Source organism: Molossus molossus, unplaced genomic scaffold (assembly GCF_014108415.1).
Source record: "Molossus molossus isolate mMolMol1 unplaced genomic scaffold, mMolMol1.p scaffold_m16_p_5, whole genome shotgun sequence".
Classification (NCBI taxonomy): Eukaryota; Metazoa; Chordata; class Mammalia; order Chiroptera; family Molossidae; genus Molossus; species Molossus molossus.
In genome coordinates this window covers 26,735,658-26,806,864 of record NW_023425388.1, presented here as the reverse complement: position 1 = coordinate 26,806,864, position 71,207 = coordinate 26,735,658, and the positions used below count along the sequence as shown (strand labels likewise).

Genomic DNA, 71,207 nt, shown 5'->3' with positions numbered 1-71,207 from the left:
TTAATTACTCAAAAATATTCCAATCATCTACAGAATGAAAGTTTACAATAATTTGGAATAAACGTTTTCTAATAGCGTGAAGTAATCTTTGCACATGAATACTGTCCCACTTGATATTGTCTTTTATAGCTTCAGCCCTGGCTGGTGTGGCTCAGTTGGCTGGACATTGTCCCATGCACCAAAATGTTGCTGGTTCAATTCCTGGTCAGGGCACAGGCCTGGGTTGCAGGCTCAATCTCTGGTAGGGGAAAGGCAGGAAGAAGCCAATCAATGTTTTGCTCTGTCATCAATATTTCTCTCTCTCTCCCTCTCCTCTTCTCTCTAAAAATCCATTTAAAAAATAAATTATTATAGCTGTGGCTGGTTTGGCTCAGCGGTTAGAGGATCGGCCTGTGAACCACAGAGTCCCAGGTTCAGTTCCCACTAAGGGCACGTGCCTCGGCTGCAGTTTGTCCCCGGCCGAGGTTGGGGTTGTGTGGGTGGCAGCCACTTGTGTCTCTCTCACGTCGATGTTTCTCTCTCTCCCCCTTCTTCTCTCCCTCCTGCTCTATCTGAATATAAATGCAATAAATAAATAAATAAATAAATAAGTAAATATAGCTTTAGAGCAGTAAAACATATAGAGGCTGTTAATTAACTAGCCCTGTTAATGCTTTGTTCAAATTGCTTATTAGTGAGAGCCTCTATTGTTGTAAGATAGAAGAATTAAAGTTAGTAAACAGCCCTGGCTGGTTTGGCTCAGCAGTTAGAGCGTAGGCCTGAAGAACAATGAGTCTCGGGTTCGATTCCAGTCAAGGGCATGTAACTCAGTTGTGATTTGGCCCGGCCTCATTGGGGTCATGTGGGAGGCAACCACTCAATGTGTCCCTCTCACGTCGATATTTCTCTATCTCTCTCCCCCTCCCCCCACTCTATCTGAACAAAAATGGAAAAATATCCTTTGGTGAGGATTAAAAAAATATTTTTTTAAGTTAGTAAACATTGCTCTTTGAGGCTCCATTTCAAACTTCATCCCATGAATGCAGGTGATTTTAGAGAGAAAGGAAGGGAGAGGGAGAGATAGAAACATCGATGAGAGAGAGTATCTATTGGTCGCTTCCTGTATGCCCCCCATTGGGGACTGGGCCCACAACCTGGGCATGTGTCCTGATCGGGAATCGAACCAGTGACCTCTTGGTGCATGGGTCGATGCTCAACCACTGAGCCACACCAGCTGGGCAAATGTATTTTGAAGCTTCCCAGTTAGAGAATTGATTAGCACAACTTTTCTGGTGATGACATTATTTCATGCTGATATTTTAAAGACTAACAAAATCAGTATTTTTGTTTGTATTTTAAAGCCACTAAAGTAAAACTAACTCCCATACTGCTTGTGTTTTTTGTTTTGTTTTGTTTTATCCTCACCCGAGGATATTTTTCCATTTATCTTTAGATAGAGTCGAGGAGAGAGAGAGAAACATCAACATGAGAGAGACCCATCGACTGGCTGCCCACTGCATGACCCCAACCAGGGCCGGGGATGAACCGCACTGAGGTATGTGCCCTTGGTCAGACTCAAACCCGTGACTCTTTGGTCCGCTGGCCGACGCTCTAACCACTGCTCAGGGCACAATGCTTGTTTTTGTTTTGTTTTTGTTTGCCCTCAAAGTACTGAACATAGTAAGAATAATAATAAAATCCTGTAAGTGGACAAAACGCTATTAAACTACACAAGTTTTGTGTTTTACCATCCCAGGATCCAGGTTCCCAATTTTATGGTAAGGTATAAAACATATTTTTTCCTTTTTTTTCCCCTTTCTTTTTTTTTCTGGATGCTTCCTGCATGGTTTGTCTCCTCAGACACTGTCCACAGGACTCTGAGAAGCCGTAGAAATAGCAGACTCAAGGCCTGACTTTCTCTCTAATGAAGTGGAAAGAACTACACATCATTAAGCAGAACACTGTGCTGCCCCTACACCACCCGGACGGCCCCTGGGAGCGTGACCTCCCAGGGTATCCACATTGGAGTAAGATACAAAATATAAAAGTTAAAGAATCACTACCCCCAGAGGGTAGAATATTTTGGAAAAACAAAAAAGAATAACTGCCTCTGTGAATTACAGACTTCAAGGTAGACTTATAACATTACATAAACATTATGGGAGCTATTTATCCTAACATCAATGTTTGGATTGAAGATCATAGAGTGTATCTTTTTTTTTCTGTTTTTACTTCCCAGCTACATTTTTTTTTTCTTTTTTCTCAGCTTTATTGAGATATAATTGACATATAACATTGTGTAAGTTTAAAGTGCCCAATGTGATTGGACACACATGTATTGCAAATTGTTTACCACATCCCTCACATAATTACCATTTTATTGTTGTTATGTTGAGAACATCTAAGATTTCTCTTATTGGGAAAACTGGATAATCATATGCAAAAACTTAAATCTTAAACAGGCACCTCTCACAGACACCAGAGAGGTGTTATGGACAGCCCCATGAGTCTCAGGGAGAGGACTGTCCCCAATCTCAATTCTTGTCTTCTCCAGTAAACAAACTTAAATGAGAAAACTCCAGATAATTGTGTTGTGGGGAAAAACAAACAAACAAAAAAAAAACACCTCACAATTTATGAAAGCAATTAAAGCAAGCACATTTTCTTAAAGAAGAAAGCAAATCTGTACATCTGGCGTATGAAGCACAGACGTGCTCTCAACTAATCTGAAGAGCAAGTTGGATGGAGGTCCAAGGTGTTATATATCCTCCAGTCTATAGGTTTCAAAATTCCTCTCTGAATATTGTGGTACAGATGAATTCTTAAGGTCCATTTTTAGTTTGTTGTGGCATTCCCGTAATTCATGAGAAGCACCTGGCAATTTTATCTTGTCAAGCCTTGAGACTGCTGGCTTTTCTGCTTAGGAAATAAAAAATAAAACTGCCTCTTTCCCTTTCCCCTTCCCTAAAATGGCTGATTTCTTTGTTTGGTGGGTGAGAAAGACCCCCCTCCTGCCCCCTTCTCTTCCCTTTTCCTGCATTCTCTCCTTAGGGAGGCGTTTAACCATTTGCTCTCAAGTGTCCTTGGCTGGGGAAGATACTAGCTTGTTATTTGCAGGCCAGCTGCAAATTGCGCACACTGTTTGGCCTTGTTTTAACTTTCCTGTCTCAGTTTCCCTACTCCTCCTGCCCTGAATTTTTCCTAGCTTCTTATTTCCCTGTAACACACTCACAGAAATAAACTGGAAATGGGTTAAATACTTAAACATAATACCTGAAACTATATGACTCCTAGAAAAAAAAAAAAATGGACAAAAGCTCCTTGACATTGGTCTTGGCAGCAATTTTCTGGATGTGACACTGAAAACACGGGTGACAATAGCAAAAATCAGTAAGTGGAACTACATCGAACTAAAAAGCTTCTGCACAGCAAATAATCAACAAGATTAAAAGGCAATCCATGGAATGGGAGAAAATGTTTACAAATCATGTATCTGATAAGAGGTTAACTTTCAAAATATATAAAGAATTTCTAGCACTGGCTGGTTGCTCAGTGGTTAGAGCATCAGCCTGTGAACCAGAGAGTCCCGGGTTCGGTTCCTGCTAAGGGCACGGACCTCAGTTGCAGTTTGTCCCCGGCCCTGGTTGGGGTTGTGTGGGTGGCAACCACTCAATGTGTCTCTCTTACTTCGATGTTTCTCTCTCTCTCTCTCTCTCTCTCTCTCTCTCTCTCTCTCTCTCTTTCCCTCTCTCCCTCCCGCTCTATTTGAAGATTAATGCAAAAATGTCTTTGGGTGAGAATAAAAAAAAAAGAAGTTCTACCACTCAGTGGGGTGAAAAAGAGGGTTAAAGAAATGAGCAGGGGAACTGAATAGATATTTTGCCAAACAGGTCATACAAATGGCCTACAGGCACATGTAAAGGTGTTTCACATCACTAATCAACATGAAATGTAAATCAAAACCACAATAAAATATCACCTCATACCTATTAGAATGGAGATCATCAAAAAGATAAGAAAATAAGTGTTTGTGGGAGTGTGGATAAAAGCAAACACTTATGCACTATTTGTGGGAATGCAAACTGACACAGCTATTATGGACAACAGTAGGGAGGTTCCTCAAAAAGTTACCAGCAATCTCAGTCTGGGGTATATATCCAAAGCAACTGAAATCAGGATCTCATAGAGATATCTGCACTCCCATGTTCTTTGTAGCGTTATTCATCATAGCCAAGACATGGAAACAACCTAAGTGTCCATCAAAGGGTGAACAGATAAAGAAGATGTGATATATACATCCATACCAACAAAAAGAGGCAGGGGGTGGGGCGGTTCTGCAGTCTGTGACAACTTGGATGAACCTTGAGGGCATTATACTAAGTGAAATAAATCAGATAAAGAAAGACAATACTCTATGATCTCACTTATATGTGAAATCTAAAGTCCCCAAACTCAGAGAAATAGAAAGTAGACTGGAGGTTACCAGGGATTGGGGGGTGGAGGAAATGGGGAAATATTAATCAAAGGTATAAACTTCCAGATATATGATTAACAAGTTCTGGGAATCTAATGTACAGTGTGGTGATTATAACTAATAATACTGTATTATATACTTGAATATTGCTAAGAGAGTATATCTTAAATATTCTCCCCACAAAAAAGAAATGGTAATTATGTGACAAGTTGGAGGTGGTAGCTAACGCTATGGTGGTAATATTGTTATCTATAGTCACCATGCTGTACATTAGATCCCAGAATTTACCCCTCTTATAAGTAAGTTTGTACCGTTTGACCAACATCCCACCCCCTAGCCCCTGTAATTACCATTCTACTGTCTGTTCCTATGAGTTTGGTTGTTTTTAAATTTCCACATGTCAGATCATAAAGTATTTGTCTTTATCTGACTTATTTCACTTAGCATAACACTCTCAAGGTCCCAAGTATTTTTAAATTATGGAATGCGAAATAGTGTATCTTCTTTCAATATTGAGAACTAAAACATAAACCAAACTTCAAGAGTGCCTTCAAATGCTTTAGCAAAATACAAATTATATTTCCAATCAATTTCTGCAAGTTACTGTTGACCAAGCAGAATAAGAAGCACGAAAGAGATGAAGTGGTAATAAGAGAGCACACTCCAGTCAGTTGGTATCAGTACATTTTAGTGAATTCTATTCTTCATTTTAAATTAGACATTAATTCCTTATTACTAGACATGTTCACCCAGAGACTGGGGAATTGGAAATAGCAGCAGAGACTCTGCTTCCGTGGAGGTTTATATCAGGCAAGTGACTCTCCGTGCTTCATGTTCCCAAAGTGTAGCAAGAATAACACCCACTGGCAGAACTGAAAACAAGTGCCACCACACTGAGAAGCATACAGAGTGGCCATACAATTTGGAAACACCGATATTTGTTATTTCACGGATAGAATCCCTGTAATACTTCTGGGGCAATTAGAGCTCTAGGTTTATTCTGGGAAACACCAAAATCATCTGAGGAAATGCCCCCAGAGGCATGTGCAGGGACTGATTGGAAATGATGTGTTTCTTGATTTGTGTAGAACCTACAATTATGTTGTTATTTCGCATTGAGTTTTGCTTAATTTAGAGTTTATACAGATTGTTTTTCCCGTTTCTGATTCTAAACAGCTCACCACACACTCTCTCCTACCTCTCCCTATCTCTTCTTCACTATTCACTCACACACGCACTCACACACACACACACACACACACACACCTACTTTCACTGAGCAGCTGTGGAAGCAGAAGACAGCTTTTATGAGAGGAAATTGCATACCTATCTAGATGAACCCCCCTAAAAATATTACCCCTTAAAACAAACAAACAAAAAGTAACCATTATGAAAAAAACTTTAAAAATCATTCTGTTCTATTTCCTTTTATGGTCATTTATGGGAGAGATTTGAAAGAAATGAAGTTTCAAAAGGCGGGTTCAAGTATCAAGAAAACACGAAGTTAAACAGAGAAAGCAGAGGGGGAGGGCAACAAGAGGTGAACTCAGGAAGAGAACCCATATCATGGACATGGCGGGGTGGGGGGGTGGGGGGGGGTGGGGGAGGAAGGCAAGAAAGGAGGCCATACATGCCCAGCCCCAGCCTGTTCTAAAAACAGCCTCGGTCAGGCTGGCGGGAGTACTGGCTGGGGAAAGCAGTGGCCTGAATTCCACCCTTCTTGGGCAAGTCACAGCAATCCTTGGGCTTATTTCATTATCTGTAAAATGTAAACAAAACTTTCACCCTTTGTTTTATTTTGTTTTTTTTCTCTATTAATTTTAGAGAGAGATGAAGGGAGAGGGAGAGATAGAAACATCGATGAGAGAGAACACCTACTGGCCTCCTCCTGCATGCCTCCCACCAGGGACCAGGCCCACAACCTAGGCAGGTGCCCTGATGGGGAATTGAACCGGTGACCTCTGGGTGCATGGGTCGACACTCAACCACTGAGCCACACCCGCCAGGCAAAACTTTCACCCTTTCTAAATTTAATTCTTATTTCCTTTCTAATACATTTTGATGTTTATTTGGGCTTTAAATAATTTAAACAACAACAACAATCACTCCTGGCTGGCGAGTTTGGTTCAGTGGTTAGAGCATCAGCCCACAGACTGAAGGGTCTCAGGTTCGATTCCCAGTCAAGGGCACATACCTAGGTTGCAGGTTCGATCTGGTCAGAGTCCTGTGGGATGCAACCAATGGATATGTCTCTCGCATCCTTGTCCACCCCCCTTCTCTCTCCCACTTTCCCTCCCTCTCCTCTCTCCCACTCTGTCTAGAAATCAATTGAAAAATTGATTAACAAAAACATCACTCCTGGAAGCTCTTTAAGTGCTTTCAGTATGCAGCCTTTCAAGATGCCACTCCTGGGTAATTCCAATGAAATCCATATTTAAACTAAAGTAAAATCACATTAATTTAATCAAGACAGAGTGCTGTAGATACTGTTTATCCCTGCCTCCATATACAGCTGCCATTTTACGGATGCCATTCTTCTGATTTACACACTAGGAGAACACATAAAAACAAGCAAAAGCTTCCAAATAAGGTGTTACAAAAGGCCAGGTAACCAATGGTGGTGACTGGAAGGTGGAGCCGGATGCCAGTGCCGCAGGGCCAGGATGACCCTGGGGCCAGGGGGCTCTCCAAAGCCCCTGTTCTGCTCAGATTTCCAGAGCCTTCCCAATGAATACCATGTTGCTTCTGAACATCCTGCTCAACGGTAAACCAGGGGATGGGAAAACGACGCTAAGCAAAGAACTTGCACCAAGATTGGGGCTGAGATATATTAAGGTGGGTGATTTAACTCGAGAAGGGCAGGTGTATGATGGCTATGATGAAAAGCATGAGTGTCCCATTTTACATGAGGATAGAGTAGTTGATGAGTTAGAAAACCAAATGAGTGAAGGTGGAGTTATTGTTGATTACCACAGTCGTGATTTCTTCCCTGAACGCTGGTTTCATATAGTTTTTGTGCTGAAAACAGGTAACAATGTATTGTACAAAAGACTTGAAACAATGGGTTATAATAAGAAGAAACTGCCCTGGCCGGTTTGGCTCAGCGGTTGGTTAGAGCATCAGCCTGCGGTCCCGAGAGACCCGGGTTCGGTTCCCGCTAAGGGCATGTAACTTGGTTGCAGTTTGTCCCCGGCCCTGGTCGGTCGTGTGGGTGGCAGCCACTCAATGTGTCCCTTTCACATCGATGTTTCTCTCTCTCTCTCTCTCTCTTCCTCTCTCTCCCTCCCACTCTACCTGAACAAAAAATGTCCTCAGGTGAGGATAAAAAAAAAAAAGAAGAAGAAGAAACTTAAAGATAATGTTCAGTGTGAAATTTTTCAAATTATTTATGAAGAAGAATTAGCATCCTACAAGGACAAAATAGTGCATCAGCTACCCAGCAGTTAAACCAGATCTAGAGGATACTATCAATCATATATTAAAGTGGATTGAAAAATGGATCATAGCTCTTGACTTATAAGACTGGCCACTTTATAATCCCTTTTTTTTTAACCTCACCTGAGGATATTTTTACATTTATCTTCAGACAGAAACACATCAATTGGTTGCCACCTGCAGGACCCCAACTGGGGCAGGGGACTAGCCGCAACGGGTACATGCCCTTGGCCGGAATCGAACCTGGGACTCTTTGGTCCGCAGGCTGACCCTCTAACCGCTGGGCCAACCCAGCTAGGGCTCTAATCACTCTTAACATTTCTCTGCCCATATCATGCAAATTGTCCAATATCAGTAACTTTATATATATATTAAAATTGTGCCACAAAACTAGTAGGTGGATAGTACAAAGGTTTATGTTTGGGTTGTTTTGTTTTTTCTTTTCCCATAAGAAAGCTAAACAATATCAAGTATAATAAATATAATGTTAAAGATTGAGAATAAAAACTGTCATCGTTTAACGCTTCAATTGCTAAATAATAAATCTAACCAAATGTGTAGATGGATATCTTTTAAGTTTATTACAGAAGAAAATGAACATTATCTCTTAAAATTAAAGTCTAAAGATTTTTTAAAAAGCTTCCAAATAATACTGAGTTAATGACATATTTTGTAGTGTACTTTTAAAAGAACTCCCAGCTTGGAAGGAAATGAGCTGGGGGAGGGTTGCCCTCGTTTTCACCCTTATTAGGAAATGGGCACAGTGCAAAGCCTCTTGAAGTGTTAGGAAACTACAAAAGGCGTTTCCTTTACAAAAGCGGTGCAGACGGGGAAGGAACTGGCAACTTCCCCTTCCAGCCCGCCCACAAGCTGTATCAGAGCGGGACTAAGTGGGAGGATTCTGTTGTGATGTCACAAGAGGCCGGCGCCGCGGGGCAAAGGGCGCGGACCCAGAACGTCACAGCGGACAGAGGGCCGACAAGTTAGATCCGGCAGCTGGCGGAGGGAGCCGCTCGACCGCAGCCACGCAAAGGAAGAGAGCACTGCGCGTGCGCCGGCGGCCTTGACTGACAGTCCTTCCGGCTTGTGAGCGGCTCTTCCCGGCAGCCCGCGCGGCCTGGTAGGCCGGAGGCTTCCTAGAAATGACGAAGTGGCTGTGTCCCTCCCCCTTGGCCGTTGCGAAATCATTTCACCCTCGGGAGCCCTGGGCGCCCTAGCCGGGCCTGGCACGAGTTCTCGGGCAGAGCCGAGCGTCACTGCTCCGGGCCGAGGCTCGTGCGGCTGAGCGGGGCAGCCAGGCCTGGGGAGTACGCTCAGGTCACTATGAGGGGTGTGGGCGCCGGGCTGTCGCCGAGGTCATGGAAAGGGGGGGACTTCCCACCTGACCAGCCCCGTCGGTCCCTCTCCCCACCCTGTGTCCTGCCGGCCAGCCGGCCTCTAAATCTGCGATGGCCCTTCAGCGGCTTGTGGCGACTGAGTTATCGCCCGAGTCTTTACGTAAAAAGGGTAAATGTCATAATACCTGTTTGGTTAAATCACACAGAGCAAGCAGAATGATAATGAGGTGACTTACCGAGAAGGTGCGGGACGAGCAAAATGCAACTGACATCGTCGCTTTCGCGTTTAAAAATAGTTTTTGAAACAAGGGGGTAGAATCGAGCGTCTCCAGCTTTTGTCTTCCCTGCAGCCACTTATTTCTCCCTGATTTTGCTCCACCCTAGGAAGAAACCAAGTTGAGATTTCAGTGTCTGTAGATCAAAAGAAATCACGATTCACCAAAACAACGCCTACATAGCTCACCTCCAGATGCAGCTTTTAAGTTTCAAGCTGTGGTCCCGCTAGGACTCAGTAAAGGAATATGAACTAGTGAGTGAACGTATATGTAAGACTATTTTTATTTTTCTATTCTGAAAATTAGGTATACACTAGATATTCTTAAATCTAAAGACAGAACAACTAGTAATCTAGCGGACATCTCACACTGATCCCTGCTGCTCACCTCAAGAAGTAACGATTGTTTTTGAGGCCCCTGTGATAAATATGAAAACACGGTTCACTAGAAAGGAATTATGTATCAACTGCAATTAGTTGCCCTTAAGAAGAAAGAGTGAGATGACCTCTGGAATGCTTCTGCATTTGTGAATAGAAAAATCGTGTGCTGTGTAGTTTTCAGGAGTGGCAGATGAGTAATATCCGGCTATGTAGTGTGTGTGTGACACTCACTGTGAGGACACCTTTCCCTGACACAAAAGTAGACTGTGTCTCCAGTGGGTTTAATGTCATAATGTGCACAATTTAAATCAAATCAAGTTTCCTCTAAAGCACCTTAGGGTGGGGCTGGAGAAAGTTTGTTCTTTTAGTTACATGGTAAAATATCATGGATTGTTTTCACTAATAACAAATTTACACCTGTCCTGGAGAACCAGTATTGCAGTAGAGCCTTTGGATGCTGTCACCGAAGGAATATTGACTGGGCATCAGAAGAAGAGTTCTAATCTCATTCCTGCCTCTCTAAGATCCTAGTCATTTTATATCTCTGAACTGTCCTTCCCTCACATTTAATGTGGTTTTCAGCTCTCTTGAATTCTCTTGTATGTTGCCCTTTGTTTTTAGCATTTGATGTACTGTTTGCTGGTCAGTCTTCACCACTTTAGTGTATTTTTTCCTTCTCAGACATTTCTTTCTAATGAAGTGACCATTACATTTCCTAAGTTCTGAATTGGCCAACAGACCATAGAAAGACATTTCTTTCGGCTTCTACCACTTTGGTCTTAACACCTAGCATAACAGTGTCTAGTGGGTACTCACTAGGCGGGTGGGGAACGTCTGGCCCGAGGGCGGTATAAGGCTCTCAAAATCAATACGAGCTAGAATCACAAGCCTCACCAAATTAGCCTGACCATATATAGCAGGCTAATTTTTAAGCTGATAATTTTGTATGGCCCCGAATGATGTTATAAATATCCAAATGGCCCTTGGCAGAAAAAAGGTTCCCCACCCCTACAGAGGTTTGAAATAATTCCTTCCATCTCCACAAAGTTTCATTATGATTTTTCTTCTTTGAAACAGTGTGTGTAAATCTGTTAAGAATGCTATTTATTGTCAAACAATCATCTCACAGATTATTAATTATGAAGGTGTAAAGGACCTTTAAATGGATATATATGGTGGGCCCCACAGTAACCAAATAATCAAAATTAACCAAAAATTGGATAATAATTGGACATCATTGCCCTTTGATGTGAAGCTTGGAGAAGCATACATCATTCCTGGAAAAGTGTTTAACCTGAATCTAATCATAATGTCACAATCAGACAAATCTAAATTGAGAAACATGTTGCAAAACAGTTGGCCAGAAATTATGAAAAATATCATAAAAGTAAAAACCCTAGGGGATTGTTCTAGATTAAAGAGACATGATAGCCCTGGATGGTTTGGCTCAGTGGTTAAAGTGTCAAAGATCTTGGGTTTGATTCCCAGTCAAGGACACGTACCTGGGATGCAGGTTTGATTCCCTAGCCCCGGTTGGGGTAGTTCAGGAGGCAACCAATCCATGTATGTGTCTCTCTCACATATCTCTCTCTCTCTCTCTTCCTCCCTCTCTCCCTCCTCCTTTCCACTCTAAAAATCAAAGGAAAAATGTCCTCAGGTGAGAATTAACAAAAAAATAATAAATAATAAAATAAAATGAAGAGACATAACTCTCTGCAGGGAACTTGATGCAAGGCTTCTTTATTTTATTTGCATTTATCTTCAGATAGAGTGGGAGGGAGGGCGAGGGAGAGAGAGAGAAGAGAAACATCGATGTGAGAGAGACACGTTGACTGGTTGCCACCCATATGACCCCAAATGGGGCTGGGGACAAACTGCAAGCGAGGAACCGAACCTGTGTATCTCTGGTCCGTGGGCCGGCACTCTAACCACTGAGCAAAACCGGCCAGGGCAAGGCTCTTTTATTTTTGTTTTATAATGTTCAAAATGGCAAATGTGATCCTCAGATTCCCGGAGTTACTTCCTGTTCCCGCTGAGAAAACTAATTGTGTAGGGAGCTTCAGAAAAGCTGGTTCTTATTCCCAAAAGTTTCTGCACTGAAAATCTGCTTGCTTTGAATTTTCATTGTAAATGGAAAACAGTACTAAACAGGGTCAGCTACTTTATTGCTCAAAATGAACTTTCAATCCTTTAAAGGAAAATGGGATAATTTTTTTTAAATGTTATGCTCAGGAACCTGCTCGCCTTTCTATTTTTAATTGCCTACCCCCAATCAGAGGGCAACAATAACGAAAATGAAACCACTAGAAAAGCTTGAGGAAGTTAATGTTCTTAATATTAGAGTTTCTGATTTATAGCTCTTGATTTTCTTGCTGAGGTAATCACTGCTTTAAACCCTCCAGAGCTCCTGGGAGCCTCCAGAAATGAGGGCCTGTTCCTCAGCCCTTCATATTCTAGCCCCTGCCCACTTCTACAGCCCACTAGTCCCAAGTGTGTATCCACACACACCCCAATATTCTATTATACCATAATATTCCTTGTGTCTTTCAGTTAAGAGTAAATGAATAAAAAGGAGGTTATTTAGGAAACTTAAAATCCCAGAGACAGAATATAGGTTATGGCTACATGCAGGGACATAAATGAAATCACTGGATTGGGTTTCTGTTGTTGGTCTCTGCTTTACTTCTCTGCCGGCTCCATTCTCTTTTTTTTTATCCTCACCCGAGGACACTTTTCCATTTTTTGTACAGATAGAGTGGGAGGGAGAGGAAGAGAGAGAGAAACATCGACGTGAAGGGACACATCGAGTGGCTGCCACCCGCACGACCAACCAGGGCCGGGGACAAACTGCAACCGAGGTACATGCCCTTAGCGGGAACCGAACCCAGGTCTCTCCGGACCGCAGGCCGATGCTCTAACCGCTGAGCCAAACCGGCCAGGGCTTGCAGGCTCCATTCTCAAACTGGTTCTCTTCTTCCGTGTTAAAAGGGCAGCCTGTAACTCTGAGTTTACATTCTCCTCTCAGCAATCCCACCAGAAACAAGCACTTCTCTCCCCTGCCCTGGCCCAGGTCCAGCAAAAGTCCTGGACTTTATTGCCATTCTGAACTAATCACTGCGAGGAAGTGAAGGGGGATGGAAGATGCTGATTAGTTCATGAGCTGGGGAAGAGGTCAGTCTTTCCCAAACCACCTACACTGAGAATAGAGAAGTTATGGGTCCCCAAAGGAAAATAGAAGGGTGATTGAATACAGGGCAGGCTAAAACAACAGATGTCCACTCTATTTCTCAACACACCCAGCTACCTCATACCCCCCTGCCCTAGTTTGTTTCCTCTTTACCTCAAATGCTCCTCCACATTGATTCTTCTGACAAATGTTTCCATAGCCTTTAGGACCCAGATCACATACCACCTCCTTTTTGCCACCTTGTTTCCTTGTTCATAAGATTAACCATCCTAGGAACCATTTCTGTACCTTGAACCTATTTCTATTATCAGACTGAATTGGAAAATTAAAAAAAAAATTAATTGCAATAGTACAATACATGCTGATTATGAAAAAAAAAATTTTTTTCAAGGAGTAATACCACTCAAAGAGTGGCTTCTAGGCTGGCATACAACTCTGACCTGTTTGTTATGAGCCCTCAGTGAGGTAAGTACAGAGATTGAGAGTAAATATCTAGAAGTTGTTATGGCTATTTGACACTAACTTTATATCTGCTGAATTTAATAATAAGCAATCCAGGCTTATGTTTGCAATGTATTTAAAACTTTTATTAACAATTCACCTTTATTGGATTTGATAAAAGTACTATTCCACACCATGTTGGATATATATAGTGCCCTCCCTTTTATATGAAATTAACCACCTGTATATATTATATAGAGATATGTATATATCTGGAAGGAGAGGCATCATGCTGTTATCTCTGGAGAAGGTAACTGGAAAATTTTGGTGAAAGATTGGGGGCTACAAATAGGTGGGAATGGGGTTTTTACCTTTTTGTGTAGTTCTCTATTGTAAAACTTCTCAAACTAGTTGGTCAATCTCTGATACTAACTATCATAAAGAATGAATCCATCTAAGAACTAGTTTGACTGGATCATTTGCAATCAGCAAACACTGAGTAACTACTGTTTGCTGTCTCCTCTTTGGACTTTAGTGTCCTTGTATGGAAAAGAAGAGAAGAAATTAACTTTAAGCTAGCTCCAAAGCAAACCTGTGGTGCTATTGGTTTTACAGTTTAGCTTATTAAATTGACACTGACCTTAAGTCTTACTCACACATGCCCAACTTCTGGACACACCTCGAAAAAACTGTTCCAGAGCTCATGTCCACATTCAGACACCAAACTATTTCACTGTATTATTGCTTTTTGTTAACTCCTATTCCCCCACAACTCTCCAGTTATAGCAATTCCAACTGGCCTCCTGTTTTGCACCCCATTCCTGTATAGGGCAGACATTGTGGGCTATTTACTTGGCCCACTGTAAGAAGGACACAGAATTGAGCAGAATTGAGCAGAATTGAGCTGATCTGCTACAAAGTGCTGCAAAGAGCACAGGATCAATGGAGACCTGTCACTCTCTGCTAGGAAGAGATGGCTGTAGTGGTAGGACAGACACTCAAGGATGAAACTGGCTCCTGGACAGAAAGGAAAAGCCAAGACCAGGTTGCCTATGCAAGACATGAGGACAAAAACATACAGTTAAGTGCACAAGTTTTGATCAAGTATCTACCATATACAGTATCTACCAAGTTCTGTGGAGAACACAAAACAAATACAACAATGGTGCTGCTTTTAAAAAGTCAAGACACACACCCATGAAGTGATCAAATAACAATGCATAATAGTGTGAAATTCTGTGTCAAAATGTATACTAGAGGTCACAAATACTATGAGAGAGTCCAAAGATATAAAATTAATGAAAGCTAGATTGGGTGGGGAAGGCTTGTGACAAGAGGTAGAATTTCATCTGGATCTCAAAAAGAATTGGTAGGATTTGATCAGTGAAGAGGATAAGTAAGAAGATTGCAGGCTTGAGAAATAGAATGAGGGAAAGTGTGAAATCTGGAAGTGAATGACACGTTAGTGAGGAGCTAGGTCTGGCTTGTCTTTGTTCAGGTGGAGACATGAGGAGGAGGGAGGGAGATAAGGTGAGGAGGTAATGCAATAAGGAAATGAATGACAAGATAAGTTTACATTATGGGGAGCCTCAACTTCCAAAAGGTGTTTGAGCCCTATCTTTTATCTCCAGAGTTTTTGATTTGAGGAAGTGGGGTAAAGAAACTGCTGTTTCAATAGTTGTAGATTTCCCAGGATGAAAGAGGGATGGGAGAGAATGGAGGCAAGATCATTTAGAAAACTAGTATAATGGTCCAGGCATGAAGTAACAGCAGATATGGTAGAATAGACAGAACAGGCAGATTCAAGAACATTTTCCTTCCTTCAAGGAAGGAATAACAGGACTGGGTAACTAAAATAGAATAAAGAAGAATTAAGAACCAAAGAAAGTCTGAGATTCAAGATGTTTGGATGAGCAGGGTCAAAGAAGTTTAGACCCACAAGGGGTCCAGTCCTACTCTTTCACTTCAAGGAGTGATAAAACTGGTTATTTAAAAGCCTCAGAACTAGTTCTCAGCAGAGCCAGCAACAGAATATCCAGGCTAGTGCACTCACGACATTTTCCAAGCAGTATATGCCAAGAGTTAATTACATATAAATCATTTTCAGAATGACTATTTCTAATGATGAGAGCAACCAGACCAGAATGTGATGTCATAACTGCCACAGGACTAAATGAAAAATAAGTCATATAATTACATGAATAATTCACACACAAGTCAGATACTCTGCTTTCTGTTGTAAACAGAAACTTGCTTAGCAATTTCTCAGGGTTATAAATTCACCCTGATGACATTAACCATGATAACTTATCCCTTTTCAGCCTGCCTGCCTTTTGTACTTACTGGTCACCCGGACATTTGTCTTTGGTGTGCCATTCTCTTTATTAAGGTGAGGACTTTGACTTCATTGGCCCTTAGCCAAAATTAGTGTTGTGTTATTAAATTCTGGTGGTCTATTGATGGATAATCAATTGTTGAAGAAATTAATATAGTTATACCAATTATGAGTTTATGGTTAAAGAACCTGAAATTTTAAATAATGGAAAATATGCTCCCCAGAGAGTAATGGAATGAAAACTGATTTAAGCATCAAGAATATGATTCTTTTTTTTTTTTAATCCTCATCTGAGGATATTTTTCTATTTATCTTCAGACAGACTGGAAGGGGAAGAGAGAGAAAGGGAGACAGAGAGAAACATCAATATGAGAGGGACATATTGACTGGTTGCCTCCCGCACAACCCCGACCATGGCGGGGGACGAACCCGCACCCGAGGTATGTGCCCTTGCCTGGAATTGAACTTGCGACTCATTGGTCTGAGGGCTGATGCTCTACCACTGAGCCAAACAGGCCAGGGCAAGAAGATGATTCTTTAGTAGTCCCAGTGAGACCACTGATAATTGTGTTTGTCTCTTTGGTTATCTGAAGCCTGCTGGTTCTGAAACAGTCAGTAGAAACACAATTTTAGTTATCACCAATTTCCTTTTAAACCTGGGTGAATTAAGGGCCTACTAGAAGGACCTCTGTTTGTTGAGAAAGAATATACAAAATGTATTACAGACTTATCATTTCATTTCTCTTTCGAGTAACAAAGAATTCATTTACCTCCCTAATGCAAGAGTCTCACTCGCCTGAACTCATTTCTACTAATGTTTTTATACAGTTAAAACATTTGCTTAACTCTTCCCAATTCTGGACCCTTTATAACTCTGAATAGGTCTTAGTATTTCCCCATTTTAATATTGATATTTGGAAGTGGGTACACAAAAAAACACACTTCTTCATAATAACTTAGAAATAATGTAATGACTCTTCCAAAACATGGTTATTGGTTTTTTGTTTTTTTGTTTTTTTCCTGGAATTTAAGCCTGAAAAGGATAGGATAAAGTAACAATAAATCCCATTGCTTCTCACCCTCTGAATGACTTTCTTTCTTATTTTAAAGAAATTAAAATTAGCCCTGGCCGGTTTGGCTCAGCGGTTAGAGCGTCAGCCTGCGGTCCTGAGAGGCCCGGGTTCGGTTCCCGCTAAGGGCACGTACCTCGGTTGCAGTTTGTCACCGGCCCTGGTCGGTCGTGCGGGTGGCAGCCACTCGATGTGTCCCTTTCACATCGATGTTTCTCTCTCTCTCTCTGTTCCTCTCTCTCCCTCCCGCTCTACCTGAACAAAAAAACAAAAAAATGTCCTCGGGTGAGGATTAAAAAAAAAAAAAAATTTAAGAAATTAAAATTAAAGATAACACCCACCCCCCCGTTTGGTGAGTTAATGCTAAGCAAATAAAATATTGGCTGACCTCCTCCATCACGTTTATTGAAGCTGAAAAGAAAAACAGTGAAAATACTTCTATCTATTGGATATCATTTGGGGTACAGTTAGAAGAGAGTGGAAAATGGGCACAAAGTCGTGGTTCTGCTCTTCTGCAAATGATTGCCAGGCACTGGAGGTGGGGAGCAGGGAGGCACACTGGGAAGAGGTATCAGGAGTAGAGCAAGTAACCCCTCCCTCTTCCAGAACTTCTCCCTCTTATATCTGTGAACTTTTTTGGATTAACTATGGACCTAGAGGGTAAAAATATATTATAAAATATATCAAGATATCACTAAGTCAGTTTTTTGTTTTGTTTTGTTTTTGGAGAGGCATAGAAGACCCTCTAAAGAGGATAAAATTTTCCATTAAAAAATAGTCTTAAAAAGAAGTCAAATTACTCTGAAGTCATTACAAATATAGATTGTGATTTCACTGAAGCTCAATGTTTCAAACAATAACAACTAGGGCTTTTTTATTTTAAAATAATTGAAGACTCACAAAGTTACAAAAATAGCACAGAGTTCTTGTGTAGCATTCACTCAACTTTCTCCAAGGATAGTATCTTACACAACCATAGTAGATCATCAGAACCAAGATAATTAGCTTATTATCAATTAGTCTTTAAAGATTTCAAAATCTGTTATAGTGTTTTAAATTGCTCCTGAATATTGAGGAGGGAAGTTTCCCTGGAAGTAGCCTAGTCAGAGGCACCATGCAAAGAGATTAAGTGCTTTATCCAGTACCAGAATTACACTCTCTCGGAGTATAATTTTTCAGCCCTGGCAGGACACTGGAATCACTGGAGTGTGGGCAAATCACTGGGTGGGTGGGTGGGTGGGGCTCACCCCCCACCCTCCACCCCCATCCCAAATCAATTCCATCAACCTCTTGTTTGTTTGTGTGTTTTTTTCTTCACAGCAGGACATTTTTGCATCTATCTTCAGATAGAGCAGGAGGGAGAAAGGGAGGAAGAACGAAACATCGACGTGACAGAGACACATCGACTGGCTGCCCGCACCCACAGGACCCCTACCGGGGTGGGGACAAACTGCAACTGAGGCACGTGCCCTTAGCGGGAACCGAACCGGGACTCTCCAGTCCCCGGGCCAAAGCTCTAACCGCTGAGCAAAACCGGTCAGGGCCCGTCAACCTCTTAAAAAAACTCCTCAGAAGGTCCAAATGTGCAGCCAGGGTTCAGCACTACTGATGTCAGTCTTTAGTAAGTGGGGTTGATTTAATGCTTTTTAAAAAGTGAGTTTTTGAATACGTTTTGCCTTAGTGACATCATTGCCAAAACTGAAATGTATTCAAACTCCCTTTGCCCTACAGATCCAAGTTTCAATGCTCTTTTCATAATTAAACTTATTAAGCCTGAAACCAGGCTATGAAATAGAAAGGTAATGGGGCATCTCATCCCTGGACAACCTCTCAGAAATTCAAGAGTGGGATAAAAAGATGGTTGACACCCTTTTCTTCCAACTCTAGGCTTAGTAGTTTGACTCAGTATCATTGTCTTTACTTCAAATTTTAGGAACTGCTAGATAACATCAGAGAGGAACAAATAGAAATTAGATCGATTTCTCTCACTAATTGCGCGAACCACATAAGAACACAAAGGCTCTTGGGACCTAATCCGATTACCCTTGTTAGGTTCTTATCCTAAAACTATTTTTGGAAACCAGGGATTTTCCAGATTACTGAGGACTGTGGCTCTGTCACCGTGGGGCTGAGCTTCGCACGCGGGGCAGCGAAAGCAGCCGCCCTCCACTCAGTCTCCGCCCTTCCATACCCTAGTCCCCGAGCATTCGGAGGGAACCGATGCGGTTCACATTCCTGTTTTCAAAAATGCTACAAAGCAGTTCTCTTCAGATTCTCCGTGGGTCACTTTAAATTACAAGCTTGTCCTTACGCGACATCAGGGCTACCGCTTACACCCGTCAGAGGGCGAAGGTCGCCGCAGGCTTCCCCTGGACACGCTGAGTCCGCTCTGCGCAAACTCAGAAGGCGAGGAAGGGAGCCAAGGGACGCGCGTTCTGCACAGATGACCCAAGTCGCGCAGGAGTTATCGTACATTTTGCCAAGTCCAACTTGGGGAAAAGGTAGCTTGTAAAACTCCATTATTCGTGTGGCTAAAAATATTACAAACAAGGCGGTTTAGATCTCTTCTAGCTAAAAAGACCTTGGGGCCCCCTGACCACTCCAGGGACCCAGGAGACAGGCCGCCCAGGTCACCCCAGGGTCCCACACAACAGCCGCAGCTCGCAGACCGCGCGGGGGAAGGCACCGTGGGCGGAGGCAAGGTCCGGAGGGACTAGTTGGCACGCGCCGGCCGGGCGTGGTGACGTCAGAGCGGAAGCGCACGCTGCGTGAAGCGGCTCAGAACGCGGCGGTCACGGGAATATCCGTCGCGCCGAGGACGCTGGTTAGTTTCGCTCCGGGTTCCAGCTGCGTCGGGCGTGCGTGCAGCTCGCTGAGACTATGGCGTCCGGGCCTCACCCGACAGCGACCGCTGCCGCCGCAGCCTCATCGGCCGCCCCGAGCGCGGGCGGCTCCAGCTCCGGGACGACGAACACGACTACGACTACGTCGGGAGGGATCCTGATCGGAGACCGCCTCTACTCGGAAGTTTCGCTCACCATCGACCACTCGCTGATTCCGGAGGAGCGGCTCTCTCCCACCCCGTCCATGCAGGATGGGCTCGACCTGTCTAGCGAGACGGACTTGCGCATCTTGGGCTGCGAGCTCATCCAAGCCGCTGGCATTCTCCTCCGGCTGCCGCAGGTCAGTGCTCCGGCCCCGGGTCGCCGGGCGCGCCTCCCCCCGCCCCCCGTCGTGCCCCGGTACCGCCAAGTCCCGGCAGGGTGGCATGGTCCCCCTCCGGCTTCCCAGCCGCGGGGCCCAGCCGGAGCCGGGCTGGCCGTGGGCGGGAGTGGGGGGAGCTGCCCGCTGTTCGCGGTGGGGAGGGGAAGGGTAGCGAGCGGCGGCACAAAATGGCGGCGACGCCTGGTGCGGGCCCGCCTGACCCCGGCGCTTCCGTTCTTCTCTCTTGTCTGCAGGTGGCGATGGCAACGGGGCAGGTGTTGTTCCATCGGTTTTTCTACTCCAAGTCTTTCGTCAAACACAGTTTCGAGGTAAGTGTGGCGGGGGCGAGTGAAAAAGGATTTCTTCATCCGGAAATGGGAATGAGGCGGGTAGTGTTAGAAGCCAGCTTTTCCAGCAAGGAAGTGGTTAGTTTAGGCCTTTGTACCTAGTTCTCACCCACCAGGAAGTACGGACTTTTATAATGTGTTCTAGAAAGTGGCTCTCGACCCCTCTAATCAGTAATTAGAATTTTCAGCCAAATGCGAAACTCTTGTAATACTGAGTTTCCTCTGGATTCAAAATTGAGGAAATAAGCAATAAAGTGAATCATAGTGTTAACGTGGCTGATAAGCTTATGGTTTGGAAATGTTAGTTGTCATTGTATTTCATCAAAGGTTGTCCCAATTGTATCCTAATGTTTCTTCGAAGTAAGTTGGTTAGCTTTTGAGAGGGGCATTTTCCTGACTGCCCCCGATAGTGCCATAATCTGACAACTGTTTTTATTGGATCATTGGTTCTTTCAGATTGTTGCTATGGCTTGTATTAATCTTGCATCAAAAATCGAAGAAGCACCTAGAAGAATAAGAGATGTGATTAATGTATTTCACCACCTACGCCAGTTAAGAGGAAAAAGGTAAGATTGGCATTATTGAACACAGCGTCTCTTGCTACTGCTGTACTGTGCACACCAATCATCAAATCAAAACATTCTTTCCTCTCAAGTTAAAACCCATACACAGGAAAACTAGGTGTTGAAATTCACATAGGAGCACGTTGATACTTAATGAAAAAACACAATTAACCAGCTATCTAAAGTTTGTAGAGGCAGTTGCATTTATGGACAATCCTAACAGTGCTGTGAAGCAGTCCTGTGGCTTAAGATTAAACAAGAAAGGGAATACGTTTGGCTCAAGTGTGAGTGTATTCTGTAAGTTATTTTTTCCCCATCCCTCTCTGGAAGACTGAAGGCTGGAAGTTTAAACACTGCAGTTCAAGTTAATATTGTGGCACAGTTTTGTGTAGATTGTCTCTCTACTCGGAAGTCCCAGTTAACGCTTTATCAATTGAGGTTGGCTTTTGTTAGAGTACTTCTCAACATTGAACTACGATAAATCGCATAATACCGGATCTGAAAGGACTGCAGGATGATAAAGTTTGAAGTCAAAGGGATTAAACAGGTATTTTGTCTTGGTAGATACAGTCTCAGTGAGTGGATTAGAAAAATAACTTAATTGATTGGGTTATATTTAGTTATGCCCATTTAATTTCTCTGGTAAGAAAATAGACCAAAATAGTGTCTTACAGATGTTGTGGCTACATCATAACACTTTATGTGGACTTACGTGTTCATGTGAGGCAGAAACAAATTTTAGTTGCAGCACTTCTGTGTCTACGGGTAACTTCCAAGTACATGCTGCAGAGGATTTAGTTGGTGTAGATTAGTTCTTTTCACTTTCTAAGAAATTGTGATGTTAGACAAACTTGTACTGAGTTTGAAAGGAAGTTACAAAAGGATTTTAAGTTGTTTTGGGGGTTGGGTGTTGGTTAGTACCAATTTAGTATCCTACGTGAGCAGTTCTTACTGGCGGAATCTGTAAGTTGGCATAATAGAACTATTCAGAGACGGGCGAATAGTAAAGTAACCTTAAAATGATTAATCTAGTTAAAGAGTCCAAAACATTGCTACTCAGATAGTTTTCACAACATTTTTCAGTTTCTTACATTTTTTTTTTCTGCCATCTTTTCTTCATTCATGCTAACCATATCCAGGGATAGACTAATTATTTCATTTTAAAATATCCTTTAGCTTCTTGGTGAGGAATTCCTGGAAATTGGGAAGATTTCAATTTGGTATTTAGTATGGTCTGAGCTAAAATTTATGTCTAGGTATCTAGCTGATTCTTCAGGGTGTTTAAAACAAAATGACTAATAAAAAAGCCCTTTAGTCAAAGGATTCTGTGTTAGTTTAAAGGAAATAGCTTCCTATTATTCTTTGAACCATTGAGCCAACTCTTACGTTATCACTTATAATGATTATCTACTTTGAAATTTTTCTGAGACTTAGTTTTCTTCCTTGATATCAGAGTAGGTCTTAACTATACCTTGGAATTTAAAACATCTCACCTGACTGTTCTGTCTGATGTAACTGTGGTGTTTTTTTTGGGCGGGGGGGCCATTACAGAGAGACTGATTTTGTCTCAATCTTAGAAGTGTCTGTAGCATGAAATTTAAAAGGAGTTAATTGCATGGAAGCCTTTTTTTTTAAAGCAGGATGTAAAAGTGTTTCTATGCATATTACAAGTTTACTCAGACACGTAACTTGTATATGTTATTAACTTCAACTCTTTTTTCCCTTGCAACCGACTATACAGCGACCAGCTACATTTACCAAAGCCTGGGTGATGTGGAGTGGTACATAGAGATGAAGCTGTCGTCATGGCAACAGTGAGTGAAGTATGGAAAATCCCCAAGGAGAAGCCAGTGCTCTGAGAATAGGTCACTGGAATCGGGGACTAACAGGTTGGCCACTGGTGAACCATTTAGAAAAACTCCTGTTTCTTGTTATAAGCTTTAATCTTTGCTGTCCAAGTTATTAAATTATAGCTTAAATGATTTTTCATAGATTAATGTCGTTAGAAAGTATTATCTGTATTATACTTTAGTTAAGCAAAATAGTATCAGTTTGTTTTAAAGTTATTTATCTTAATGTAGTTTATGAAAGCTTTAAATTACAGTATGAACTAGAAAATCACAAAAGAGACATCACTTTTGTAGCCTTTAGGTAATTGTTCTTTCCTGGCTACACATTAGAATCACCAGATGAGCTTTTAGAAAGTACCAATGCCCAAGCCATGTCCTGTATTGACCTCCCTACCCACCCCCCCATTGATTTTTTTTTTTTTATAGTTTGATCCTTGTCTTCTAAACTCGGAATAAATGGCTGAATTTAAAGGGAGGTTGCTTTTCCATTTTATTTCCAATTATAACTTGCTTTTGAAGTGTAGCAAATTAAGGGTTTTCTGTAGTTTTAAAGAGCCCACATTGATACCTTAAGGTTTGTTTGTCTAAAAGAATGCAAGTCTTCAGACTGCTTCAGATTGGTGTAGTATTTTCAATATGCGTATATGTAGATCATGAATGAAAGTTGGAAGGGTCTTAAGTGATCTTATTCTTTAGTCCAGCCTCCCTTTGCAATTTACTTTGGTGGTTCTTAAGGTGGCCTTCAGTCTCTCTTCAAACACAGCTAAAAAAAGAATGGTCCTTTGATGTAGCATTGCAAATGTCTGTGTGTTGAGCAGCAGTTTGCCTCTTTGTAAACTACTCACCTCGTTTTAGAATAGTTCTTTGAAGAACTAGTTCCAAATTTTCTTGGTGTTTATACTACATGAGTGAAACTTAACCATGTTTGGACCTCCTAATTCTAATTTCTTTTCCTTCAAGGTGTATTTCAATTAAATCATGCTAAAGGAAAAATAGCTATTGTAAGAGGCCAGATAATAAACTTCCAATGACCAAAGTCCAAGATTTCCTATTAAAACTAAAATTTGATAATTGTTTTTTTCATACAAGTTAATCTAAAAATCTGACAAACTTAAAAGCTGGGGAGGTAGAGTTAGGTTTGGTTGTTTGTTGATAATGGATTTTTTTTTTGGTCTCTGAATAGATGGTTTCTTTTTAAGAGATTTAAAAATGCCACCTCTTCAAACTTTTATCAGAAAGGAAAGTTAACCTAATTGAAGAGGAAGACATTCTAGCAAACCTTAATTCAATTTAATGTGCTTGTTGCTACAGAAAGTCCTAATTGATGCTACGTTAATATAAATAAACCAATTGATTAGACAGTTTTCTTGAACCTTTTCTTGCTGGTTTATCCTGACATTTTTTTCTTCTACAAAATCTTTGTAAATTACATGTTTATTGAGTCTTCTTGATTTGTGAAGTAAAACCAACGGAAAAAAATGAAAGTTTTAGATTATACACATACAAAGTTAACGTTGAAAACTACAGGTAACAGTAGACCTAAGCAGAAGTTGAGTATATAGTTGAATTAATAGTAAATGATGGGTTTGGTCTCCTTAGTCATTTGATTTTATTGGGATAATGACACAGAAAAAGGGAAAGTTAAGATTGTGGCAAAGCAGATGGAAAATAACTTTGTTTAAGCAGAATTAATAATTAAACCTGATTTGGCACTAGATAGTAGCCATAATTTGAAAAAAAAATGTTTAGCTGGTTAATTACAAGAAACATGAATTTTAACAGAATTTGAAGGCAACTCTTAACAAAACTGCTTTTATAAAATTTTATTTTTATACGGATTCTAATGATGCAGTTTTGCTGTCCAAATTGCAATGGTGTGCAGCTATAACACTGATGGTATCCTAATGCCTGTTGAAGGAGGGACTTAGAGTCTGAGGTGAATTTAACTTATTTCCAAATTTCCTGTTGTGATGAAACCTAAAAAACTATAAACCTTAAGATCTTTGACATGTTTTCATATATACATTTATTGCTATTTGAGGTAACCTTTTTTCCTCCAAAGAACAGTTAACTTGCAGCTTATTGTCCTAATAAAAATGGATTCATTGTGATATTATGTTAAAAATCAGTTCCTGCCCCAATTGGTGGCCTCATTCCTCACACCTTTTCATATCTGTGATAGGAGTTGAACTGAGTGAAGGCCATTTTCAGCATTGTCAATCTAAGTAATGGCTATTTTCCATTTTGTCAGCTTCGCCAACTTGTTTAATGTAATTTAATTTAAAAAAAATAGAATAATTTGAAGTAGTCTAGCAAGCATGTTTTCATCATTTTAAGTGTGAGAAATGATTTCTACTCTGATAACATGTCACTGCAGAGGTAGTTAATGCGGCTTGTTTCACATTGTTTAATCTTCAAGTGGATATATTAATTGTGTTTTGATTTTAAAGTATGAGCTTTACTTTTTTCTGGATTTGCTGTGCATGTAAAAGGAATTGTGAGTTGAGGTACTATTCAGAATGGCTAGCTTTTAAAAATAGATGTTGTATTCTATCTGCCCAGGGCAGAAACTCTTGAATCTTTTGGTTGAAAGTGAATTGAGTATGGAGAAAACATTTAAATATTCTACACATATACACATACACAGTATCTTAACAAAAATGTATCTTTTGTTGGTTGGATCTAAAAATGTATTAAACGAAATTTATGGGCTTTTAAATGAAAACCCAACTCCTGACAAAAAACAAACTGCTCAGTAAGCAATTAATTTTGAATGTAAGATTTAAATAAAAATAAGAAACCAGTTTTTAATTTTAAGACTTAAATAAGATAGTCTTTTAATTGAATGCACTATTTCTAAAGCACTGAATCACTGATTGATACACATAGCCTTCTGCAAGAAGGCTATCATTATTTAATCTGGCACAGAGACCTTGGGTGTTATGATTACCTCATTAAGGTCTTCCCTTCTCTTTTGCATTGCATGCTAAATATACTGCCTAATAACAACTGGTTTTTATTCATCACTTTGAGTTTTCAATCTGATATAATTTTATAACTTTTTTTGGTAATTGAATTGTTTAGTTTCCAGATTATTTTCTTTAACAGATAGATTCATAGAATAATTTGTTTAAACTAATTTCCCATTTTGAGGGAATCTAGATTAGCTAGCTACCCACCATATTTTTTCACCTAATTTTAATTTTGGCCATGAAGTAGCCAAGAGTTGATATTTTGTAAAATTACTATAATCTTATGAGGTCTTACAGTAAATATTTCCAAGAAGAGCACATTCATTTTGTCATTGGAAAGAGCCTGGAGACCAGTGAGATTTGTGGTAATCAGATATCGCGGAAGTTAATTAACATATATACCCAAAATATCTGTGTGAAAAATATGAAAAGGATGAATCCAAGAGAATTAGAGTGAATTTTTTTCATTGCAGGGTTGAGTTAGTTTCTATAGGAATTTAGTTTAGAAAGTACATATTTAAGTAGCATAACTTGGACAGCACAAGATTAATGCCTTAACTTGTTTGCAGGAGTTTAAAAAGCTGGTTTCTGTTGCCAATAGTTGGTTGGAAGGGAAAACGGAGATGCCACAAATAAAATTTTTTGGATGTGCAAAACAGTTTTGATTTTATTTCTTACAAACTATAGGACTCCAAGCCCCCTGATCCTTGATCAGAACTACATTAACACCAAAAATCAAGTTATCAAGGCAGAGAGGAGGGTGCTAAAGGAGTTGGGATTTTGTGTTCATGTCAAGCATCCCCATAAGGTGAGTTGTAGAGAACAGAAATTACATTCGTAAGTATTAGGGGTTTTTGTAAAATTTTAATTTACTTGAATTTATGTTTGAGAGTTAACCTTGGTTTTTAAAAGCATCCTTTTGGATTTTGAAATTTATCAGAAAAATGGGAGTCAAAAAGACTTGGGTTCAAAACTTCACTTTTTATTGTATGGGCATAGATAAACTCTTTTTGCCTCTGTGGTTAACCCAGTTTTTCCTACTTTGAAACAGATATTATGAAATAACCATTCTAAGGAATAAATTATGTATGTGGGTATGTGTGTATGTGTATATATAATGTGCAAAAGAACCTGGCATGCTACCTGTTCCATAGTAAAATGTTCAAAGCCTTGTGGCTGCTCACTGTTACTGAATGTTCATTGGTTTCTGTAGCAGCTCTTGGCTTACATGTGATTGACATAAGTAATAGCAAAATAGTTACAAGAATGGGTGCTCTGAGGGCAGGACTATGGGCTTTAGAACTTGTCTCTGCCATTAGTTGTGTGACCTTGGCAGATATCTCTCCTTAGATTTCACATCTCTAAAATTGTAAAATGAGAATGATAAAATATACAGCTCCTGAAATACCTCAGCCGAACTGAGGTAAAGCTACTTACATGTAGTGTGATAAGATTTATTGTAGACATATTTAGTGTTTGATTACTTACTATAATACCCACTTGGAGTATTGCATAATATATGTCATACCCATTGTGTAACTTTCAAAACATACAGAGTCTCTTGAGTTTGGGACATGAAGAATTGTACCTTGGGAAATTAAATGCTATCTTTTAGCTTTAACTTGTTTGCAGGACACACCACAGTGCCTGCTACATAGTAAAGTATTCATGGAAAAAAAGGGTATTGTTTTCATTGAATTAACTTCCAATTTTTTTCCTATACAATTTTGAAACATATTTATAAATATTTTTATGGAATCTAGTAGCATATAAGCCACGTTGACTCATACATTTTAGGTTGGTCTGTATTATATATGCAGTTTATAGAAGAGTTAAAACTTTAACCTAACATTTTCAGTTACTTATATTCATTGAACTCTGTATTCTGAAAGAACTAAAGATGTGCTAAATTGAGTTTTTTTCCCCCTTGTCCTTCAGATCATTGTTATGTATTTACAAGTCTTAGAATGTGAACGTAATCAAACCCTGGTTCAAACTGCCTGGTAAGTTGCTTTTTTTACATTTCTTTTCTAGCCAGGAAAACAGAAGCAGAAATAAAGTAAGTTTCATTTTCCCTTTCCAAAATAATGAGACAAGTTTCTTTTGGTGCTTTTTGTTTTTTTGTTTTTTAAAAAAAGGTAAATAATGCTTATTTCTGCTTCCTGTTTTCTTGGCTTGACTAATTACTTTTAATGGAGAACTCAATTTAACTTTGTTCTTTTTTCTACTCTTTAATTAAAGGGTAGTCCATGATGGTAAGTCATAGAACTCTGCCCTCTGCACTTCAGCCCATGACCTCAGGATGGCCTGATTGGCTGCCCTGCTCTCCAGCCAATCCAGTGCAAGCTCTCATCCGAGATTCACTGAAGTGGTCCATATCCATCTGGCAGCATCTTCTAGTTCTGTCGGGGTGTCAAAAGGATTTGTATATTTGCTTCTAGAAGTAACTATTCAACATGCCTATGTATTTAATGTATACCTGTAACTATCAAAATGAATAGTTCATTTTTGATAGATTTGTTATCCAGCCATGATGAATTAAGTAATTTTTTTGTTAGGAGTTTGACTAGATTTCAGTTTTCACTGTGTATAGCATGAATTTTACCAAAGGAAACTACAACTTGTAGTTTAAAAGTGGGCAACATTTCCATACTGGATGAATTCATAGCTGCTGGGCTATTGCAGACAATAACAAAATTAAGAAGTACTTGATTTTTCAAAGCACTTTATAACTTGGACTTTTAAGATGCAGATGTGTGATTCTGAGTGCTGGCTTATTTAAAGGTAAAGTAAAACAATGATTTGTGGTCCAGATGTAACTAGTCTCAAGACTGCTGTACAGGACTTAATTATTATGTTCTGGACTTAGGACTGCCATGCTTCTCTTGGATTCAGTAAATATTAGTAATAGTAGAAAAGTCTCATTGCTTTTATAAAATACATGACATTTAAAAAAATAAAATGCATGACATTTTTAATATCTGTTCTATATAGTAAACAGATTTTGGCAGTTATGCGTAAGGATTTTTAAGAAATAATCTCTTTAACCTTTTAAGCAATTGGTAAAATTTCTTCAGTATCTTAGGAATGTGTGGGGAGGGTTCACTACTTAAGAAATCAAACAGTTTATTAACTAAAGTAGTTAATTGCTTTTATTTGTATTTAGTCACAAAAAAAGGTATATAAACAAGGCTGTTAATAGATATTTATTGCTCTTCACTTCCTGTCTAGATTTTCTGAAGTAGCTTAGTTTTCTTAATATAACTTGGTGAGTGCTTACCTTTTTACCCCTGTCACAGTACTTGTGAGTTTTTGAAAGAACTTGGTTGACACTGCTTTTCATTGTGGATAAAGGAGAGATGGTCAATAATTAATGGCTTGAAGTATTGTTGGAGTGGTTTATCATTTCTGAAACTAGTCATGTCAGAATTGACTATGAAAAGTATTACTTTTCATAGAAATATATTTTAAAAGCTTTAGATGTAAGTTCTATTTGGAACAGTAGAATTATTTTCAAGGAATTTAGTTATGTAGAAAAGCTGAAGAATTGTTCTAGTGTTAAATTCTTTTCTCTCATTGATTTTTGAGTGAAGAATTGTTATATGCTAGAATATGAGGATATGAATATAAATACGAGAAGAAAAAAGAATAAAGTAGATTGAGTCTCCAATTTTATGTAAGCTTTAGAACTGTTTTATGTATGGAGCTTATTATTAAAATATTTTTCAGGAATTATATGAATGACAGTCTTCGAACCAATGTATTTGTTCGATTTCAACCAGAGACTATAGCATGTGCTTGCATCTACCTTGCGGCTAGAGCTCTTCAGGTAGGTATATATAGGCTGCTTTGTCCTATAGGATAAATTGGTCCTCCTGATAAAAATAGAGCGTTTAGTCTAAACCACTTTCTTTTCATGGTTTAGATTCCATTGCCAACTCGTCCCCATTGGTTTCTTCTTTTTGGTACCACAGAAGAGGAGATCCAGGATATCTGCGTAGAAACCCTCAGGCTTTATACCAGGAAAAAGGTAATTCTGTTTACTTATATTTGTGCTAATGCTTTCTCAATGCTAAGACTAAACTCTTTGAAGGAGAGCTACTAACTTCATTTTCCTTCAACAGCCAAACTATGAACTGCTGGAAAAAGAAGTAGAGAAAAGAAAAGTAGCCTTACAAGAAGCCAAATTAAAAGCAAAGGGATTGAATCCTGATGGAACTCCGGCACTTTCAACCCTTGGTGGATTTTCTCCAGCCTCTAAACCATGTAAGATTTATTCAGAATTGAAATGAACTGGGCACTGAGGGTGTGCAGTTATTAGAAAGCTTTAGCATTTAACAATTGCAAGGAAATGATGTTAAGAAGGTGTTTGTTTTCTCTTGACAGTCAACTAAAGACATGCTTGAAAGCCTGATACTTTGACTTATATTTGTAAACAGCTTTTAACCCTCTATAAACCCAGTAGTTGGCATGTCTTTATTATGGTTTATTTTTTATTCTTTAAGCATCACCAAGAGAAGTAAAGGCTGAAGAGAAGTCACCAGTCTCTGTTAATGTGAAGATGGTCAAAAAAGAACCTGAGGACAGACAGCAGGCTTCCAAAAGCCCTTATAATGGGTGAGTATACTTGAGTTAGAACTGGCCCAAGGAATCTTTTATGTGATTAATTTCTAACACACTAAGTATGTAACTAAATATTGTGGGTTTTTTTTTTTTTAAGGGTGAGAAAAGAAAGCAAGAGAAGTAGAAATAGCAGAAGTGCTAGTCGATCAAGGTCAAGAACACGATCACATTCTAGATCGCATACTCCAAGAAGACAGTAAGTAAATATTCTCTTAGGAAAGATAATCTTATTTGGGGTGTTTTAAAAGTTACTCTTTAAAAAAAATTAACAAGTTAGGCTAGGTTTAGGCTTTTCATGTAAGGGTAGCTTGTGAGAGATGAGTGGAATTTTGCTCTGCATGTGTGGAGCTTTTCTGTTTGTTGTGTGGTGGGGTACCTTAATGGCTTTCTGTTCTGTTTTTGCCCCCCCCCCCTTATTGATTTTTAGAGAGAGGGGAAGGGAGAAAGAAACAATGATGAGAGAGAACATCAGTTGGCTGCCTCCTGCATGCCTCCCCTTGGGGACCAGGCCCACAACCCGGGCATGTGCCCTGACCTGGCATCAAACCAGCAACCTCTTGGTGCTTGGGTCAACGGTCAACCACTAAGCCACACCAGCCGGGCTGTTTGTGCTTTTTGTTTTTTGTTTGTTTGTTTGTTTTTTGAGATGTGTAAGAGCTGGTGAAAGTGCTTTGGAGGTATAAAATACCCTGTATTTTATTAACGACTTACTAACCAATAAGCTGACCATAGCCAAAGAATCTTCTAATCAGCTTTGTAATTACATTGCTAGCTATTGATGGCTCTTTCGAGCTATGGGAGATACTCAATAAAAAGCATAGTGATCTAGACATTCTGTAAAACTTGCTAATTACTATCCTTGGAATATAGACATATATTATTACATTTGTTTAAACTTTGTATAATACAGGCTGGAGGGAAGTAATGAGGGGAAAATTTAATAGTGTTTGGTCTGGCCTGTTGTCAATACAGGTCTGATAGTTTTGTTTTGAACCTGTTATGAGCACCACCAGAATCATTTGTTCCCAGTAGAAATCGAATCTAAACCTCAAATTTTTATTATCTAAGTTATAATAATAGGCGGAGTCGATCTGGAACATACAGCTCGAGATCAAGAAGCAGGTCCCGCAGTCACAGTGAAAGCCCAAGAAGACATCATAATCATGGTTCTCCTCACCTTAAGGCCAAGCATGCCAGAGATGATTTAAAAAGTTCAAATAGACATGGTCACAAAAGGAAAAAGTCTCGTTCTCGATCTCAGAGCAAGTCTCGGGATCACTCAGATGCTGCCAAGAAACACAGGCATGAAAGGGGACATCATAGGGACAGGCGTGAAAGATCTCGCTCCTTTGAGAGGTCCCATAAAGGCAAGCACCATGGTGGCAGTCGCTCGGGACATGGCAGGCACAGGCGCTGACTTTCTTCCGTTGAGCCTGCATCAATTTCTGGTTTCGCCTATCTACAGTGTGATGTATGGACTCATAATCAACACATTAAAAGCAAACTGATTAGGATTTGATTTCTTAAAACCCTCTAGTTCTCTAGAAACACTGAGGACATTTTCTGTTGAAAAAAACTGTTAATTTTTTTTTTTTTTTTTGCACATTAAAATGCCCTAGCAGTATCAAATTGAAAACCATGGTCGGGTTCAATTGTACTTATTATAGTTGTGTATTGTTTATTGCTATAAGAACTGGAGTGTGAATTCTGTAAAAATGTATCTTATTTTTATACAGATAAAATTGCAGACACTGTTCTATTTAAGTGGTTATTTGTTTAAATGATGGTGAATACTTTCTTAACACTGGTTTGTCTGCATGTGTAAAGATTTTTACAAGGAAATAAAATACAAATCTTGTTTTTCTAAACTGCTTCAAATATCTTATTTAAATAAATTATTTGAAAGCAAATTTTAATCGTAAAATGGCTGTACTGATTTTCTGACAGACCTGTTATTAGCTAGAATTTGAGATTACTGAAGTACAATTCTTACCAGCGTTGGGAGCTGTTGTAAAAAAAGTCTTCCCTGTAAAATGGAAAAAGCAACTGGGAGTGGCACCCAACAGTGTCACTTAAATGTTAAGTTAGCTTGTAAGTACTACTACTAAAGGAAACGGTCCTCTTGAACAAACCATTTGCCATAAGAGTAAATCAGACCCAACTATTGAGCTCAACTTTTTCTTTAATTTAGATATTTAGTGATTTTTATCTAGGCTAGGAGAATTCAGTAATGAGGTGTGAGGCCCTCACAACCTAGTTGGCTGATAAAGCAAAATCTGGCCACAAGGAAAAGGAAGTTTTGTTGAAAAAGCCATTGTGTATCCGAATGGACATTTTTTAAACTACTTATGTTCAGAGTTATTTTCCCAACATTTTGGAAGTGAATTTAGAGAATTTAAGAGGCCATATTTCAGTACTTTATAGTTACATTAGGTTTTCCATTAAATTTGTTTCATCCACCTTGATTACTTGTCCACTAGACTTGGCTCCAAATGATTTGTTGCTGTTTCAAAAAATCAAATACACCCACAAAGAGATGAAGACTTAATGCCACTATGGATTTAAAAACAAAACAAAACAGCTCCTGAAGAGGGTTCCAAGGATTTCCAAATGTTCACCAATGGCGGCGGGCAGTGGGACAGGAGAAAGAAAGTCTCACAAAGCAACTACATTGAAGGAGACAAGATTCGTTTGGATATAAAAACATTGGGTATGCTACTTATATCCGTTTTGTTTCTAACTACAAAAATACAACCTTGCATAACTGAGCAACTTCTGAAAGGGTGAGGGTAAATAGGTAGAGTGTTTTTTTCTACATATTTTAATACATTTCTGAGTTATAGCTATTTCTGTAGAGCTTCAGTAACCTCTACATAGTAAAGTTTGTTTACGTGACAGGAAAGAAAGGCCCTTTTAACAGATTAAACTTGAATTCTTAATGTGTCTTAAGTTTTTACCTCCTTGTTTTTGAAATAGCACTGTGGGTGTATAAAAGAGCACTCTTGTGAAGATGGAAGATGCGGAGGGTACACCTGCATGGGGGTGAAGGGTTATGTTAGGGGTGACTTTGCCAAGTCTTGGCCCTGTGCCCTAATTTTTGTCTTTGCTATTAGTTTTCTAGGTTCTTGTAAAGAGGTTTACAACCTTATGCTGCTCTACATGAACTTTTAAAAATATTTTTGAATAATTCCAAACTTTTATTATGGAAAATATCAAACAGAAGTAGTAGAGTACCCATTTCTCAACTCCAAAAACTAATCAAATCGTGGTCAGCCAGCCTTGTTTATACCTCACCAATTCACCACTACACCTCCCACTCTTATTTGGAAGAGAATCTCAGATAAGTGACTTCATCCCCAAATAATTCAATCCAAGAGAAAGGTAAGAACTTGAAACAACCACAATACCTTTATTATACTTTAGAAAATTAACAGTAATGTCTTACTCTTCAGTCAGTATCTAGATTTTCCCTGTCTCTTTATAATTGTTCAAATAAGGTCCATATATGTGGCTTTGCTTTTAGTCACAGATCCATCTTTTTTTCTGTGTAATTTAAAGAAATTGGGTCATTTGTCCTGATGAATTTTCCATATTCTGAGTTTGTTCATTGTAACCCTATGATGTCACTGAACATACATTTTTGTGCCGTGTTAAAAAGTCGTAAATCTTAGACTGCATCAGCTTGAGGTTTGAAAACTTCTGTTGGTCCACCTTGACAGCCTTGTGTATGTGTGTTCCTCGGTGTGTCTATATGCTCTCATATCTTTGTTTCCTACTACAGCTGTAAACCTTCATGCATGTAAGCTGTTGTTTAGTATTTATCTTAATGATTCCAATTCTCTTTTTTGGTTAATCCTCACCCAAGGATATTTTTTCATTGATTTTTAGACAGAGTGGGAGGGAGGGAGGCGGAGAGGGAGAGAGAAACATCTCTGTGAGAGAGACCATGGACTGGTTGCCTCTCACACAACCCTGACCAGGGCCAGGGATCAAACCTGCAACCCACGTACTGCCCTTGACCAGGAATCAAACCCGCAACCCTTTGGTCCCAGCGCTCTAACCACCAGGCAGGGCCTTTTCTTTTTCTTTAGTTGACTACAGAAAAAGATGAGAGGGAGAGAGAAACATTGATTTGTTCTATTTATGCATTAATTGGTTGCTTCTTGTACCTGCCTTCACCAGGAATCAAACCTGCAACCTTGGCCTATTGGGACAACGCTCTAACTAACTGAGCTACCTGTCCAGGCAATGATTACAAATCTTTATATAAATTCCTTTTATGTTATAGAATGTTACCTTTGTCCTTTACAATTGGTGTCTTAATCCTACAGGAAGACCAGTGAAATTCTTAATCACCTTTCCGTTTTAAAACAAAGTGATCATAAAAATGAGAACTGAACTTGAAGTTCTAAGTTTTGTTTTATAGTTTTAAATATTGTCCCTATTATCCACAACCTATATCAAAAGTCTTTTTTTAAAAATTTAAAGTTTGCTTTCGGGAGAGTTTCCCAAAACAAAGTAATTTGAAATATTTGTTGTCCTAGGAGCTATTTATTAATTCACCTTGGGCTGTAAAAGATAATTATGAAGATGAAGGGTTTGTTTTTAATCCAAAAATTTAAGAATCATGTGTAAAGCATAGGCATATTGGCACCTTAGTTTAGCTAGAGACACAGAATGTACATGGGATTGGTTAGGAAAACCCCTTATCCCACGGGGAAAATTTGAAGGGGAGCAGCATTCATTGTGTGGGGCTTGATCCGATGATATCTCCTAGAGTAGCTATTTGTGTGGCTGGAAATCAGAGCTTGACTTCATTTGTAACCATTTGAATTTAGTCCATATCTGGGATGAAGAATCATGGACTTGCATGTTAGCTCAAGTCATTCTCTACTAAGGAAACTTAGCCAGTCATTTAACCTCTAGTCTGCAAACATCCTTACATCACAGCATTTTGTATTATATATGTGTTAGATAAATATAAGGGCTTCTGTTTTTACCCCTGCAATCCAAATAATTCCTAATAGAAAACATCCAAGAACTTAACGTTTAAATGTTTTATATGGGCACAGTTCTAACACAGCTGTTCCAGAATGCTACTTCGCTGAGATTAGATCTGATTTCTCAACAGTACAAGAGTCATAAAGTATGACACCACCAGGCACTTGGATTCCAGATGTCTTCTTGACCCTGCTGCTTTTGTCACCTCTGCTCAGTGTAATTCTAACCCAGTTCTAAGTACAGAAGAAATTCCTACCCCGCCTGCTTGTATATGTCATCAAATTTTTTTCCCCTGTATCAGCTATCACCTCAATAGTATGTGGAATGGCATTTCTATATGTACTCCTTTGCTACAATTATTCAAACAGGAGCTAATGACCTATTTAAAACATTAATTAGCCCGGCCAATATGGCTTAGTGGATTGCATGGTCCCATGGACTATGGACTGAGAGGTCCTGGTTTGATTCCAGGTCAGAGCACATGCCTGGGTTTCAGACTCAATCCCCAGTAGGGGGCGTGCAGGAGGCAACCGATTGATGTTTCTCACATCAATTGTTCTATCCCTTCTCTCTAAAAAAAGCAATAAAAACATATTTTAAAAAAACAATCACATGGCCCTGGCCAGTTTGGCTCAGCGGTTGGAGCGACGGCCTGCGGTTCAGAGAGATCGGGGTTCGGTTCCTGCTAAGGGCACGTACCTCGGTTGCAGTTTGTCCCCGGCCCTGGTTGGGTCGTGAGGGTGGCAATCGCTCGATGTGTCCCTTTCACATCGATGTTTCTCTCTCTCTCTCTCTCTCTCTCTCTCTCTCTCTCTCTCTCTCCACTCTATCTGAACAAAATATCAAATAAATAAATAAATAAACAAACAAACAAAAAAAACAATCACATGTTGCTCTAATACATAAACCTAATGGTTTCCCATTTCACTGCATAAAATAACAAACCTGACTAGCTGTATATAAACTGACCCTTGCCAACCTCTTCCATCAACCATTCTTTCTCCCTCAAATTCGCACACCTCTTCCTGAGAACTTGCTGCCCTCCCTTGGCTGGGGTGCTCTTCCCCCAGATCTTATGTGATAGTGTCGTCATTCTGGTCCCCACTGTAAAGTCATCTCTTCAAAGAGGGCTTTCACCCTCTAAGTCCCTCTAGACATCACATTCTATTCCTTAGCACTAATTTTTTCATAATCCTTACCACTATCTGAAATTATTTTCATTGACTCTTATAGAATATAAAGCTTCAGCAGAACAGCAGGAATGCAGTTTATTGCATGCCCCTAACCTGATCCTACAACAGTGCTTTGCCAGTGTTAGGGTATGCAGTACATACTGAGGAATGAATGTCACATACCACTGATTGTTTGACACTTAAGCTCTCCTTGCTCTTTTAAGTGTGGACATGTGTTCTTTATCCAACTGCTGTTCTGGGAACCTGGAGCTCACAGTCCAAAGTGGGGAGACACACATGTAAACAGCCCAGGAGTAACAAACGAGTGAGCCATGGGCCAAATCTAAGCTTGTACGTGTATTTGGGTTGTGCAATGTTTGTTTTGAATGAACTAGCTGCTAACATTTTCAAATTGGAAATAGTCACATAAAAACCTAGACTTCCAGCTTCTTTTTAAGAATGAGAATCCATGAGATCGACAATCAATGCCTTGAGGCACCAGGTAGCCCCCAGGTTGAGGTGTGCACACTCCAGTGCATCACGGTTCCTTGTTCATTGAAACAAGTGTCGGTTTGCATTTATCAGTGTGTGGGCAAGGGTGTTTTTCTTGAGTAATGCTCCTTTTGCTCATTGATATTACCTGTTTGGCCCTTGCAGTAGAACCTTGACATCTCAGAAGACAGTCCAAGATTGACATGAACCCCTCTGTGAATGTGGCATCGTGTTCATAGGCTCCTAAGTCAGTTAAAAATCTGTGTTTCTGTGCCCAACATCAAGTTAACCACAGGATAATATAGTTATCCTTTTCAAACTGGAATTTCTCCCTTGAGTAGCTCTTGCATTGCTGGAGCACCTGTAGAAAAATTCCACAAGGGAATTGTTCCTGTTTTTATATAGAGCATATGACACATCAGACCTTTGTGCAGAGAACAAGGCATATCATAAATCACTCTACATTACAAAACTAATTTTCTGCTCAAAATGTATTATTTTCTTAGACCTTATCAAACAAACCGAGTTTTATTCATTTGATAATTACTGCAACATAGAGTACAATGAGCAACGCTATGTTGAAATTGATTAGCTAGGCTCTCAGTTCCTAGCAGACCACATTTTATGCACAAATACTAAGAATCAGCAAACCAACTTTTGACTTCCTCGAATATAGTTGAATTGCAAATGTTAAGTGTCTACTGTAATTGCATATAACCTGATGTGGGTTGTCATGATAGTGTCTACCTAGAGAAAATAAGGGTAGGGAAAGTCTTGATGTCTAGATATGTGGCAATTCCTACATAAAATTAATACCTGCTTGCAGGGTACTTGCTATTTAGTTGGAGGCAAACATTTAAAAACTAATAACTTTATTGATTTTTTTAGAAAGAGAGGACGGGAGAGATAGAAACATCCATCCACTGCCTCCTGCATGGCCCCTACTGGGGATGTGCCTGACCGGGACATCTCAGTCCATGGGGTGACTTTCAATATGGTGACTTTCAGTTCACTGAGCCACACCATCTGTGCAAACATTTTTTTTTAAATCCTCACCTGAGGACATTTTTTTATTCAGATAGAGTGGGAGGGAGGGAGAGAGAGAAACATCCACGCGAGAGAGACACATGAACCGGTTGCCTCCCGGACAACCCTGACCAGGGACTGGGAAAGAACCACAACCAAGGTGCGTGCCCTTGATAGGAATTGAATCTGCGACTCTTTGGTCCCAGGGCCGATGCTCTAAATACCTGAGGTTTTTTTTGGTTTTGTTTTTGTTTTTCTGTATTAATGTTTAGAGAGAGGAAGGGAGAGGGAGATAGAAACATTGATGAGGGAGGACATCGATTGGTCACCTCCTGCTTGCCCCCCTTCCCCCAGGGATCGGGCCCACAACCTGGGCATGTGCCCTGACTGGGAATCGAACCAGCGACCTCTTGGTGTATGGGCCGATGCTCAACCACTGAGCTACACCAGCCAGGCCCAAACAACATTTTAAAAAAACCAAATAGCATCCAAAGTAATCCTGAGGTTATTTTATGGCCAAACAGTACAATGAGTGCTAAGTTTAGAAGTAGAAGAGGGACCGCTGGGGGTGGGGGAGGTGTTGGAAGAGTTTTCATAGATTTCATATAGGGAGCACAGCCTGTGCCCAGGACGGCAAGGATTTAAAAGGACGAGAAAGAAGCTGTGTAACATTTAGGAAGGCAGGGTTTGATGTGTAGATTCAGGGCAGCTTGAGGTGTGTGCTGGGAGACACTAGGCCTGCTTGCTTCGGCCAGAGGAACTCGTGGGTGGAATAGTGAACTAACATTGGAGCAGAGACACTGTAGCTTTGGATTGAGACTGCCTGGAGTCAATGCTTAACTTAGCTACTAGCTGTCCAATCTTGTACACACTACTTAGCCACTCTAAGCTTCCATTTCCCATCTGTAGAATTAGCCATTGGTCCTGCTGTATCCAGATGCTATGAAGATTAAAGGAAACAATGTATATGATGCACTTAGTGCAGTGTTAGGCTTGTAGTAAATGTCCAATAATGGTGTTATGGACGCACTAAGGTGTATTTGTAGACCAGAGAGCCATTGTTTTAAGAAGGTGGGTGACTGTATTAATTTTCTAGGGTTGCTGTAACAAATTATTACAAACTTGCAGGCTTAAAACAAATTTATTCTCTCAGTTCTTGAAGCTGGAAGTCTGAAAATAAGGTGTTGGCGGGACCACGCTCCCTTTGAATATTCTAGGAAAGAGTCCCTCCTTCATTGTTTCTACCTTCTGAGGGCTCCCAGCAATCTTTGGCATTTCTCGGCTTGTAGCTCTGGCGCTGCATTCTCTATTCTGTCTTCAGGTGCCTTTTTCTCTGTGTGTCCTCATAAGGACACTAATCATTGGATTTAGTGCCTACCCTAATCCAGGGTGATCTCATCTTCGTTAAATCTGCAAAGACACTATGTCCAGATAAGGTAACATTCTAAGGTTCTCTGTGGACATGAATTTTGGAGAGACACTATTCAACTCATGACAGTGACATAAAAATAATGTTGAAAGAAACAGAACATTTAAAAAACATTTTTTTTTAGATTACTCCAGACTTAAAAACGTTGCAAAAAATAGTACAAAGAAGTCCTACATGTTTTTCACCCAGATTCCCCAAATGCCACCATTTAACCACACTTGCTTCATCACTCTCTCTCCATCTACATGTGTGTGTGATGTGATGGATTTTCGGATGTGTTTGAGATGAAGTTGTAGTCATCATGTGCCATTGCCTTTAAGTATTTCAGTGTGTAGTCCCTAAAAACAAAGACATTTGTCTTACATATCCACAATGTGATTATCCAAGTCAGGAAATGAACATATTGACCAAACTACAACCTATTGACCTTTTTCAAATACTGCCAATTTTCCTACTAATGCCCCTTTTCTGGCCCAGGATTCAGTCTAGGCTCACATGTTACCATTAGTCTCCTTTCATCTGAAACAGTTCCTCAGTCTGTCATGACCTTGACATTTTTATTTTTTTGTTTTGGGGAAATTTCTTTCATCTTTCCCAATATTATAGTTTGATAAAATTTCAAACCTTTAAGGAAATTGCAAGTATAGCATAACCAATACACTTATATTCATTACCTAATATTCAGTAACAGTTACTATTCTCTACACTTCATATTTCTTTATATATATATATAGACACATATTTTTATTTTTGTTTCTTTTTTGAACCACTTGAGTTCCGTCACCCCTGAACACTTCAGCATGCATCCCCATAGATCAAGGACATTTGCCCACATAGCCACAATACAATTGTCATCACACTCAAGAAATTTAACATTGACACAGTTACTTAATACACAGTTTATATTTGAATTTTCCAGATGGTTGTAGTGATGTTCTTTATTGATTGTAGATTGGTTGTTTAATCCAGGATTCAAAGATTATGTATTGTATTTAGTTGAATATCTTAGGCAGTGTTGATCTAGAAAATTACCCATGATTAGATTCATGTTAAACACTTTTGGTAGGCATACTACATAGATGATACCATGTTCTCAGTGTATCACTAAGAGAGCACATGTCAATTTTTTCCCCTTATCAGTGCAATTAAGTTTGGTAATTTGGCCCTGGCCAGTTTTGCTTGTGGTTAGAGCATCAGCCTGCGGTCCAGAGAGACCCAGGTTTGGTTCCCCCTAAGGGCACGTAACTTGGTTGCAGTTTGTCCCAGGCCCTGGTTGTGTGGGTGGCAACCAGTCGATGTGTCTCTCTCACGTTGATGTTTCTCTCTCTCTCTTCCTCCCTCTCTCCCTCCTGGTCTGTCTGAAGATAAATGCAAAAATGTCCTCGGGTGAGGATAAAAAAAAAGTTTGGTAATTTGACTAAGACAGTGTTCAGCTGATTTCTCCATTGTAAAGGTGTCTTTAATCTGTACTCTGTGGTTATATATGAAAACTGAATGCATTTCCTGTTTCTTGAGAGTTTTCACCAGTTGCTTTACCGTCCATTAATGGTTTTGCCTAAATTACGTTTTATTTTTAAAAATAGTGGTTAGAAAATGGTGGGGTTTTTTTCTATTTTTAGCATGCTTAAACATTTATTGGTTGACAGTCTTCTGTAAAGAAGAGCTTTTCCTTCACCTCTTTTTTGTTGTTGTTAATCCACATCCAAGGATATTTTTCCATTGATTTTTAGATAGAATGAAAGGGAGGGAGGGAGGGAGATAGGGAGGGAGGGAGAGACATCAGTGTGAGAGAGACACATCAATTGATTGCCTCCTGCACAACCCCGATTGGGGTCGGGGAGTGAATCTGCAACCCAGGTACGTGACCTTGACTAGGATTCTAATCCTTTGGTCCGAGGGCCAACACTCTAACCAGCCAGGGCTCCACCTCTTTTTAATTTTTTAAAAGTATCTATGGCCTCATAGATTTAAAAAATTCAATGTGTTATAATTCAATCCTATCATTTTTCATTATGATACCGAAATCATCCCAAATTAGGCCAGTGGAAGCACCTATGACCAGCTCCTTTGACCTTTCAATATGTCCCCAGTAGTTTGGGGGCATTATGTTACTTTCTTGTACAACGAGTTAATCCAGGCTTACCTTGTACCTTCTCAGCTTCAACCCTGGAACAACCATTCCTCTAAGAAGTACACGTTCCTTTTAGTGAGGGACCTAATTCTGGCATTAGGTAAGCTCAATGGTCCTGGATGTCATTCATTCCTTTCATACGAAACCACTGATTCCAATCCATCACTGTAAAACAGTGGTTTTGTAGAATGAATGTACCTTAATTGGGCTTTGTCCAGTGTTTCCTCATGATTAGATTTGTGTCTTGGTTGTCCTTAGTGAATTACATTAGGAGGCACATGATGTTGATTTGTCCTATTGTTGATGGTGTTAACTTTGATCTTTTAAAAAAATTTTTATTCATTGATTTGAGAAAGAAAGACATATGTTCCACTTATTTATGCATTCATTGGTTGATTCTTATATGTGCCCTGACAGAGAATCAAACCCACAACCTTAGTGTATCAAGGCCATGCTCTAACCAACTGAGCTACTCAGCCAGTGCTGATCTTAACTTTGATTAAGGTGGTGTCTGCCAGTGTTCTCTACTTAAATGTTACTACTTTTACCTTTGTAACTAATAAGCATTTGGGGGGAGGGGTACTTTAAGATAGTACTTTTCATTATAATTCTGACTAATAATTTTAGCATTCATGGATGATTTTTGCCTGAAACACTTATTGAAAATGATTTTCGCCCTGGCCAGTTTGGCTCAGCGGTTAGAGCGTCGGCCTGCGGTCCGGAGAGACCCGGGTTCGGTTCCCGCTAAGGGCACGTACTTCGGTTGCAGTTTGTCCCCGGCCCTGATTGGTCGTGCGGGTGGCAGCCACTTGATGTGTCTCTTCACGTCGATGTTTCTCTCTCTCTCTCTCCTTTCCTCTCTCTCTCTCCCATTCTATCTGTACAAAAAATGGAAAAATATCCTCGGGTGAGGATAAAAAAAAAAACAACAAACAAAAAAAAGAAAATGATTTTCTAGCTCTAACACTTCTACATTTTAGTTAGACTCCCACTGTAAAAAACTTCCCCTTCATTTATTTATTTGTTTATGTATATCAGTATGGACTCATTTTGTGACTTATTACAATCCTTTGCTATCATTTATTTTGTTGCCCAAATTATCCCAGATGGGGCCAATGGGAATCCTTTTAAGCTCTGTCCTAATTCCTTGGAGATGAACATTTTTAAGACTTTTCTTCACCTGTGTTACTTTCCAACCGATTCACACCATTTGTGTGTTCTCTAGAATGTAGAATGAGAAGACCTTGGGCTTTCTCATCAGGACTGACTTTAGAGGGGATAAAATGACTTTCATGGGTCAAGATAACTTGCCAGTGTATAGGGCTTCTCATAGCTGTAGTTTCCGTTTGGCCCAGGACAACGCATGGTCAGTTCCCATACTCCTGTACAGTGACCTGCTCTTTTCTTAAAAGAGCCTTTTAGTTCGCAGTACAAGGTAGTAATAAGTGCTTGAGCCACTAGAGGTCACTGTTGGGCTACATGTAATAGAAGATCTCTCACTAAATCTCTCATCAGCTGACTGGCAAGCCTTATTCTGAACACAATAAGGATTTGTCTGTTTCCAAAGGATCACTAGTATCTTTAGACATGTCCACTTATGCCTCATTTAGGCCTTAATCCAGGCTTGAACCTTTGATAACAACTTGAATGGGACATGCCTTTGCTAAGTGCTGCTGACAGAAGAATACAGAGAGCAACCCCTACTTAACATAAGTTAAGCACCCTGTTCCAGGTGTCATTCTGTTTCACATATATTAACTCATTTAACATCTTTGAAAACGCTATGGTAAGGGGGAAATCCAGGAGGAGCTGATTTCAGACACCTAGTAAGTGGTTGAGCCAGGATTCAAACCTGGAGTCCATTTACTTAATCACTACATTGTGAATCTGCCAACACAGATTGCTGGCGTCCCATTGTAATCAGTCTTTCCATATCCAAGCCTGGGATCCCTGGCCTCTTTATAAAACGTCCACATAATGAGACCCGAAGTCATCAGAGGTCTTTTGGAACTTGGTGATGGGTGCTGTTCACCAGCTCTGTGCCACGGGGAGCTTCTCCAGCAGTCATGCTAATGCCACACCTCAGCCAGGCCTGCCCACTGTGCTTGCAAGCTGTTCACATCCTGGGATTGATCCCAGTAACCCTGTGACTCCACCGCCATCCCGGTCAGCATTGTGCTCAGAGAACATGAGGCCACCAGCTTCCCCCTGCTGGGCCCTTGCTTTCTAGAAGCAGTAGTGGTTTGCTTTGGAAGCTGCTTCGAATTAAGTATCATGGTACTTGATAAAGTCTGAGACCTTTTCTCTTTGGCAGGGGACAGTGGGTTCTAGGGTTAGACTGACCTGCTTTGGAAACCTGGCCTTCCTGCTCAGTGTGGCCTTGGGCAGAATGCTTTCCTCCTCTGAGCCCGAGTTTCCTCGTCTGTGGGTAGACAATGATAACACTTCCCTGGAATGAATGTCGTGAGTACTATACATAAAGGACACTGGCACAGGGTAGGAGGTCCTTGATAGATTTTACTTTTATCACTTCCTTAAAGGCACAGCCCCATTTATTTCCACCAGTCAGAAAAGCTGACCCTGATGTCATCTCCTCAGTGGGCTCCTTTTCCTCAAACACTGGTGCCTCTTACTGCCCACGTCTTTCCTTGAGCAACGAAAACTCATCACTGTAGGCTGGTAAGTGTCATTTTTTATGTCTGGCCTAATTCTCTAACTAGCCTCCAATCAGAGCTGAGACAGCCCTTTATACAAATCCTATGTATCCCGTCTTAACGAGGGACCCAAAACAGTAAGTACCCAGTAAATGACTGTTGATGACAGAGACTAATTGAAGTCAGTTCACAAGTATTTATGGAGTATTTACCAAGTGTCAGGCAATGGGCCAGACTTTGAGAATAATGAGGTGATTAAAACCCTGCCCCCCACTAAAGGAGCTCCTTCTCTGGCTACAAGTTTCTGCAAAGGCCCGGAACAGTTCACGCTCCTTCCGAAGCATCTAGTTCCCAGGGGCTGACTTTCTTTGTTGAGGCAGCCTGCTTCACTGTGTCTCAAACAGGAGGCAAAGGCCAAGTCCACAGCCCAGAGCCATTTCTCCCTGGAGAATCCATAACCTGGCATTCTGTGCCCAATGACCTGGGGCCATTCAGGCCCTCACAAGCCGTTCCCACCACTTGCTCCTTAAGGACCAGCCCAGCAGCCCCTGCTCTTGGCGGAGGGGGAGGGGGGTGCCTGGAGCCGGCCCAAGACTGGATGGCGGAGAAATCAGTCAGTGACAGATCCCTCGTGACTCACTGCAGCAGGGCAGTATCTGAATGATTTGTTCTTGGGTGGAGTGGAGGAAAGGGGGGAGAATGAGTCGGAAAAAATGAAACCATCTGTTGAATTCACAAGTTGCCACAAGTCATGAGTTCCACCAATGTTCAAATGACTAAGTATTTTTAGTGCAAAGAAATAAGGTAATTTGAGGGTTTCAGAAAACAAGCACTGTCTACAAACCCAAATGATAACTGAAGAAATACTATGCATTAGCAAAAGTTTTACTCTTTCATTTGCAAAAACAGCATGATATATTTTTTTCCAGGAAAAGGAAGGCTTTCAGAAGTTAAAAGAAACACAGTTTACCAACTAACTCAACCCCCTCTGAAACAGAATAAAGAACCTTTCCTCTTATCTGGGTTCAGAACTGGCAAGCAGCTTCGGTGTGGGCACTTCATAAATAACCTTGCTGATGCAAATGTCGAAGATGCAAAGAAACCATTTAGTCATTTCCAGACCCCTTCTGAAATGCCAGTGATGGAAGCAGGATCTTGACTATCCTTTGCAGATCTTAAACAAGAAAAGCCCAGTTCACCTGGGCACATGGAACGAAACAGAACAAGAACAGTGGATTAATCGATCTATCCCGGAGTCTTGGGTGTACTTACAGGGAGCAGAGCGAACTGAAACAGTGGGTAGAATTTTTATTTTTATTTATTTTTCTTTTCTTTTTTTGTTTGTTTGCTTTTTATCTTTCTTGTGGTTTTTTTCTTTTTTTTTCTTTTTGTTGTTGTTGTTATTGTTCTGGGTAGGATTTTTAAACCACCACTCCCCAAACATCCAAGCTGGGATTCAGCGACTGCGCTCCGTGGGGGGACAGCCTTGTTTCTCCTTGCCTTGGATATGCAGGCTGTGCCTATAAACATAAAGTCGGAGCAGGGAGTGGCAGTCCATTTCAGTCATCTTAAACCATCCTGATCATGATGTATCAACTGAGCTGAGGGACATTCAGAAAGAAATTAGTGATACCAATACTTTGGTATGTTGCCCGGTCAAGGTCTGCTTGTTTTGGCCTGAGTACACCTGACCTTGGCCCGTGTAATCTCGATACATAGAGATGAATGCACCTCAGTAACCATTGCCCAGACAGCCTGTGTTGTTGAAGCTGGGTTCTGGCTGCAATGTGCCGGGATGGCTTGGAGACCGTGCCTCAAGGGAGCTGGGCGCTCTCTGCTCCTACAGGAACCTCCTTCTGGCTTCTAAGAAACACATTCCATTTGCCAGTGGTTGACTCAGGCCAGAGCAGGGATGCAGCAGCTACTGCTGGGGTAGGGGCCTGGGCTGTAATAGGTCTAGAACAAGACAGCCCTGTTTCCACACACCAGCCCCCACTGCCGCCCCCAAAGTGCAGCCTTAGTTCTTTCTCAGCCCCAGAACAAAGGGGAGGGTGGCAGGTGGTGCCTCCACCTCCCTCGTGGCTTCCCACTCATCTGGAGCTCTTGGGCCCCTAGGTGAGCTCCGAGGCTACCACTGGCATAAGGGGTAGGTGGGAGCTGAAGCCCATATCCTGGAACTAGAGTCCCAGTTAGTGAAGCACCTGAGCAAGCAGGGCTGCCCCAGGACACTTGCCACAGCTTGGGCCCTCTGACCTCGGCCTCACATGCACAGCTCTATTTCCAGTGCCCCTCCCCTGCACCCACCTCACCACCATCTGCCCTTTCATTCATCCCTCGGATCCTGGCTGAGCACCCATACATGTGAGACAGACCTTGGGTGGGACAGGTAGGCTGTGGCTCTCTCCTGCCAAATCTAAAGCCAGGGGAGGAAAAGGGCATTATTTGAGCCCTTGCTTTGTGCCAGGAGCTTTAGAGCATGACCTCTCTCAATCCTGCCCTCACCCCTAAGAGAAAGGCCTCACTATCCCCCAAGAACCAGAATGGTGTCAAGGTCAAGAGCAGGGACACTGCCACCTGACTGCTGAGTTCAAAGTCCAGCTTTGCCACTCACACTCTGTGCAATCTTGGGCCAGTGATTGACCTACAAGCTCCCTCGCTGGGAAAATGGGAATCAGGCTATAGTGGGCATTTAAGTGAGTTAATTTATATGAAAAGTGTGCAGAGCAGCCCTACAGAACTGCCAGTTGTCCCTGTATGTTATTCTCTGTTACATGTTAAAGATGAGGAAACAGGCCATGAGACCATACGCAAAGCCTGGATTCTAGTGGGCACAACCCACGTGTTCTTCCCTGTTCCATGAAGCTGCCCTTTAGCAATGTAGAGCGTGTTCCCTTCGAGGAACGGTTACGTTTGGCTCATGGCTAGAGCCTTCAAGGTGAGTTTTAGACCAGTGTGTGGTAGAGAACTGTGGGAACAGGAGCCACCTGAGTCTTGTTTGGGACCCCCGACATTGTGTCCCGTGAGCTGAGGGCTGCCAGCGACCAGCACCTCATCTCTGGATGTTCTGGAGAGGGCTGGCCCTGGCACTAGCCCTGGCACTGGCCCTGGCACTGGCCCTGGCACTGGCCCTGGCACTGGCCCTCCTCTTGTCAGACGCAGGCTGAGACCACATCCTTCCTACTCTAACCTGCCGTCCCCATCCCTGTCCTGGAATCTGGGCTGATTTTCCGGAAACCATGGCAGAGGTGGAATTTAACCCCAAGCCTGCCTGACTTCAGAGCCCATGTTTTCTCCATTCTTATCTTGGTCGGTTGCCCCACAGCTGCCCAGACATCTGTGACAGACGGACACAGTCACGACTTGGCCTTCCTGTGCGGTGGAGGAAGGGGACGGGAAACGGAGAAGGCCAGCGATGAGTGCAGGCACACATATGCATAACTAAGTTATGCGATCACTCAATTGGTAAATCTCATCAACAGGAAGATCTGATGCACCCGCCTCACATGCTAAGGGACTCCCTTCAGGCCCAAAGCAGAAAAGTATCCAGAGGTGTCTTGGGTCAGGTAAACTACAGTCTCAAGCGTGCAACCTTTTCTGGGGTTTACACCATGCAGTGAATCGAAACTCTTCTAATTAGCTTTGTGATCTTGGCCAAATCTCTCAGCATCTCTGAACCTCAATTTACTATGTAAAACGGGGCCTACAAGCCCAACCTCACAGGGTGTTCCTAGTGGGTGATGAGAGACCATATGCAAACATGCCAGGGGCTGGCACGCAGGACATATTGATGAAATGGGGTGTCCCTAGACTGTGTAAGAACCCTGTCTAATCGTACTTAGTTCCACCCCAGAGACAAAGTTCTGGGAGAAGATTTCTGCGCACATGCTCAAATGTTTCGGCCTCACATGGATAAAGAAGCAAGCCTGCTTGTCCCTTCATTGCCCTGGGGGTGCCAGAGCCCTGAGAATCCAGACCTGGAACCGGCAGAGTCTGTGATGGGTTGTCAGCTGTCCTTCTGGGTCCCTCTAGGCCTCCGTGACACAGCCACCCACTGTCACCCTGGAAGCTCTCCAGCGTCACGCTCACTGGTTTCCTCAAAGAAAGGTTCAGTTCTGCAAGGGGGGTCCGCATGCCCATCATCCCGCCTGCTTAGGAGGAGGAGAGCGGGGGCGCGGAGCTGGAGGGGGACTCGCAGGGAAACCTCCAGAAGTTTTCACCCCATTCCCAACACCAGGAAGCTGAGTCTAAAAGGAAGCTCCTCCGAGGCCTTGGGAAAGGCCTGCAAAGGGGGGTAAAGAGATGTCTGGAACTCTGACTCCTGAGAGGAATCTCCGTCAGATGAGAAGGGAAACAGAAAGTGGTTGACCAGATCCGCAAGCATGGGTGTTCAGCAGATTATTCATCATGACTAGAGGATACCCGATGACTGGGTTACTTATTACACAGGTATAAAGAAGAAAGCGTGTTAATTCTTTGTGTGTGGTGTTTCCCTCCCCATCAGGCAGACTGTTCTCAATCAGCAGGGCCTGGGTCATTCAACTCCAATGACTTCCAGGGAGAAGGGGGGCAGTTTGAAGCCAGATTACCAGGGTTCAGGCTGTTCCCCTCTCACTAGCATGTGACCTCTTGAACCCCAATTTTCTCATCTGAAAATAAGGACAGTTGCTATGGTGAGTAGTCCGTGAGAATGTGTGAGGGGGCCTCTCAGGAAGAGGGAACACAGCAGTTTCTGGTCACTTGCTATTGAATATGCTGGGACTCTAATTCCTCTCCGGGCCAACCAGCGCTGGCTGCGTGTCAGCACAAGGAAGATAGCTATTTAGTGCTTTGTAACCTTTGAGGATTTTAAAAGGGTTTAAAGGCTGAAGAAGAGACGTTAAGTACTTTGGTTTCTCATCTGTTCCTCAGTCCTGTCCCCATTTTCTTGGGTGAAATATGGGTCCTTTGGGGAAGCCTTACCACCCTCAGGCCGCAGACAGGCTTCCTGCAGGCTTGGAGGAGCCGCCAGCAGCAGGCTGGGAAGGGCTGCTGGGACGCACTGCCCACCCTAGGTCCAGGGCTGCGTCACACACTTCTCCTTTCCCGGGCCACTTCCTCCATCAAAAATACATACATATATATATATAAATAAAATTCTGGCTAAGTTATTACATATTCATCATTATTGGTTTTTCTTTGGCTTGTAATAAACACGAAATTTAAGAGAAATGAATAATGAGTGATGGGGAGTGGTTTGGCCGCTAGGGGGCATCACCAGCCCACCACTGCTGGCGGGAAATCGGGGTGACCCGGGGATGGGAGAGACGGAGCAGCGACTCCCCCGCCCTGACTCACAAAGGGCTCGTGCTGCGCGTTTCCCCGGAGATGCTGTGTTTGCGCCTCACAACAGCGGCGGGTGTTGCCCCACTCCGCAGGGGGAAGGCTCGCCCTGGGAGGGGCCGTGTCTGTGGGCCTGGGTTACAGTGGCAGAGCGGGCCGACCAGAATGTCCTGGCTCTTCCTGCCGTACTTCTCCCCGGAGCTGGCTCGGAGCAGGCAGGGCAAGGCCTGCGGGCAGACCGACACCTGCCAGTGTGGAGGCCCCGCCTGGCAGGCCCCCCCCCTCGCATTCCAGACCGGCCCCCCCAGCCTCCCGGGGCCAGGCGGCCTTTGTTCCCTCGTCTGCGTGACCGCCGAGGGCGGGAGCCTGTAGGTGGGAGCACGTTCGTCCCCTCCCTGCGGAGCCCAGCAGGGACGTCAGAGGCACAAAAGGCATTCACTGTGCTGTGCGAATGGCAATGAACTAAGTGCTCCACCCGCGAGGAGTCCTGGGCCAGGGTGTGCAGCAACGTGGGCACGATCAGAAGCAAAACAGCACAGAGCGTGAGGAGATCCACCTCGGAGGCGGCTTTCTGCCCGCAAGGGGAACACCCAGCATGGTGCTTGCTGCAGGAACAACAGGCCCCTGTCCCCTCCACGCCCAGGAGGAAGGGTACCTCCTCAGGAGACCAGGTCTGGGTGGGGCCTTATGGGCAGCTAGGCCACACACAGCTTCCTCCTGAAGCAATGAGAAGGGCGACTGAACCCATGTGAGAAATAAAAGGCAGGTTGTCCTTTGCAGAAAAAGATTGTTCATATTTGGAGGGGGACAACGTGAGATGCCAACTGACATGGATGTAGCAAAAAGCAAGCCTTGGTGGTTAGTTCTTTCCGAGAGCACCTTTGTGGTTCAAAGGCGCCATGAAGGTTCTGGGAACAAGTAGTCCTTGGCCAAGTGTGTCCAGGCCTGAGGCCGGGTCGTGGCATTCCACAGAGGCCCTAACGGGAGTGAGGGCGCTGGGTGCTCCAGATGCTCCAGGGACAGAGGTGACCTCTACCCACTGAGCAGTGCCCGTCCTCAGGTCACCAACAGGCGGGAATCTCTCCCCGCTCACACATAGAGTGACCCAGTGCTGTTCTGGTTAGGCAGGCCCAACCAAAGTAGGAATGACAGGCTTGTCACATGGATGAAGAATAAGAGTCACGGTTCAGTTTCTGGATCTCCAGAGTCACACCCCTGGCCCCTCAGGGGATTGGTGAGGAGAGATGACAGTCTAGTCTAAATTGGGAGGAGAGGGAGTGAGAAACCTGTTCAGGAAAGGATAGGAGCCCTTGGCAGAATGCCCGGGACTTCCTGAGGCTGTGGAGTTGGTACCCTCCTGGGGGGAGAACAGACATGGGTTGGTTGCAAGCCCCAGGAAAAGGCTAATCCAAGGATGCTTTCCCCAGGCTGTCGGACCTACGTATTCAAGAGCTCTGTGACAGGTGCAGATCGACTTTCAGAACCGAAGAGGGCTTTCAGGGTGACCTACTCTGATCCCCTCATATTGGCACTGGAAGTGACTTCGGGAAAATAGAGTCCAATATTGCCCAAAGAGAGGGTGTGACCTGCTCAGCCCCTAGCTGCTCAGAGGACAGAAACAGCAAGTCCTGATTTATGGCCCAGAGCTCTTGCTGGTAGATGACATTGCCTTGAAAATGGAAGGGGACGGTGGTGTAGAGGAGTTCTGAGGAGCTGGGGGTGTCTCTGAGGTCCATGGGGCTGAGGGTGCAAAGTGTACCTGTTTCAAGGCCAGACTAGAGAGGGAAGGCCACCAAAACACTGCGATTTATCGGAATAGCTGGAAAAACAAAACACGCAACTAGCTTGTGATCACATGATGGGAAGGACATCTGTGAGTGACATGGTGTCTGAGCTTCCTTCCCTCTCGTGTTCTGTGACCTGCTGTTCTAAGACCCTGAGGGTACGGAGATCAGAGGGACTCCGTGTGCCGACTTGAGAGGAGCAGGCCCAGGAGGGCATTTACTCATTCCACTGGGGTTTCCCTGGACCCTTCAGGCAGTGCTGAGTCAGCAGCCATTTCTGACCTGGGCACCGTAGCCCAAGGCCTTCGATGGTGATTCAGCAGAGGCAGGTAGGACAACGCATTGCCCTACGTGGAGAGGCCTCCCACCCCAAACCTCCCACCTGTGCCTCTGTGCACTGCCCCTGCCTGGGGAAAGCAGAGGGCTGCCGGCCTTCCGACAGTGCGGCTGCAGACCTGGCCCAGGGGCTGGCCCTGTGCCCCGAAGCTTCAGCTGGGTTTTTCCAGTGGTCTGCCAGATTGCTCCAAATGTTTGCTTTGCCAAAGACAAAAGGAGCATAGGGTCTAGACTTGGAAGACACTTTAGAGAACAGCTAATTTTATAATTTTGCAGATGAAAAAACAGGTATGAAGAGATTATGCGCTTTCCTGGAGATTATACAGAACCTCTTTCCTGGAGGCTACCATTGGACCTGATTCCAGGAAGCAAGGGGGAGGGGCTTCTCCGAGAGGAGGGGCTTGGGCCTGACCATGGCAGGCAGATTCACCCCACACCCCCGGCCAGGTGTCCACCCCTAACCCCCGGAACCTGTGACTGCCACTACACATGGCAAAAAGGACTCTGCAGATACATGAAGGATCCTGGGGTTAAAAAGCTTACCCTGGGTTATCTGGGTGAGTCTCATGCAGTCACAAGGGTCCTTATAGTCGGAGAAAGAGAGATCAGAAGATGGTGTGCGGCTAGCTTGGACCCTGGGGAAGGGGCTTTGCCTCAAGGCCTGCAGGAGGGCTCTAGAAGCTGGAAGAGTCAGGAAGCAGATTTCTCTCCAGAGCCGCCAGAAGGAACAAAACCCTGCTGACACCTTGGCTTCAGGCACCGGAAACCCACTATGGACTTCTCACCTCCAAAGCTGTACGATAATAAATCTGTGGTCATTCATTACGACAGCACTAGATAACCAATACACGTCTCCTTCTCCATCCCTCTGCTATTTAGTGTGTGATCTTCAAGAATATGCTTGAAAACTAATTTGCCACCCCTTGATTTATACTTAAAGAAATATAAAAATTAATAATTTTGAAAATTACAGTAAAAATACCAAGTCCCTTTCATTCAGTAGCAAAAGCTGTAGATACCGAAACAGTTGGACTCTGTTGGATATAAAAACTAAACAACTTAATTTTTCTCTTATCACCAACCTCTTAAGCTCCCTTTGTTGAATTATTCTTCCACTTTTGACAGTGAAATGCTTTTCTGGTGACTTGCAGGGATTAATAAACCTCTTATTTTTAGGTAGGGGAAGTCCAGTCTAGTCTAGTCTCACAGCAAAGCTTATAACTCTCATCTAATTTAGAGCTTTTCCCACCTGAGTTTGGGTCTAAATAAGACTCTGAACCATGCAGACGCGCAGAGGGCGTGCTGGGGAGGAAGGTGGTCCGCTTCCTGACTAGTTTCCTGCCTGATTCTTCCACTCCTCCACCACTCCCTCTGCGGGCTCTGGCTCCTTCCAGGTGGGGACGCAAGGGGCAGATGGGACCGAGTTGGAGTGGGGCAGGTGTCCCACTGATAGCTCTTTACTCATGGAGGATTCGGGAGGTCTCCAACCACACAGTTCTCTACCAAGCTGTCCCAACCACTCGCTGCCTCCTAAGAGCTTTTCCCGAAGTTCCTCCACAACAGTGCACCCCTTAAAAAAGACTACTTCCTGTTAAGAGAACCTCAAGGCATCTTCTTGGGTGGGTCTCTGTCACGGTAACACCTTCCACAGCCTCCATCTGGCCCACGATGAAGGCACCTCTTTGCTTTACAAAGCACTGCAGGTGCCCTCCGCCCTCATCCAGCCTCTTCACTCTCCCGTCCCGGCAGCTTCAGCCAGAGTCCCATCTTGGATTTTTCAGGCAAGTTTTAGTGTTATGAACCATCCTAGTCCAACTCTACCACCGGATTGTTTGTGGGATGTAACAGTAGCTGCCTATATGTAGAAGTAGGTGAGGGTTGACTATCCCTTCACGACCCCTGAGTCTGTCTTTGCACAAAAGATTCATCTAAGGGAAACATCATGATATCGCAGAGGAAATAGTCAAATAGACTATAGGGTTGGATTCAAGCCACCAGATTGCTTGGAGCCAGTTGGAAGCTATGAGACAATTTGGGGATCAAGCCTCTGGTGCCTTCTAGGGTATAGGCTACGGACCCCTAGATCTGTGTATGCTCACTTCATCCAAGTGTGAGGAGAGTCTCAAATATTTGGCCAATCCACAAAACTTGAATACTATTAATTTCACAAAATAAAATCCCTTTTTTACCACTCATTTTGCTAATTAGGGAAACCTCTGGCCTTGCTCAAAGATAAAGATAACTGTATACCCCGCAGTGGCCGCCTCTGGAGTGTGGGTAAGTGCATCGCTGAACCAACACACAGTACCGCCTGTTTTGAAGCATTTCAGATGACGTTACGGACTTCATTACAGTTGGCCTCCAGCCTCTGCTTCCCCAAGTTCCTGGGGACACAGGTCAAGCTCTCCCCACATTCTGTCTCAGTCCTGTGAAGACGTGGGGCCAGTTTCCACAGCTTTTACCGGCCAGCAGGCAAGACGTGCGTCTCCTCCTGGGAGATATCCCACCTGGTCCTCGTGCTTCTCTGGAAGCTTCCTCCACCTGGCCTGAGGGGAAGGTTCACATGCTCCGCGTATGGACAACGCATCACCAGTCTCCTCCCACATCCTGCGGCAGGTGATAGATGCAGGGTTCCTGGACTGGGTTTTATTGATCACTGCTTAGCAAGCTCTGTGTGGATGATCTGGTTCCCTACTTAGAATGTCTAGGGACCCCCTAATGGCCCTAGTTCTTAGCGTTGAGGGATCAGCTGAAATTCTGTAGCAACAGGAAAGGCCCCCTTGTCACCCTGCTCCAGAGTGATGGGATTTGTCATGTTTCCATTTGCCTTTATCGCCAAGGCCAAGTTTAATACCTGCCTGAGTCGCTTCTCCTCAGCCTAGATTTTTGCATCTCTGGCTCTGTCTTTCTGCCCCTCACCCTCACTCCCTCCCTGGAGCTCACCCTCTCCTCTCTTCTGCTGTCTCCCTGTGCACCGGCTGCTGTTCTGTTCTCCTCCCTGCTTTGATGATTCTGCCCACTTGCTTACCGCTGAGGCGGAGCTGTCTAGAAGTAAAAGAATTGTTTTTAAAAATTGTCAAGTTTCACTGTGGATAGGGACACGAGGCATGAGGAGAACACGAGTGTCCTTCCTGTGCGAAGTTACACCACCAGACGCACACAGATGGCATTTGTCTCGCTAGAAGTTACAGTGGTATTCTCTTTAATCAGGCGATGAAAGATAAATTACATGACATTGGAGACAGCTGACCACAAGTTCCACAGAAGTTGGAGAGACATGGAAGGCAAATGTTGAAAGCAAAATCTTCTTATTTTCAAAAGAGACTAGTGTGGCTAAGGGAGCAGGAACGGGACCCAAGTGCCGAGGAATTTCGGTGATGTGGAGACTGGCTCTATCAGAAAAAGGGAAATCAATACCCATGTCTGTGTCACATCACAGCTCCGAGCACAGTGAGGTGGTCGCCAGAAGGGACAGGGTGGCTCTATGGCCTGGGAGATTCAACTAAGACATCCTGAAGCATATCGATACAAGAGAAAGACACAGTTATGGGGAAAGCAGCAGAATAGTAGGAGCAGAGGAAGAGGAGAGTGACCATGGCGAGGGCCAGCTGTGCCCACCCTCAGTGCCCAACAGAGAGGCAGTTTCAGTGTCTGTGGGCCTGCGGCAGGGCTGCTCTCAGTGAGGAGATACAGGCGGGGCCTGTCGTCAAGGAGTCTGGATAACACGGGCTTGAGGAATTTCATATTTCTGGTTGATGGTTTCGTGATACCCATCGTGAAATATACAGATCGGGCCATCTAAGCCTGACGTCCTTCAACATTTGATAGAGACTGCCGACGAGGACCTGCATATCCCGGAGCTGGGAGAGGATAGGCTGATGGAGTCACAGCACACTACAGCTCTAGGGAGACCAGCACACTCGTGGGTCACTGCTCAGTGGGAACGAATCGATGAGCCCTCCAGGTCAGCCTCGGTCTTGGGGCTTTGTATTTAGGACCAGGGAACTCCCAGGGCATTGCATTCCCTTAGACTCTAAGGCTTAGAGCAATGGTTCTTAGACTTTCGTGGACATCAGGTCACCCAGAGGACTTGTTTTGCTGAGCTATTCTCCCCACGTATCTGATTCAGGAGGTCCGTAAGAGCAAACTCTGTGCATATACTGAGTTGCAGTCCAGAGACCACACTTTCAGAACCACCAAGAGTCCCTTGCCCCCATGCCTAAGCTACTCCCCAAACCCACTGAATCAGAATCTCTAGGGGTGGGACACAGGCATCAATAATTTTCAAAAACTCCCTGGAAGGTTCTAAAGATGACCCCACCATTAGGTCTACCATTCTACGTGAATGATTTCCAAGCGATAGACATATGAAACACAAGAAAGCAGCATTTCCTGTCCTGCAATAAAATAACACTGGAGCATAACAAGAATGATAGTTACCACGTGTTGAACGCTGATGTTGGGCCAGGATGAACTAATTTGCTCCTTACAACTATCCCCATTTTATAAATGTACGGAACAGGCACCCAGTGAAGTTAAGTAATTTGTCCAAGGTCATGTACCTAGTGACAGGGCTGGGTTCTGAACCCAGGCGCCCTGGTCTCAGAGTCTCTGCGTGAGGCCTACAGGACGGGCCCTGTGTGCTCAGTCTGTGGGAGTCTATTACCAGCTTTGCTCTCTGTGAGCAGTATTTATAATGGACAAGGAATGAGTCCTACCATCTACCAAACTGGGTTAGAATCCAGAATTCACCATTTAATAGTGATGTACCTATTAAAAATTTTTTAAATTAATTTATTTTTCTTATAGATGTTTCTCCTTCCCCCCCCATTGACACCCTCCTCCCCATCCACCACCACCCCCAGCCCCAGCCCCCACATTATTGTCTATATCCATTGGTTGTGCATACATACATATAAGTTCTGTGGTTTATCTCTTCTATCCCCCTCCCCTTCTGCGGTTTGTCAGTCTGTACCCTACTTCTATGTCTCCGGGTCTAGTTTGTTTATCAGTTTGTTTTGTTCGTTTTATTCCAGAAATAAATGAGATCATGTGGTATTTGTCTTTCTCTGGTTAGCTTGTTTTGCTTAGGATAATATTCTCCAGATCCCTCCATGTCATATCAAAGGATAAGAGATCTTTCTTTCTTACAGCTGCATAGTACTCCATTGTGTATATGTACCACAGCTTTTTTATCCACTCCTCTGCTGATGGACACTTGGGCTGTTTCCAGATCATAACAGAACATTACAATCTTTTACGATTGTAAATAGGGCTGAACAGCGATGTAACTTAAGCAGGTGCTTTAGCTCTTCGAGGCTATTTTCTCATCTGGAAGATGAGTACGAATGTGCCTGCCTCAGGCGCCTGCTGGGAAGGCTTAAAAAAGTTAGGCAAGTACTTGGTCCGGTGCCTGACACAAGGCTGGGTTTCAAGAAATGTTCACTGACTTCCCTTCTCCCTCCGCCTTTCCTCCCACCTCGGAACCCAAAACGTTTCTTCCAGTTGCCTCTTGAGTGACTTTGCAAACGCTATTTTCCGCACAATTGGCAGACACCTTTGACTGAACAAATACATTCTGGGGAAATGAGAAGGTTTTCCTGCTGCATGGAAGGAAGCACAGATGTTAGGCTTTGGCGAACAATGAGTTGAACACGCCCCACATTTGAAATTGAGGAAATCTGTGCTATTCCTTGAGGGAATAGAAGCAGGATTCACAGCTGTGGTGTCCCGGCGGATCCCAGGGCAGCTGCAGCGCACCGACGGCCTGGGTGCTGGGTGGGGCGCCCACAGCTGCAAGTCAGTTGTTACTAAGGAAAGATGTGCTGAAGCCCGTGACTCACACGCACAGTGTGCATCGGACTGGACGTGCTTTCTCGAGGGGAGAGGGGGCAGGGCCTCGCCCTCCGCGATCGTACACGGGTGGGCCTTCGGGAGTCTTGCAAGTGAAAGTCACCCCCAACTAAAAATGACGGCGTACGCTGTTTAAGACATTTTTAGGAAATCCAGAACAACTAATTTTTATATCCACTCACTTCTGGGAAGTTTTGAGGGGATCATAAAAGAAGATATGGGTACCTTAAGCAAAAATGGAATCTATAACTCAGAGCAATACAAATTCTGGTCGTGGTGGCCGAACAAGGGATATAGAAAGCGAACTAATCCAGAAAACCCAAGCTGAAAGGGGTCCTTGACACTGAGCGGGAAATAAAACTCTGAGTCTCCTGGCAGTGAAGGCAAAAAAAACTATACAATGCATTCTGTGCCTTTCATTATTTCATTGATTAAAAGGGGGGGGGGGGGGGGCGGGAGCATAGCCAAACTTCATCCTAGCACTGAAGTCCAGGTGGAAATTATCTATAAGGTTTTTGGTGGTTTTTTTTTTTATCCTCACCCGAGGACATTTTTCGATATTTTGTTCAGATAGAGTGTGAGGAAGAGAGAGAGAAACATTGACATGAAAGGGACACATCAAGTGGTTGCCACCCGCATGACCCAACCAGGGCCAGGGACAAACTGCAACCGAGGTACGTGCCCTTAGTGGGAACCAAACCCGGGTCTCTCTGGATCGCAGGCCAACGCTCTAACCACTGAGCAAAACCGGCCAGGGCTAAAATAAATATATATGTGTATTTTTGGTACGTGCCCTTAGCAGGAACCAAACCCCGACTCCCTGGTACACAGGCCGACGCTCCAACTACTGAGCCAAACCGGCCAGGGAGGTTTTTTGGTGTTTTTAAAAAATATTAAACAACATAATTAATGTCTATGGCGGTTTTACAGAGAATGTAAAGTTGTTCTTCACCTGATCATTTCTTAACATGACACAGGATAAATGATCTGAGAAAACGTCTCTGTTGAGTATCAGAGTAATCTTATCCAGAAGAGAATGTTGTGATCAGAGAAGGAAAAGTTTCGTACCTTGCATATTAACATCGCTGACTGTTTTGGCAACATCTAACTGCCTCCCCCCACTCCCTTAAATGCAAAGAGAAACATTATTTGAGAGCCTTATTTAATAACTCTTTAATAGGAGTACGTTTATCACTGAACAATTTGCTGTGTATGCAGGACATCTGAAATGCAGCCTGTGGAAGGGAAGAGAAATACAATTTTGGGCTTCTATTTGGATAAAAGGTGTTGAGGTGGAAAGTATTTGTGAAAAGTCCAAGGAGATTTTCACATCTAGAAAAACAAAACCTCAATTGTCGAGTAAGTTCTATTTTGAACAAAAGCTGGAGTGTTTCTGAAGTTAACAACAGCAAAAAGGGAGCCTGTTTTGAATTAAAAAGAAGCAGGGTGAGACAGAAGTTAAGAACAGAAGAATCACCATAGTTTTCCTAAATTTATCATCATCACTAAATGTACTAGCTTCTTAAGGGTAAAGACAGTTTTCAGGTGGTCAAAATTTACTAGCTAGTCACTGAATTTATTCACCCTTCATTATTAAACTTGGCCCAAATAAGCTTTAGAAACTTCAGAGTCAAGGGCAGAACCTGGGGTTCAGCCCAAGTCACCTGCACCCCGAGCGACTCCAGAACCTCCTGTCTTCCAGAATGAGCAGCCTCTAACCCACCCGCAGCCCGGAGCCCACCTGCAATCTTCGGATGCTGCTCAGATCGTCGAGCTAACACTGTTTGCAAAAGGCCAAGGTTCAATTTGTAAGAAAGACTGGGAACCCCGAACACTCGTGCTCAGGGCACAGGCCCCGCCAGGCAAAGCCAAGGCCCGCCGGCCCCACTGGGACTGTAGTGGGATAAGAGGCACTGAGGCCCCCCTGCCTCACCAATGGCCAAGGCTGCACCAGGGTGGGGAGACCCTCTGGGACCCGGGGGGTGGGAGGGCCCTGGTGGTGGGCACGGAGCCCTGTCCAGCACCCAGCAGACTGCAGACAAGGGAATGTGTCCCTGAGAGAACCTGCCACACATGCTGTGGCCCCAGGCTGCTAAACACAGACGTGATCTGGTTCCAGGTTGCAGGTTCTTAGACGTGTGGTCTGTCCCCTGCGTGGACAGTCTGCTAACCCTGAACAGACCCGGCCAGTCGGGGCACCACCTTGTCCAAAGCTCCCACTCTCAGTCTTGCTGGGGCAGTGGCAGGACAGAAAGGGGCTTTGGGCCTCGGTCAGCTCAGCTGCAGCCATCACACCGAGTCAGTCACTCCGCCTTCCCAGGCTCATTCCTGTCCTGTGAAATGGACGACAGGGACCTAAGCTTCCTGCGCACCCGGGTTGTGAGGACCCTGCGAGGCAACAAATGTGAAAATACTTTGAAAATGGCAACCTTGCTTGCCATAAATTAACTCACTGGGGACTCTCCTTTCCTTCTTGATGCCTTCCTAGATCAGAGTTGATTTTGACCATTGGGTTTTCTTAGTTTATTTTAAATTTATCTTTGCTTCCCACACCTAAAAGAAGCACTTGACCTGTGGTTTCATATTTCTCCTCTGCTGTTTATAAGTTCTGTCTGCTCAGGCTCGGAGGTCCAGGGCCAGATATAAAGTTTCTCTGGATGGGGCCTGCTTCAGAACTACTTTTATATTCTGTTCTTCAAAGATTTAGAATTGAATTGATGGTAAAAATAATTTTAGGTATTTTAACCTTTGCATAATAATATTTTTTCTATGTGTAAAAAATAAGGACATAGTTGAGATTACTCAACTCAATGTAATTTAACTCATAGACTAACTCTATGTAATTTTGTACCCTATATATTTTTTTAGTATTTTAACACATGTTACTATTTTTCCACAGCATTTAAAAATGTATGTGAATATCATTTGTAATGGCCATTTCTCCATTTAGTAGGCCATACTATATTTTACTAAATCATTCCCCTACTGTTAGATGTAAGAGTGCTTTCTCATTTTCTGCTGCAATAAATAATACTGCAATGAACTTCTCTTTTCATACAGATTTTTCTACTTTCTGTTTGCTTCCTTAGAATAAATTTCTGTAAGAAGACTTCTGGGTCAAAGGTTATAAACATTTTCTTTTTTGTTTGTTTTCCATAACATTCTTATTTCAATAATTTTACTTTTCATCTCCAGAGTTGCTATTAGGTTCCTTTTTATAGTTTATCTTTTATGATATTTTCATTTTATCCATACACCATTTTCCTTATTCCTATAGTTCTTTGTTCATGTTATCATTTAGTTCTTTATGCATATTTGAGTTATTTTATTTATTTATTCATTTATTTTTAATTAATTTATTTTTGTTACAGATGTTTCTCCTTTTTTCCCCATTGACACCTTCCTCCCCATCCCCCCACCACATCCCCAGCTTTGTTGTCCATGTCCATCGGTTATGCGTACATGCATATAAGTTCTGTGGTTTATCTCTTCCCACCCCCCACCCCCTCTTCTGAGGGTTGTCAGTCTGTACCCTACTTCCACATCTCTGGGTCTACCCTGTTCTTCAGACTATTATGTTCATTATATCCCACAAATAAGTGAGATCATGTGACATTTGTCTTTCTCTGCTTGGCCTGTTTTGCTTAGGATAATACTCTCCAGGTCCCTCCGTGTCTCTCAAAGGACAAGAGATCTTTCTTTCTTACAGCTGCAAAAATATGGAAGCTTCACGATGTGCGTGTCATCCTTGTGCAGGGCCCACACTAATCTTCTCTGCATCCTTCCAATTTTAGTACATGTGCCGCTGAAGCCAGCGCTGTAAACATTTTCAAAAGACTTTTTGATGTGAGGATATAGAGGGTAGCACTGAAATAGGTTGGAGCAATAAGGATTTCTCCAAATAACTATGATTGACCTGAAAAGATGACAGAAAAGGAGGAGAATGGCATGGGGAACCTTCTAGAGCTTTAGGGCCTTGTTCTGAATATATATACATATATATATACACATACATGTGTATTCATATATATACACCTATATTAATTTTCATAAATATGTGAAATAATTGTATGCTTTAGAGTCTCACCCCTGAAAGTGTCTGGTAGTGGGGGTGACAACCACGAATTCCAAAAGCAAATCGCAGCTTCTCAGTAGCAACTGGCTCCACCACTGTCCTCATGGTTCTGGTGACTGCAGAAGTAGAAAGGGTCTTAGGGAGGAAGAAACTGACGCTTAGCTCTCCCAGGACAGTGGTCCTTAACCCTGGTTGAGCATTATACTCACCTTGGGAGATTTTTTAAAATCCAGGGTCTACCCCCAGATATTCTCATTTCACTGGTCTGAGGGGGGGCCCAGGTTTCAGTGTGCTACAAAAGTCCCACAGGTGGTACCAGCATGACCTAGGATCGGGAAGTTCCGGTATAGCAAGAAAAGCATGGGCTTTAGAATCACTGATGTCTGGGTCAAATCCCACCTTTGCCATTTATTAGTTGTGTGATTCTGAGTAAATTAATGACTTCTCTCCTCCTGTACATCATAAGATTGTCATGAGGATTAAATGAAATTACATATGCAAAGTGTATTTTGAGGTTCCTGGCACAGGGTTGGCATTCAAAAATGCTGGGCTTTTTAGTAGGCACCTAAGGTCCCATAGCTAGTTAGTGGCAGAATTAGTGGCCTGTCAGAACAACGCTGTGCACCCAGTAGGGACTCAGAGAATGCTTCATGGAATTCTTTCTATAGGATGATCTTTGAACATGAATATGCATGTAACCGAGAAGTTCAAGTTCCATGTTGAGTTGTTATTAGAACAATAAGGAAGAGATTGATCTCATTTGCTAGGCATTAATTTGCATCTTACTTTTAGTTCTTTAGCTACAAAGGAACCCATATTTACTCTGATAAAACAATTGATGATGACTGAACCCCTGCTAGAAAAAAAGTTGTACTTTTTTGATTACATAAATGTATGAGCATGTTTATGTAACTTGTGTAACTAAGGCTATACCAGTTAAAAATGTCCTTTCAAAAAAATTGATAAGAAAATTGTAAGTAAGGCCCCTTAAGCAATGGGCTAATACCACTTCACATTTTTCACTAACTTTAGCCTACAGGTCTTTAGCGTAATATTTTCTGTCTCCATTCTGGATGGATGGATAAATAAATAGATAGATGATAGGTAGATAGATGATAGATAGATAGATAGATAGATAGATAGATAGATAGATAGATAGATGATAGATAGAGCTGGATTTTACTTTAAGAAACATGGGATTGAGGCCTGCCTGGCTCTGTCATTCACGATGTGTAAACCTTGGGTGTCATTTTTTCTTTGCTGTTTTGCCTTCTCACAAGTAAAATGAGGGTGTTCATGCCATGATCTGGCTTTCCCACAAAGTGAGTCTAGAATTGTGATGCTGATCAGTAGGACACAGTTATTAAATATTTATTAAGCGCCTGCTGTGTGCCCAGCACTGTAGTAGGAAGCTCTGTGGGAATTACGTAGTCCTGGGCCTTGATGGGGAGTAACTTGGGAGTCTAGGTAGAAGAGAAAAATCCCACATATGAGGAACAACTTAGGGACCAATTTCTGCCTAAGAGTTGTGGTAAGTCCAGCCCAAGTGACTCATGCAAGAAATAAATGGGAACATTTAACAGATGACAATCATGGAGACATGGAAAAGGAGTTGAAATTCAATTTCCTGCCTCTTGGCGCTTTATTTTGCTACAGTCTCTGACACAAAGTCCTGTGTAGTAATAACCTGAAACAAAGCTGTTTGAAGCTAGTTGGAGCCAGGCATTTTCCTAACAGCACATTCTAACCCTTTGTCCACGTTCTACATCCCTATTACTTTGCCCGGTTTCCAGCAGGCTCTGCACGCCCCGGGCTTAGCCCGCCCCCTGCAGACCCTGTGTGCCTCACACAGCTCTCCACAGAGCCCATACTGTGCAGAGAACACACAAAGGGGCACAGTATGCAAATGGCCGTGTAGGAAGTGTGGCAGCAGGAATGTTTGAGCTGTGCCATCTCACAGATGGCCACTGGGGGGGCAAGTCCTGAGATGTGAGTCACCACCCTTGGCAGGGCTGAGCAGCTGATGAGACTGGTGGGCATTTTTGTCTGACCCCATTCTGAGCAACTCCCCAAGTACTTCAATTACCCATCTGTAACAGTCTCTTCCAGCAGCCAGGAAAAGACAACAGTGGCGGCCTATATATCGAACCTCAAAAGTAAAGCTGTCTGGATTATGAAGATAGAAGAGGAAGTTTGAGAGACTCACAGTGAAAGGGTTTAACAAGAGCTGCCTGTGCAAGTGTTGATTCGGGGACTCTCGGAGCATTGGAAATGATTTCCTTAACAACGGAAGGAAAATTGACCCGGGGCATGAGTATTTTATTCATTTTTCAGATGAGTACAGCAGCATTGCCAAGAGAAAGAGAAAGTCTGCTGTAGCCCAGGGTTTTAGGTCTCAGCGCAGCCCTGGCCTGACTCCCTGTATGTTACTGCACAAATCGTCATCTTCCTGGGTCTCAGTTTATCCATCTGTAAACTGACGGGTTGATTCAGGTTAAACTGTCAGGTCTTTCCTGACTGGAACATCCTGATTCTACGCAGGCCATTTGGGGGTGACTAAAATGTTCATTGCTTCATCCAGAGAGATCTAACTTTGTGCAAGAGATGAATAAAGCATATTCATTGACTTTCTGACTAAGTGGGGCTGGGGCGCCTCCGTGCTGTGCGGCGCAGGGATGACAAGTCTCTGCCCGCCCCTGGGAAGAGAGAGCTATTTTGAGGCAGGGCTGATTAGAGATAAGGTGTCTCCTTTCTTCACAGGGCTCCAGCCCTGACTCACCCAAAGTTCTTGGGTTTAAAGCTTAACCCTTGATGGATGGATGTAGGCTAACCCCTCTGCTGCCTCTGTGAATGGCTTCCCAAGCCCCAGCTTTATCAGTGTCCCTAAAGAACATTCTTTGACCTCAACTTGCTTAGAAAGCGTCTCTGAAGTGCAGCCCTTGCTTGTAACCTCTCTCCTTGACATCTCTTGTTTGCTCTTTCCTGTTATTCCCAGAGTCTTCTGGGTTATATAAAGGGAATGTCTCAGTAATCCTCTTAACAGCAAAGAAATCCGGCCACCCATGTTAGGTTGGGGGATGGACGTGTCACAGGATTCTTGAAAGAGGCACTAGACAGAGTTGCAAAAGTCTTTTGCACGGAAAAGCTCAGAACATGACTGACACGGAAGACCACTAGAGTCATGCTGCTTCGAGTGCCAACAAAATTAAACCATAATGCACATTTATCCTAACATTTTAATTTAAAAACTTTTTAAAAATCAACATATGTATTCAATGTAACAAATGCTTGAGATTCCTGCTCCCCGCCCCCATTTATTTCCACTCTTGGTGTGTTATCTTTAATTGATTTGTTTATTTTTTGGCTTGGGAATGTTGAAAGCACTCTTGTGACACTTGACATGACAGAACTGTGGGGCTGTGGCTTGGGCTTCGCCTGACTTTATCCAGTCATTTCGTTCCCAACTAGCTGGATGCAGATGGGATTGTTAAAACTGACTCATATTTCAAAGACACTCGAGAGAGTTCACCTCTTATACAAATGTGCACCAAAGCCTTTTCTAATGAGAATAATCACTTTTCTGTTTATTTTTTAAATTAAGCTTTTGAATTTTAAGTTTTCTTGACGTAAGGGAGATAACGCAATGTGGAAATCACTGTTCTGGAGAGAGCTATGGAGTCACAATGACCCAAGGTCATGAGAAAATTATATTCACCCCTTTGAAGTTCTCTTTCTTTACCCGTGCAAACAGGATTGTGGGTACGTGTTGAACTCTCAGATACAGAGTTGGACGGCGTAACAACAAGAGGCCCGACTAGGCTCCAGAGCCCGAGTTCCAGCTCAGGTTCTGTTCTCAGCAATGGACAGAAAGGGCAGAGACAAGCACCTTGGAAAGGTCACTTTCTTCTCCATACCTTAGTTTCATCTACTCCCTGAGAAGTTTCTACAAAGTGGTCTCTATTTTCCTCTCAATTCTGATATTTTAGGATTTGAACGATTTATTGTTAGGAAGCAGCTACGAAGAAGAAGTTGGTGGTATTGATTTCATTGAAGTTATCAAGCAGTCTGGGCACTGTCCCATCTTGGTGCTGGCGAGGCTTCGTATAGGATAGGATAGAACATCCAAGCACTCATTTGTGCAACAAACACTTATGCACCTACTGTGTGCTAGGCACTGTGCTGAGGGACAGGGATACAGCTGTGAATAAAACCCAGCACCTGTAGGGAGCGCTCAGTTACACAGAGGAACTAGGCACGTGAAAACTCATTTAAAAAAAACCCATAAATTATTTATATATTTAATCCATTAGACGCTCAGTTTCTTTTATTTTCTTAACTTTTTTAGGTTGAGTTTATTGGGGTTACATTGGTTAGTAAAATTATATAAGTTTCAGGTGTGTAATTCTATAATACATCGTCTGTGTATTGTACTGTATATTCACCACCCCAAGTGGAGTCTCTTTCCATGCCCTCCTTTACCCCTTCTACTCCCCCACCCCTCTTTCCCTCTGGTAACCACACTGTTGTCTGTGTCAATGAGTTTTTTCTCTTTTCTTCTTTGTTGTTCAATCCCTCTACCCCCCCACCCTAGGCATGCCCCCCCCCCCCACAGCTGTCTGCCTGCTCTCCATCTATGAGTCTGTCTCTCTCTATATATATTTTTTATCCTCACCCGAGGACATTTTTCCATTTTTTTGTTCAGGTAGAGTGGGAGGGAGAGAGAGGAACAGAGAGAGAGAGAAACATCGATGTGAAGGGACACATCGAGTGGCTGCCACCCACACAACCGACCAGGGCCAGGGACAAACTGCAACCGAGGTACACGCCCTTAGCGGGAACCGAACCCGGGTCTCTCAGGACCGCAGGCCGACGCTCTAACCGCTGAGCCAAACTGGCCAGGGTGAGTCTGTCTCTATTTTGCTTGATAGTTCATTTTGTTCATTATATTCCACATATGAATGAAATTATATGGCACTTGTCTTTCTCTGACTAGTTTATTCCACTTAGCACAGTGCTCTTCAGGTCTATCCATGCTGTTGCTCTGGGTAAGATTTCTTTCTTTTTTATGGCCCAGTAGTATTCCACTGTATAAATGTATCACAGCATTTTTATCCTTTCATCTACTGACTGACACTTGAGCTGCTTCCAAACCTTGGCTATTGTAAATAATGCTGCAATGAACACAGGAGTGTATATATTCTTTTGAATTAGTGTTTCAGGTTTCTTTAGATATATTCCCAGAAGTGGAATTGCTGGGTCATAAGGCAGTTCCATTTTTAATTTTTTGAGGTAACTCATACAGCTTTCCTCAGTGGCTGCACCAGTCTGCATTCCCACCAGCAGTGCATGAGGGTTCCTTTTTCTCAACTTCTTTCCCTCACCAACACTTGTTGTTTGTGGATTTATTGATGATAGCCATTCTGACAGGTGTGAGGTGATAGCTCATTGTGGTTTTAATTTCCATTTCTCTGATGATTACTGATGTTGACATCTGTTCATATGTCTATTGGCCTTCTGTATGTCCTCTTTGGAAAGGTATCTATTCAGGTCCTTTACCCATTCTCAAATTCTTAATTACAAAATTACATATCAGGCCGGCTGGTGTGGCTCAGTGGTTGAGCGTTGACCTATGCACCAGAAGGTCACCAGTTCAATTCTTGATCAGGACACATGCCCAGGTTGTGGGCCCGATCCCCAGTGGGGGACATGCAAGAGGTGGCCAATCAATGTTTCCATCTCTCCCTCTCCCTTCCTCTCTCTCTAAAATCAATAAAGAAAAAATTTGTTTTAAAAATTATATATCAAAGAGAAATTTTCACCCCACCCCTCAGCATCACTGGCTTGAAGTAAAATCAGGGTGCCCTCGTAATTTTTTAAAAACGAAAGAGAGAGAGAGAGAACAAAAATACATAGAACCTTATGTAAACATTGCCCAGCTTCAATAATTATCAATTTGTGGCCAAACCTTTTCTCAACTCTCCTGCACAGTTGGTGGGAATGCAGATTGGTGCAGCCACTATGGAAAGTAGTATGGAGATTTCTTAAAAAATTAAAAATGGAACTGCCTTATGACTCAGTGATTCCACTTCTGGGTATATTTCTGAAGAAATTCAAAAACACTAATTTGAAAGAATATATGTACCTCTATGTTCATTGTAGCACTATTCACAATAGCTAAGCTATGGAAGCAATTGAAGTGCCCATTTATAGTAAAAAAGCTGTGGTACATAAATATACAGTGGAATATTACTTGGCCATAAAAAAAAATGTTACCATTTGTAACAGATTGGATGGGCATAGAGAGTATTATGCTAAGTGAAATGTCAATCAGAGAAAGACAAATACCATATGATTTCACTCATATGTGGAACCTAAAGAAAATTATAAATGAATGAAAAAAACAGAAACAGACTCATAAATACGAAGAACAGACTAGTGGTTGACAGAAGGGAAGGGGGTTGAGGGACTGGTTGAAAAAGGTGAAGAGATGGAGAAATACAGATTGGTAGTTATAAAATAGTTATGATAATGTACAGCATAAGAAATATAGTCAATGAATCCATAAAAATCCTAGAAGAAAATGTAGGCAACAAAATTTCAGATGTCATATGCAGTAGAATTTTCACTGATACAACGTTTAAGGCAAGAGAAACAAAGGAAAAAAATTAATACATGGAAGTATATTGAACTAAAACGCTTCTGCAGAGCAAAAGAAACGACTATCAAAATGGAAAGGAAACCCACTATATGAGAGAACATAATTGCCAACAATACATCAGATAAGGGGTTAATTTCCAAAATATATAGAGTACTTATACAACTCAACAAAGGGAAGACAAAGAACCCAATTTAAAAATGGGCAGAGGACCTAAATAGACACCTCTCCAAACAGGACATATAAGTGGCCAAGAGATATATGAAGAAATGCTCAATGTCACTAATCATCAGAGAGATGCAAATTAAAACAACTATGAGGTATCACCTCACACGTGTCAGAATGGCCGCCATCAACAAATCATCAAACAACAAGTCCTGGTGAGGGTGTGGAGAAAAGGGGACTCTAGTACACTGCTGGTGGGAATGCAGACTGGTACAGCCACTATGGAAAACAATATGGTGTTTTCTCAAAAAATTAAAAATTGATCTGCCATTTGACCCAGTGATCCCACTTCTAGGAATATATCCTAAGAAGCCTGAAACACTAGTCAGAAAGAATATATGTACCCCCATGTTTGTAGCAGCACTACTTACAATTGCTAAGATCTGGACATAGCTCAAGTGTTCATCAATAGATGAATGGATATACAAGCTGTGGTACATATACACAATGAAATACTATGCAGCTGTAAGAAAGAGAGATCTCTTATGCTTTGAGACAACATGGAGGGACCTGGAAAGCATTATGCTCAGCAAAATAAGCCAATCAGAGAAAGACAAATACCACATGATCTCACTTATTTATGGAATATAATGGACAAAATAAGCTGATGAAAAAAATAGACCCAGAGACATTGAAAGGAGTACGATTCAGACTGACAAACCTCAGAGGAGGGGGCAGGGGGGATGGATGAGATGAACCAAAGAACTTATACGCTTGTATGCGTAACCAATGGATATAGACAAAAACCTTGGGGTGGGGGATAGGGAGGACGGTGTCTAGGGGGGAAAAAGGAAAAACATCTGTAACAAAAATAAATTAATAAAAAGTGAGAGAGAAAAAAGAAATACAGTCAATAATATTGTAATAACAGTTGGGTACCGGAAATATTAAGGGGAACACTTTGTAAAGTATATGATTGACTAACCATTATGCTGTACCCTGAAACTAATACAAAATAATATTGAATGTAAACTATAATTGAAAATAAAAAGCAAAAACAAATCTGCACTTTCCTTCAACTTCAGATTATTTTGAAGTGAATTCAAGAATATCATGACATCTGTAGATATTTAAGAATGTATTACTAAACATTAATGGTCCTTTATATTATACTTATTTTTTGCCTGCAGTGGTCTGTTGTTTTTTTGTTTTTTTATCTGCAGACTGACAATACAGGTGTTTTCCCTTTTAAGAAATTCATCAACCCTGGCTGGTTTGGCTCAGTGTTGGAGCGTCGGCCTGCGAACCAGAGAGTCCCGGGTTCAGTTCCTGCTAGAGGCACGTACCAAAAAGAAAGGAAATTCGTCATCTGTGCACGCGAGAAGCATCTACAATGCACACAGGCAAACACAGGGAAGGGAGTGAGCATGGCCTCAGAGGGAACAGCCTGTGCTAAAGCTCTTAGATATTTGGAACATGGAGGGCTAGCTAGGGACCCTGCGTGACTGGGAAGAAGAGGTGAAGCATTTCCCTGTCTGCCACAGAAATACTGGCCTGGGTGCTTAGCATTCTCAGAGCTGCTCCAAGGTGGGACCCCTCAGAGCCAGGCCCAGGCCATGTGGGTAACTTGAGGCCCCCCAGGGCACACAGCCACCCTGAGTGGTGAGTGAAGAGGCAAAAAAAAAAAAAATTGAATCTTTCTGTCTTGTTGAGTTATTTTCCTTCAGATGTTACCACGTGCTCCATAATTTTTGTCTGGAGTCCTTGGAAAGGCTCCCTTCTTTGTCCCCACCCTCAGACACTCTGTGTGTGTTTCCGAAACAGTCAAGCAATTTACACCTCCCAGCCACCACTATCCCAACCCTTAGATTTTTCAGCCACTGGTCCTGCCCACACCGTGGAGACAGCTCCCCAGGTCTCCTTGCTTGTCTGCTCTCCAAGAATTCCTCAAGGCCCAGCATCTCTGCTTAGGGCTGACCTGCAGCCCCAGCCAGCGGCTGACCCTCTGGTGTTAGCGCCCTAACAGGCCTGCTGTCAGGGCCAAAACAGTCCCTTCCTCCTCCAGGGCAGCTGGGAAGATCAACGGGGATGGTAAAGGCAAGCCACTGACCATGTACGTAAGCCTCGATCAGTTTGAATTTGGGGTATTAGTCCTTTTAATTTTTAAAAAAATTTCTGTTGCAGGAAATACAACATCCACCAAGTAGAAGAGCATTGTGGAGTGTCACACATTCCTCACCCAGCTCCCGCAGTTACCACTCATGACCAACCTTGTTTCACCTGTGTCTCCCCTCCCTCCTCCCCATCCCTCTATCTCCTTCAACACTGGGTGATTTTGAAGCTAATTTCAGGGCATGTAGTTTGATTTTTAACATTTGAGCTCTTTCTGAATAGGTAATATTGACATGATTCAAATTCAAAAAGTACAAAAGGCTATAAAGAGAAAAGTCTCTCTCTGCCTCTGTCCCACCATATACATTAAAACCAATGACTGCAATACTTTGTCGCTCCTCCCATTAAGAAAAAAAAGAGTCTATTCCTCTACCTTGAATTTGGGTTTGGACACGTGAATTGCTTTGGCCAAAGGCACTGTTGTAATTAGTTAGTTTTTAATAATAGGAGAGGCACAAAGGGAAGGCCAGA

At 42.5% G+C, this 71,207-nt stretch overlaps 2 protein-coding genes and 3 non-coding genes across 8 annotated transcripts; 2 read left to right on the top strand and 3 right to left on the bottom strand.

The window, feature by feature from the left end:
- Window positions 1-1,809: 1,809 nt before the first annotated feature.
- On the bottom strand, window positions 1,810-2,005 carry LOC118617979. The gene has a single exon (XR_004956926.1). It is a non-coding gene; the product is annotated as a small nucleolar RNA SNORA73 family (small nucleolar RNA).
- A 5,184-nt stretch (window positions 2,006-7,189) lies between these two features.
- Window positions 7,190-7,900, top strand: LOC118617728 (adenylate kinase isoenzyme 6-like). Its single transcript, XM_036243705.1, has 2 exons — window positions 7,190-7,559; window positions 7,809-7,900. Exons 1-2 carry the CDS (start codon window positions 7,190-7,192, stop codon window positions 7,898-7,900), a joined length of 462 nt encoding a protein of 153 aa, XP_036099598.1.
- A 2,659-nt stretch (window positions 7,901-10,559) lies between these two features.
- Window positions 10,560-10,669, bottom strand: LOC118618013. The gene has a single exon (XR_004956958.1). It is a non-coding gene; the product is annotated as a small nucleolar RNA SNORA2/SNORA34 family (small nucleolar RNA).
- Window positions 10,670-19,639: 8,970 nt separating this feature from the next.
- On the top strand, window positions 19,640-48,033 carry CCNL1 (cyclin L1). 4 transcript variants are annotated; one of them, XR_004956781.1, is made up of 15 exons: window positions 19,694-20,096; window positions 20,372-20,446; window positions 20,921-21,030; window positions 26,537-26,657; window positions 27,788-27,852; window positions 29,579-29,678; window positions 29,775-29,879; window positions 29,974-30,115; window positions 30,355-30,466; window positions 30,570-30,668; window positions 32,953-33,182; window positions 33,586-33,853; window positions 44,264-44,402; window positions 45,307-45,672; window positions 47,700-48,033. XR_004956781.1 is itself a non-coding variant. In XM_036242578.1 (11 exons), exons 1-11 carry the CDS (start codon window positions 19,794-19,796, stop codon window positions 31,887-31,889), a joined length of 1,581 nt encoding a protein of 526 aa, XP_036098471.1. In that variant the 5' UTR covers window positions 19,691-19,793; the 3' UTR covers window positions 31,890-32,335. The 4 variants fall into 4 exon arrangements, 2 of the variants coding, with proteins under 2 accessions (XP_036098471.1, XP_036098472.1); XM_036242578.1 differs by lacking the exons at window positions 32,953-33,182; window positions 33,586-33,853; window positions 44,264-44,402; window positions 45,307-45,672; window positions 47,700-48,033 and adding an exon at window positions 31,541-32,335 and having other exon boundaries at window positions 19,691-20,096; XM_036242579.1 differs by lacking the exons at window positions 33,586-33,853; window positions 44,264-44,402; window positions 45,307-45,672; window positions 47,700-48,033 and having other exon boundaries at window positions 32,953-33,544.
- A 13,349-nt stretch (window positions 48,034-61,382) lies between these two features.
- Window positions 61,383-61,487, bottom strand: LOC118617949. Its single transcript, XR_004956905.1, has one exon. It is a non-coding gene; the product is annotated as a U6 spliceosomal RNA (small nuclear RNA).
- Between the last annotated feature and the right edge of the window lie 9,720 nt (window positions 61,488-71,207).

Excerpts from the sequence above, each read along its gene's own strand:
- LOC118617728 (XM_036243705.1), top strand. The coding sequence starts at position 7,190 with ATGTTGCTTCTGAACATCCTGCTCAACGGTAAACCAGGGGATGGGAAA. Across the intron at positions 7,560-7,808 it reads CTGGCCGGTTTGGCTCAGCG|ATAATGTTCAGTGTGAAATT; the intron begins GTTGGTTAGAGC and ends AGAAACTTAAAG.
- CCNL1 (XM_036242578.1), top strand. The coding sequence starts at position 19,794 with ATGGCGTCCGGGCCTCACCCGACAGCGACCGCTGCCGCCGCAGCCTCA. Across the intron at positions 26,658-27,787 it reads ATGTCAAGCATCCCCATAAG|ATCATTGTTATGTATTTACA; the intron begins GTGAGTTGTAGA and ends CTTGTCCTTCAG. Across the intron at positions 30,116-30,354 it reads TTCTCCAGCCTCTAAACCAT|CATCACCAAGAGAAGTAAAG; the intron begins GTAAGATTTATT and ends TTATTCTTTAAG.